Source organism: Phragmites australis, chromosome 9 (genome assembly GCF_958298935.1).
Source record: "Phragmites australis chromosome 9, lpPhrAust1.1, whole genome shotgun sequence".
Taxonomy (NCBI): domain Eukaryota; kingdom Viridiplantae; phylum Streptophyta; class Magnoliopsida; order Poales; family Poaceae; genus Phragmites; species Phragmites australis.
The window spans coordinates 12,173,472-12,245,560 of record NC_084929.1 but is presented as its reverse complement, the minus strand read 5'-3'; positions in this window follow the sequence as shown (position 1 = coordinate 12,245,560).

Genomic DNA, 72,089 nt, shown 5'->3' with positions numbered 1-72,089 from the left:
TGCCCATGGAGGGCGATGGGACCCTATAGCGCTTTTTCTCCTCCTGGTGATTCTTCAACTTGAACTCTACCATAAGAGAGGTGCTCACTAGCTTGTTGAAGTTGGTGAACTCATGCATCGATAGTCGGTCTTGCATCTTGGAGTCCAGGCCATTCACCAAGTGGTATTGCTTCGTCTCATCGGTGTTGCCCTCATCCTGAGCATACTATGCAAGGTTATTGAACACCTGCACATACTCCATCACCGATTTGCCTCGTTACTTAAGGTCCATAAACTCCTGCCTCTTGATCTCCATAAGGCCCTTAGGAATATGGAAATCACATAATGTCTGGCGAAACTCCACCCAAGACACCCGGTGATTGGAGGGGTACATGGCCAGAAAGTTGGACCACCACGCGCCTGCCGCACCATGAAGCTGATGCACGACGAAGAGTGCCTTCTCATGGTCCTCGCACCTGAGGAGAACGAGCTTTTCTTCGACACTCTGGAACCAGTTGTTGGCATCCAGAGGATCCTCACCCCGTGTGAAGGTGGGCGGCTGAGTTCAGAGGAAATTTGTGAAGTCATCTCAATGCCCGGCCCCACCTCCTCCATGCGGGGCTGTGTTGCGCATGAGGGCCTCGTGGAGAGCAGATTGAGATTGGCAGATTTCCTCTATCTCCATCAACAAATCTGCCTTGCTCAGCGATGGGGCGGCAAGGGGTTATTCTCATTGGAACCCTCGGGAAAATCCGACATTTTTTACGGATCCTCATCCTATTATGGCGATAAGGTAAAAGAGAGGCAAAAAAGTCAAATTTTGATATGGATCAATGCTATTTTTGCTATTAAAATTCGAACAAGTGATGCGCACTAAAGCATCATATATTAAGGAAAATGCATGTTGAAAGGTATGGTGCAAAATAAACAATGGAACATGAAAAGTATGCTCAATCCTTATTTTCATGTTTCCTTCCCGAATACATCTCTCCCCAAACAATCATCACAAACATGTACATCACCTTTCGCACGAAGAGAATAAGTATTTGCGCAAATGGTGCTTGTGCAACTCACCGCAGAAGCGACGTTTCATACGTGGTTGCCCACATATTCACTTCTCATACCTTTGCCTTACGAGACACCTCATGTAAACGCCACATGAGTAGACGACCATATCTACCATCATATGGTGGATGTTCATACGTTATCGCTAACGTATTCACTTTCTGTACCATTGTCGTAGGGAACATACCGGGCCCCTACCTTGCACCGGTTGAGCCCCCTATATTTGCCGCTATCGGGATGCATCAATGCAACATAATCAACAAATATATCACAATGAGAAAACCACATGATGCATAAACAAACAATTCAAGTTTATCACTCAAGCATATGTTACATTTAGGGGTATAGTCTAGCAAGTTCATATATATTAATCATAAGACATAAAGGAAAAGTTAGTGAGTTGCTTAGTGGGTTTGACACACTAAACAATGCTCTAACCATTTTACACTACTTCATTAAACAAAGCTCTGATACCATGCTATGAGAAACAATCTGAACAGTATTCTAATTAATCATTAAGTCAATCATTTTATTAACCAAGACTTCAACGATTAATCAGAATATCGCTCTAATAGTCGCAGCATGTGTTTTGTGGCCAAGATCGGAACACATGTCTTTCCAATATGGAACATCATAACAAAGCTTAAGAAAGAGCAGTAATTAACATTATATTACAAGTTCTTAAGCATGCACCAAGTTAATATAGTTTACAGCAACAGAGAGCTAGGAGGAGACTAAAACCTGCTCAACTCCTAACCAACAAAAGAAACTACACAGCAGAAATAAAAGCTAAAGACAACAAAAGGTGGGTGAAGCCATATGACCTTAGGATTCACCCCAAACGCGTGACCTCTAAGAGTAGGATGCACTACTCAGTCCCACCACTCACATCGACGGATGTGATGTAGCCAAAAACCAACTCCTCCTCACCTACAAAACCTGTAGAGCAGGTGAGTACGAAGGTACTCGCAAGACTTAATCCATAATGGGCACTTATAAATAGCCCGACTCCAAGGATTATGCATTGGGATGTTAGTAAGAATATGGCCATATGGTTAAGTAAATTCATATGCGAAAGCAAATTTGACATAGACATGTATGAGCATCTATACTTGACCAAAGTAACAAACTAGCCTATAAACATCAACTGAATATAATGTAAAAGAAACCATAGTAGTAACATCTATAATGAACCATCTCAACATCTCAATCATACCAGACCACATTAGTAACTCTACGATTGCTACAAATGAACAAAAGCATGCTCACCGCTTGACTTCTACCGAGGACGTAAGCACTTGCTAAGCTTCATGAATAACATTTTAAGTTAGATGACATCATATTAAACCTAGGGTATAAGGATACAGATCAACAATTATTCAAGATAGGAGAATAAGTGCATCAACATAGGTTCTACCCATCATAACCTGACATCGACTCGAATTATGCATAACATACATAAAGTGTAATTTATCACATATGATGCATCTGATCCAAATTAATGGGAGAAGTATGCTTAGATGCTTGCCTTGCTGCTCAGGTGTTTACCTTATGCTACCCGCGCAACACTCGCAAAAGTTTGACAGATAGGCATTGCCTTCAACCATGGTCGCGACACGCTTCGGTTCTTCATTTACTAAAGAGAACATGTGCAATGATGAGCATGAATGAAGTGCACAATGTATGCTACAATATGCATAACAACAAGCTAAAGGTGTAAGACATACGGAGGAATAACAAAACTTGCGGTCTAAACAATGCTAGAAAAGTAACAAGAGGCCGGAGACTTTAGATTGAACTCAGAGTATCCGGGTTCTAGAACCTCTAGGTGAACCTCCTGATGAGGGATCTCGGTTAGCCATTTCTGAAATAACCTGAAACCTCATGGCGAGTCTGGATACTAGGGATTGGGCTAGACACTTCGGGAGAGGCTCTGAGTGTGGCTCTTGGCTATTTACCCAGACCCTCTAGGTCGAGTCTGGATGCTCTGGATTGGTCCGGACACTCCGAATTGATCTGGACTACATGGGTTAAAGCCGAGTTGAGTTCTAAAGTGTTTTCCGTGGCCAATTCAACTCGCATGCTAAATCTATTCAACCAAAACATGGATATACACTATACAAAGGGTTCTAGACTCGAATTGCACCCTAAATTGTCATAGTTCTTGAGGACAATTCAATGGGATTTCTCCAGGCCTGGAATATCCAGGTCAATCTGGATTTTCCGGGTTGTCTAGAGAGGCTGCTACAAGGGGGAAATCTCGGCCGATATAATTTGCAAGCTTCTCCAAACCAAAGGAAAACATGTTTGTGAGAGTTTATAGAGTCTAGAACTCACTCACCAACCTAGCAACATGATTCCTAACTCAAAACACACTCAAATCCTCATTTTAGCTCCAAAGCTCTCAAGAACTTTGCAACCAAAGTTTCAAACTCAAGATTCATCCAACCAAAACGTGCATCTATGTCATGGGAGCCTAGAAGACTCACCCAAGATGCTTTGCCAAGCTTGGGGACCATCGGTTGAAGGAGGAAAAGCTCAGAAAGAGGAAGAACACCGGTGCTCCTTGTGCTTCAACCAAGAACACAAAAAGACATCAAAATCGGCTAAAATCCTTCGAGAAAACGAAAATGAATTGAATGGATGGGTAGCTCATGAGCTCATGATCGCATGAGTACCACATGCATACGTCGATTCCTTCTCTTGAGTTGGAATTTTGGGGGAGAGGGAGCTTGAGACGGAGGGAGAGAGGGAGCTCCTTGGCTTGTGGCTGATGGGGAGCACGGGAGTGAGAAAGAGAGCATGGGGAGTGGTTGGGCTGCTGCCCATAAAGAGGGAGAGATGGGAGGTGGGGCCACATGTTGGGCCCATGTGTTATAGAAAAGGATTCATTTTAACTGTGAATTCCATTCTTTTCTCTCCCGAAATTCTTTCTCTCGCCCGATTGACTTTAAACAAATTGCACTAGCATTGAAAAATAAATTGCCTCAAAACTAATCATGATGTTAAAGAACATAATTAGACTTAATCATGCGATTATGAAGTTGGGACGTGACATTGTTGAAGAGTTCATTGAGGATGGATCATTCTAAGATGCTTTCTATGTCGGTTTAGCTTGAGAACTCATTGTGAGTGATTAGAGTTTACGTAGTTCCGTTGCTTTTTTTGGATCTTGGCCCTTGAAGGTCTCTTTTGTAAGATGATTAATGACAGTTAAGTGTGATATCATAACGATACTCATGTATGAAGTTTGGGATTGATTCATGGGCTAAGCATATAGATGGGATTGGTCTTTTCTGTGCACCGGTCTCGACACTTGACCTCACCGCCATCATTGCCTCTCAAGTTGTCATCACCCATGCTTTTGTACGGCCGCAATGAAGAGGATGACGCCAACTGGGCAGCAGCTCTTTTAATCAAGCATAGGAATTGGACCCTGAGGATGTCCCCAAGACCGAGGAAGAGGAGTTAAAGCATGAGGTAGAGGGGATCTGGGTGACAACGATATCACTGACACTACTACAAAAATGGTCATCAGTGTTGGCTCAAAAATACCATTATTGGCGGTTTTGAACTAGCACTGATTACACGACCCTGATAATTAGTATCAATACCGATTCCAAACGGAGAACCAACCTTGATACTAGCAATATCAATGACAGTTCTCTGTTAGGAACCAGGACTGATACTAGCACCATCAGTGCTAGTTACTAACAGAGAACCTGCACTGATACTGACACTATAAGTGCCTGTTGGGAACTGGCACTGATACATACAAGGATGAATGAGGCATGCAATGCTGAATGAAGCACCACTGCTAAAACATAGCAACAATAAGGATCCATGCTTTAAATTAGGAAGACATGAAAATCAATTTTCATATCTGAAAGAAGTTGGAGGAGCAAGCCTTTGCATATTTAAAGTTCGAAGCTGAATTCACCACAGAAAAATATAAAGATCCATTCTAAATGTTAGCTCTATCAAGGGTGTTTAATTCTTCAATTCTGCATGACAAAAGTTTAGAGAAAATAAAAGTGTTTAGATTCTATTTCAAACATGATCGACCAAGGATAACAAAATGTACATCAATCCAAAATTCGTCAACCATGCCGTTCCACCTACTTGCAACTCCACTGGTTTTGGGATCAGATAGTACATTAGGGCAAGGGAAAGAAGATCATAGGAAACATGGACACGATACTAATCAAGCAGGCAAAAAAGAGCAATGTCACACCCGGTTTTAATGGCCAAAACCAGATGTGGCTTATGTGTGCCTAGGATGTTCAACACACATAAGGACGTCACAGGTGAAGTAACAAAAGCAATACTTTTATAGAATAAACGTTAAACTCTTACAGCAATTGACATATATTGTCTTCTATGAAGATATCTGCAGCGGAACAGAAGCACTGGTGCCCAACAACACCGCAGGCAACTGACCGGGAGACACGTGCCTAGAACGTCATAACATCATCTTGATAATCTTCAACACCTTCACTCACTGAGCAGCAGCATACATGTCGCATGGTATAGGGAAAATAGCAAGTGTGAGCACATAGAGTACTCAGCAAGTATGGGAAAGATAATGATATGCAGGCTTATATCAAGAATAGGCTAACAAATGGTATATTTGCATAAATGCGAGTAATGAAAACATATTTGGACTCAAAAGCATTAAGTGAATGTAACCCATACAGTGCAACACCCAGCATACAAGGCTCCCCACCTTGCACACCATAACATTCTAGTACTCTCTGTACCAGAACCATAACCACAACCATCTAGTACTCCCTGTACCAGAACCATAATCACAACCATCTAGTACTCCCTGTACCAGAACCATAACCACAACCAAACTCATAACCACAACCAAACCCATAACCACAACCCACTAATCATGTGAGGTTCCAAGTCTCTCATATCCGTGAGCACGGCTGCTATAACAGTTTTACACTCTGCAGAGGTTGTCCAGCTTTCCCCACGAGTCAGTGAATTCCATGTTGCCGTGTTCGCGAAACACTTAACACACGCCAGTGGTGTGCCACTAAGAATCACTGTATGACACTTTCCACTAACCAGAGACTAATCCAGTATGTGTCTGCCCACTAGTTTTCACCGCCAGGCTTTACGCAAGCAAAGCTCCTACCCAGAAGCCCCCTTTTGTTGTGAGGAACTGCCCAAATAGTATTCTAATTAATCATCAGGAGGATCATTATTCATAATCACAACCTCGACGATTAACCAGAATACCATTCCGGTAGTCCCGGCACGTGTTTTGTGCCCAGGATCGGAACACATGCCATCCAACTCAAATATCACAACACAGCTTAACAGAGAGCAAATAATTAAACTGGATTACAATTATTAAACATGCAACTGCTTCCACAATTTACAACAAAAGAGGAACAACAACAACTATGCAGCGGAAGAAAAGCCTATGTAACAAAAGAGTATGGAGCCGCATGCCCTTAGGCTCCATACCAAAAGCGCCGGAGTTCGGAGTAGAATGTGCTACTCCTGCCCGCCACCCGGATCGGCAGGCAAAAAGTAGCCGAAAACTACCTCTTCCTCGCCAACCTGTGAACCTGGAAGCAACTTAAGGGCAGCACCCCTTAGTACGAAGGTACTAGCAAGTCTTACACAGTATGAGTATATATATTCTCGACTCCAATGATCATGCATTTAAAGCTGTAGCAAGGATTAAGACATATTTAAGTTCATTAAGCGGTAAGCAACCTAGACTCTAGGTGTAAGCAACTGACTTAACCAACCACCGATTCAAACTCTGCCAACCAACTGACCACAACAGATATGAAAACAACAAGTGTATAAAAGTAAACCATTACCACCCAACCACCGACCACATACCGACCAAACCACCCAAACCAACCATGCCACAACCCACATCGAAACTCTACGACCAAAACATGGTCGCTCGGTGGAGATAAGCGATAGCGATGCTCATGACCGAGAGCGCGGCAGTTCGAACTGGTTATACACCCTGCAGGGGGATACTCCTGGACCCACACGACACAGGGACCATACGGCTTGTGCCACCCGCTAACATGCACACAAGGGGGTACCCGTGATAACCTTTCCCAACCAGGCCCAACAATTTGGATCAACCATAGCTCAGCACGGTGGTATTAGAACTACTCCCCGAGCAAACTAATACCGCTAAAAGCCCGGACTCAAACCGGACTCACACCGTCTATGACGAGGCCCACATGACCACGTCTGCGAAGGTAATCGGATCGCCTACCATTATATCAGCATGTGGTGAGTAAGGTAAGTGCTAAAACCGACTACACCGACGGTCGGTGCTTAACCGGTGCAAGCGGTCTACGGTGTCCGGGTTCGCTCCCCGAACTGCCTGAGGACTCCTCGTGAGCAGATGACACCCCTAACACCGCCCACACCTCGTCTCAACTCACCACTCACCAAACCGACTCATCATCAACACAACCACAAGTGTGAACAAGTAATAAGCCCTAGGCTCGCGACAACGGTGGACGCCGTCGTCGACTTCTACCGGAAAGCCTAAGTACCACTAAGCATAGCGAACTAAAATTAGACCACGACGACACCACTAGGCTCCAATGGAATAACACATGACGCGTGACCGAAATGGGGGAATGCATAGGCATAGGTTCTACCCAACTCGGTACCCGACACATGCAATGCATACATAAGCGTAGATAACATATTAGATTTTCAAGTAGACACGGTGCAATATGATAGATGCTTGCCTTGCTGCCCTGACTGCTGCCCGACACTACCCGAGTCACGATCACCACTGCGGGAACCTCCGGGGACAAACTCGTACGCCTCGCTCGCCGGGTCAAAGTTTCCTAAAAGAATCATGCGTGCAATGTAATGAATATGAATGACATGCAATGAAAGATGCTTCACGACGGGCCTGACGGAAACTAGGCCGACGGCGACCGCCATGGCAAGGCAGCGGCTGGTTCCCGCGGAGAACAATGCCGGCGACGGGCCAAATGGAATCCAGCGCGCGCACAAGACTCAAAAGGGGGACGGAAAGCTCACCGAGCGCTTCAATGGGCCGAAGAAGCAGCAACGAGGCAGCTCGACGGTGAGGTGCGGAAGGAGGCCGCCGGCGCCGAGGAAGACGGCATGAGCTCACCAAATCTGACCGAGAGGGGAGGGGATTCGCGCGGGAATTAGTTGGAGAGGCTTCGACGATCCTCCTTAGCGCTTCTCGCGGCTCGAGCTCGAGGGAGCTTGCCGGTGGCGCGTCGGATTTGGCCGGCGGCGTGGCGCAACGCTGCTCTGCTCTGTGGTGTGCTGGGCGACAGGGAGAGCAAGCGAGGGAGAGAGAGGAGAGAAACCACGAGAGAGCGTCCAGGGGGGGGGGGGGTTAAGGCCGACGATGCTTTCACTCGAAGGCTCGGCCGGTGACTCGATGGCGTGTTGGGTTTGCCGGCCGCGGGAGTCAACAAAACCGGCACCGCAATCTGTGTCACGTCCCGAAATCCATAATTGTGTGTTTTAATCCTAAAACATGCAATTTCAGCTTCATGTTCCAGTTTGGGTCACTGGAGCACTTCACTTTGAGTCAATGAGGTGGGAGAAGGAAAAACTAAGAGAAATAAAGGAGCTGGAAGCAAGTCTGGACTTTCCTCTAGGTAAATGGGGCCCACTTGGGTGGAAAATATCTCTCTATAAGTGGGCAACAGCTCTCTCTCCCCTCAAACTTGCCCATACGTACTCCTCACCCACTCCACCATATAAGGCTTTTTGAGGAAGCAAGTTGGAGTTGGCTGTCTCTCTCACTCTCTCTCTTAGGCTCCCTTTTTCCCCTTTGGATCCCTACCTCTGGGAGCAAGATCAAGGTACGTATGTGGTACTCACGAGACCACCAGCTCAAGGACTACTCGTCCATCCAATTCATTTTCAGTTTCCCCGAAGGAATTCGAGCTGGTTCTGAACTTGTTTGGTGTTCTTTGGGAGAAGCAAGGAAGCAGCAGTTTTTCCTCTCTTCTCCAAGCCATTTTCCGTCGTTTCCTCCTTCAACTGGCGGTCACCAACCTCAGCAAAGGACCTTAGGTGAGTCTGCTAGGCTCCCATGGCAAGTATGCTCATTTTTGGTTGGATAGATCTTGAATCTGGAACTAGGGTTGCAAAGTTCTTAAAGTTCTGCAGTCTGGGAACAAATGAGGATTTATGTGGATTTGAGTTAGGAATCATGTTACTAGGCGGTTGAGCAAAGTCTAGACCCTGTACACCCTTCTAGGCATTTTTACTTTTGATTTAGAGAGACTCCCAGGTTAGTTTAGCCTAGTTTTTCCCTTCGTAATGGTTGCTGTTCTGGAGCTGCGCGAGGCTGATTTTACTGTAGCGCCGGGTACTGTTCACCCGAGCACGAGCACATTCACCACGAGCACTCCCGAGCACCCCGGGTACTGTTCACCCGACAACCCCGGGTACTGTTCACCCGAGCACGAGCGCAGTCACCCCGAGCACTCCCGAGCACCCCGGGTACTGTTCATCCGACGACCCCTGGTACTGTTCACCCGAGCACCCGAGCGCAGTCACCCCGAGCACTCCCGAGCACCCGGGTACTGTTCACCCGACGACCCCCGGGTACTGTTCACCCGAGAACCCGAGCACGGTCGATCCCGAGGACCCTGGTACTGTTCACCGAGCACCCCCGGGTACTGTTCACCCGACGACCCCCGGGTACTGTTCACCCGAGCACCCCTGTACTGATTCACCCCGAGCACCCGAGCACGGTCGATCCCGAGGACCCCGGTACTATTCACCCGAGCACCCCCGGGTACTGTTCACCCCGAGCACCCCCGGGTACTGTTCACCCCGAGCACCCCCGGGTACTGTTCACCCCGGGTACCCGTGAGTACTGTTCATCCCGGGCACCCCGAGCACGGTTTATCAGGCTTTCCTGATAGCTGATAGCTTGTAAAATTCGTAGTTAATTCGTAGGAACTCCAAACTTTTTGAGACCACTTGGAAAATTCTGGTTTGGACAGTACGATCTTGGAATAATGTTGTCATGTATTGTGGAGCATATTTTTCTTACATGATCGCATTTCATACATGCTCATTACATTGCACGCGTTGCTCTCTGTAGTGAACGTCGATCCGTCGATCCCGGAGGCCGTGGGCGATCGTGAGGCGTCCCACCTTTCTGATTCAGGGCAGCAAGGCAAGCATCGTTCATATTGCACCGTGTCTACTTGAAATTTTAATATGTTATCTACGCTTATGTATACATTGCATGTGTCGGGTACTGAGTTGGGTAGAACCTATACCGATGCATTATCCCATTTCGGTCACGTGTCATGTGTTGTTCCTAGGAGCCTAGTGGTGTCATCGAGGTCTAATTTTAGTTCGCTATGCTTAGTGGTACTTAGGCTTACCGGTAGAAGTCGACGACGGCGTCCACCGTTGTCGCGAGCCTAGGACTTATTAGTTGTTCGCACTTATGGTTGTGTTGATGATGAGTCGGTTTGGTGAGTGGTGAGTTGACACGAGGTGTGGGCGGTGTTAGGGGTGTCATCTGCTCACGAGGAGTCCTCAGGCAGTTCGGGGAGGGAACCCGGACACCGTAGACCGCTTGCACCGGTTAAGCACCGATCATCGGTGTAGTCGGCTTTAGCACATACCTTACTCACCACATGCTGATATAATGGTAGGCGAGCCGATTACCTTCGCAGACGTGGTCATGTGGGCCTCGTCATAGACGGTGTGAGTCCGGTTTGAGTCCGGGCTTTTAGCGGTATTAGTTTGCTCGGGGAGTAGTTCTAATACCGCCGTGCCGAGCTATGGTTGATCCACATGGTTGGGCCTGGTTGGGAAAGGTTGTCACGGGTACCCCCTTGTGCGCATCTTAGCGGGTGGCACAAGCCGTATGGTCCCTGTGTCGTGTGGGTCCAGGAGTATCCCCCTGCAGGGTGTATTATCAGTTCGAACTGCCGCGCTCTCGGTTATGAGCATCGCTATCGCTTATCTCCACCGAGCGACCATGTTTTGGTCGTAGAGTTTCGATGTGGGTTGTGGCATGGTTGGATTGGGGTAGCTTGGTCGGTATGTGGTTGGTGGTTTGGTGGGAATGGTTTGCTTTTATACACTTGTTGTTATATATCTGTTTTGATCAGTTGGTTGGCAGGGTTTGAGTCGGTGGTTGGTTAAGTCAGTGGCTTTCACCTAGAGTCTAGGTTGCTTACTGCTTAATAAACTTAAACATGTCTTAATCCTTGCTACAGCTTTAAATGCATGATCCTTGGAGTCGAGAATATATATACTCATACTGTGTAAGACTTGCTAGTACCTTCGTACTAAGGGTGCTGCCCTTAAGTTGCTTCCAGGTTCGCAGGTCGGCGAAGAAGAGGCAGTGTTCGGCTACTTTGTGCCTGCCGATCAGGGTGGCGGGCAGGAGTAGCACCTTCTACTCCGAACTCCGGCGCTTTTGGTATGGAGCCTAAGGGCATACGGCTCCATACTCTTTTGTTGTATAGGTTTTTCTTCCGCTGCGTAGTAGTTGTTGTTGTTCCTATTTTGTTGTAAATTGTGGAAGCAGTTGCTTGTTTAACAATGGTAATCCAGTTTAATTATTTGCTCTCTATTAAACTGTGTTGTGATATCTGAGTTGGAAGGCATGTGTTCCGATCCTGGGCACAAAACACGTGCCGGGACTACCGGAATGGTATTCTGGTTAATCGTCGAGGTTGTGATTATGAATAATGATCCTCCTGATGATTAATTAGAATACTATTTGGACGGTTCCTCACAGCTTGGTATCAGAGCCTGGTTTAATTTAGTAGCCTAAACATAATTAGTGCGTTGTTTAGTAAGTCGACAACTTCACCTAAACAACCCATAATTTATGTTTATGCCTCTTCGTGTCTAATATGTATTAAACTGCTATCGTTTATGCCCCTAAGTTAAAATGCGTATTATGAGTGACGTTTATATGTCTTATACACATTGTTTTGCTTTCGACCCTGCATTGATTCATGTTGAGCATTGCATCTTCGGCTTTGCATCGTCGGAAGGTAAGGTACGACGCTCGGTGGCGGTTAATCACCGAGGGCTCAGCCGGATGCGAGGCAGGGGCCCGGCATGTTCCGTACGGTGATCCGTACGGGAAGTGAATACGCTAGCAATAGCGTATGAACATCCACCATGCGATGGGAGACATGGTCGTCTACTCGTGTGGCGTTTACACGAGATGTCCCGTAGGGTCTACGGGAAGTGAATACGTCGTTGTCGACGTATGGATTGTCGCTTGTACGGCATGTGGTACAAGGGCCGTTCGCGCTCTTACTCTTTCTAGCGCGAAGGGTACGTTCTGGATGTTATAAACTGCCTGTGATTTTGATGCTTGCAGGTGCGGTTCTTATTTTGAGAAAGAAGCGGTAGCTAGGTTCGAGCATGCATCTTTTCATGGCATTCATGCATGCATTCATGTTTGTACATGTATTACGGGATTCTAACAATATATCCGGCGAATGCATTGTGCTGAGTCGGAATTTGACGTTTCCCCCTTTTATTTTACATTTCAAGAATGGTTGTCACTCGGCGTAGTGGAGAGGTTCCGGAGGGTTCCGGTCAGAACAACCCTCCTCCACCGCCGACCATGGCGGATGTGCTCATGCAAATCGAGCAGAACCGCCAAGCGAATCACGCTCTCCTCCAGACGAACCAAGCGCTCCTGGAGGCTCTCGTGCGCAACGCGGCTCCTCATGGAGGAGGTGGGGCCGTGCGCCGAGACGACTTCTCGGACTTTTTGCGGACTCAGCCGCCGGTCTTCTCGCGAGCTGAGGATCCTCTCGATGCTGATCATTGGCTCCGGACGATTGAGCAGAAGCTCGCCCTTCTTCGTTGTGAGGATCACGAGAAGGCGCTCTTCGCCGCCCATCAGCTTCAGGGCCCGGCGGGTGCGTGGTGGTCCGGCTTTCTGGCCATGCACCCCGCCGATCACCGCGTGTCATGGGCGGAGTTTCGCGAGGCCTTCCGCTCGTTTCACATACCGAGTGGCCTCATGGAGGCTAAGAGGCGAGAGTTTGAGGACCTCAAGCAAGGAGGTCGTGCGGTGATGGAGTACGTGCAGGTGTTCAACCACCTTGCACAGTATGCTACCGAGGAGGTCAGCACGGATGCGCGCAAGCAGCGCCGTTTTGTGAATGGCCTGAACTCAAAGATGCAGGACCGGTTGTCCGCGCATAAGTTCGCCGACTTCAACGAGTTGGTGAGCACGTCGATCACAGTGGAGCTCAAGTATAAGAGCCACCAAGAGGAGAAGAGGCGGAAGAGGGGTTCCTCGTCTTCTGTGGGTGGGAGCTCGCAGCGCACCCGCACTGAGAGTCAGCCTCCACAGTTTCAGGTGCCGTCGGCTGGCTACCCACGACCGATGTGGTTTGTACCACGTCCTGCGTTCTCCGCCCCACAAGGGCAGGCTGCACGACCCGCCGGCTCCCAAGTGAGCGTGACTGGTGGCTCAGGCGGTCCGTGCTTCAACTGCGGCCGCGTCGGCCATTTCTCGAGGGAGTGCCCGTATCCGAGGCCAGGAGCCGCGCTGAGTGCCCCGCGACCACCGCCGGCTCAGTCAGCACCACAGTCTTCGCAGGTGACTCATGTTCCCAAGCGTGGTCGAGCTCGCCACACTACCGCCGACGAGGTTCAGGAGGGTGACACCGTCCTAATGGGTACGTTGGATATGAGTTTCAACTCGGACATCTTTTCTGCAGTGGTTTTGTTTGATTCAGGAGCCTCTCACTCCTTTATATCTTCGGGTTATGTTTGGAAAAGTGGGTTGAGAGTCAGTGCTACCCACACACCGTACCTTATAGACGCCCCAGGGGCCAAAGTTTTAATCAACCAGTGTGTGAATAAAGCGGCGGTAATTGTCAACGGAGTTCCCTTCTTTGTCAATCTGTTAGTGATGAACTCGAAGGGAATTGATATTATTCTGGGGATGAATTGGCTCTCCAAGAACAAGGCTGTGGTTGACTGTGCTCGGCGGACCGTCACCCTCAATGGTCTGTCAGGTACTCGGGTCCAGTTAAAGCTAGAGGATGTCAAGTCCTGCCTGTTCGCCGTAAAGGCTGTCCCCACCAGGATTATGGAGACCATTCCTGTGGTGTGGGAATTTCCGGATGTCTTTCCGGATGAGTTGCCTGGAATGCCGCCTGGTAGGGCAGTGGAGTTCTCTATTGATCTCGTGCCCGGTGCGGCCCCGGTTTCGAAGAAGATGTATAAGATGTCGCCAGTTGAGCTAGTTGAGCTGAAGAAGCAGATCCAGGAGCTGCTGGCGAAGGGTTTCATTCGTCCTAGTTCCTCACCTTGGGGATGCTCGGCTCTATTCGTGAAGAAGAAGGACGACACTCTCCGGATGTGTGTTGATTACCGTCCGCTGAATGCAGTCACTGTGAAGAATGTGTATCCGCTTCCTAGGATTGACATCTTGTTTGATCAGTTGACTGGAGCCCGAGTCTTCTCAAAGATTGACTTGAGGCTGGGCTATCACCAGATCAAGGTCCGACCTGAGGATATTCCAAAGACAGCATTCTCTACTAGATACGGCTTGTATGAGTTCACCGTTATGTCGTTTGGCTTGACTAATGCGCCGGCTTTCTTTATGTACCTCATGAACTCGGTATTCATGGAGGAGTTGGACAAGTTTGTCATTGTTTTCATTGACGACATTCTGATATACTCCAAGACTGTACAAGAGCACATTGGGCACCTCCGTATTGTTCTGGGCAGGCTCCGAGAGCATCAGTTGTATGCCAAGTTCAGCAAGTGTGAGTTCTGGCTCAGGGAGGTGGCTTTTCTGGGACATGTTCTATCAGAGAACGGAGTGGCAGTTGACCCGAGCAAGGTGCAGGATGTGCTCGACTGGGTTCAGCCCCAGAATGTCAGTGAGATCCGGAGTTTTCTTGGACTCGCAGGCTATTACCGTCGTTTCATCGAGAACTTCTCCAAGGTTGCGAAGCCGATGACTCAGTTGTTGAAGCAAGGCAGCGGGTTTGAGTGGTCAGATGCCTGTGAGTCTGCCTTCCAGACATTGAAGAAGCTGCTCACGACCGCTCCAGTGCTTGCTCAACCTGATGTGACCAGAGGATTTGATGTGTATTGCGACGCGTCCGGCATCGGTCTCGGCTGTGTTTTGATGCAGGAGGACCGAGTCGTTGCATATGCATCCCGACAGCTGAAGCGTCACGAGGAGAACTATCCGACACATGATCTTGAACTTGCAGCTGTCGTGCACGCTCTGAAGATGTGGCGCCACTACTTGATGGGCAACTTGTGCCGTATCTACACGGATCACAAGAGCCTGAAGTACATCTTCACGCAGTCAGATTTGAACATGAGGCAGCGCAGGTGGCTTGAGTTGATCAAAGACTACGAACTGGAGGTTCACTACCATCCTGGCAAGGCGAATGTGGTCGCCGACGCTTTGAGTCGAAGGGCTCATTGTCACTGTCTTGTAGCCTCGCCGATGGATTCCACGTTATGCGACGATTTCCGGCGTCTTGGGCTTGATATGGTGCCGGACGGTTTTATTGCCAATCTCGAAATCAAGTCCACGCTCATTGATGAGATTAAGGCTGCACAGAGGGATGATAAGGGTATGGCCCGAATTCGAGAGAAGAGGAAGATCGGGCAGGCCTTGTGCTTTACTGAGGATGATCAAGGCGTTATCTGGTTTGGGGACCGTTTAGTGGTTCCGAGGGTCGAGGCGCTGAGGAAGAAGATCCTTGATGAGGCTCATGATTCGTTGCTATCCATTCACCCTGGCAGTACAAAGATGTATCAGGATTTGAAACCCCGTTTCTGGTGGACTCGCATGAAGCGGGAGATTGCTAGGTATGTGTCTGAGTGCGACGTCTGCCGAAGGGTGAAGGCTGAACACATCAAGCCTGCCGGCACACTCCAGCCTTTGCCCATTCCATCTTGGAAGTGGGAAGAAGTTGGGATGGATTTCATTACTGGCTTACCGAAGACTTCGAGTGGGTATGACTCTATTTGGGTCATCGTGGACCGGTTGACAAAATCCGCGCATTTCCTTCCTGTCAGGACCACTTTTTCTGCTAAGCAGTATGCGGAGTTGTACCTCACTAGAATTGTTTGTCTCCATGGGGTGCCGAAGAAGATCGTTTCTGATCGGGGTACACAGTTTACTTCTCATTTCTGGAGAAGTTTCCAGGAGGCTATGGAAACCGAATTGTTCCACAGCACGGCGTATCACCCGCAGACGGATGGTCAGACGGAGAGGGTAAATCAGATTCTCGAAGATATGCTCCGTGCTTGTGTGCTCACTTATGGGAAGAAGTGGGACATATGCCTGCCGTTCGCGGAATTTTCGTACAACAACAGTTTCCAGGCTAGTATTGGGATGGCGCCATTCGAGGCCCTTTATGGTCGGAGGTGCCGTACGCCGCTGAATTGGTCTGAATCCGGTGAGCGGGCTTTTCTGGGTCCGGATTTGGTCAAGGAGGCAGAAGACCATGTCCAGAATATCCGCAGGAGTATTCTCACGGCCCAGTCTAGGCAGAAGAGCTATGCGGATCGACGTCGCCGAGAGCTCACCTTTGAGGTGGGGGATCACGTGTACCTGAAGGTTTCACCTCTCAAAGGCGTTCGTCGATTCCAAGTCCGAGGCAAATTGGCGCCTCGGTATGTTGGTCCATTTCAGATTCTTGCTCGGCGTGGAGAGGTCGCGTACCAGTTGGACTTGCCTCCATCTCTCTCCGCCGTACACAATGTGTTCCATGTGTCACAATTGAAGAAGTGTCTCCGAGTCCCGACGGAAGTCGTTGATATTGCACCCCAAGAGTTGCAACCGGATTTGACATATTGTGAGCGACCAATTTGTATCTTGGATGAAGCCGAGCGCAAGACACGACGCCACTCTACCAAATTCCTGAAAGTCCAATGGAGCCACCATACAGAAGCCGAAGCGACATGGGAGCGGGAAGATAAGCTCCGCTCCGAGTATCCTGAGTTCTTTGAGGACTTGTGAAAGATGTCGTAATATGGCATATTTGGAATCTCTCACATGAGTGTGCTCATCGTTCTCTCCACGACTCGTACTGAATCTCGGGACGAGATTCTTTTTAGGGGGGGAGGTTTGTCACGTCCCGAAATCCATAATTGTGTGTTTTAATCCTAAAACATGCAATTTCAGCTTCATGTTCCAGTTTGGGTCACTGGAGCACTTCACTTTGAGTCAATGAGGTGGGAGAAGGAAAAACTAAGAGAAATAAAGGAGCTGGAAGCAAGTCTGGACTTTCCTCTAGGTAAATGGGGCCCACTTGGGTGGAAAATATCTCTCTATAAGTGGGCAACAGCTCTCTCTCCCCTCAAACTTGCCCATACGTACTCCTCACCCACTCCACCATATAAGGCTTTTTGAGGAAGCAAGTTGGAGTTGGCTGTCTCTCTCACTCTCTCTCTTAGGCTCCCTTTTTCCCCTTTGGATCCCTACCTCTGGGAGCAAGATCAAGGTACGTATGTGGTACTCACGAGACCACCAGCTCAAGGACTACTCGTCCATCCAATTCATTTTCAGTTTCCCCGAAGGAATTCGAGCTGGTTCTGAACTTGTTTGGTGTTCTTTGGGAGAAGCAAGGAAGCAGCAGTTTTTCCTCTCTTCTCCAAGCCATTTTCCGTCGTTTCCTCCTTCAACTGGCGGTCACCAACCTCAGCAAAGGACCTTAGGTGAGTCTGCTAGGCTCCCATGGCAAGTATGCTCATTTTTGGTTGGATAGATCTTGAATCTGGAACTAGGGTTGCAAAGTTCTTAAAGTTCTGCAGTCTGGGAACAAATGAGGATTTATGTGGATTTGAGTTAGGAATCATGTTACTAGGCGGTTGAGCAAAGTCTAGACCCTGTACACCCTTCTAGGCATTTTTACTTTTGATTTAGAGAGACTCCCAGGTTAGTTTAGCCTAGTTTTTCCCTTCGTAATGGTTGCTGTTCTGGAGCTGCGCGAGGCTGATTTTACTGTAGCGCCGGGTACTGTTCACCCGAGCACGAGCACATTCACCACGAGCACTCCCGAGCACCCCGGGTACTGTTCACCCGACAACCCCGGGTACTGTTCACCCGAGCACGAGCGCAGTCACCCCGAGCACTCCCGAGCACCCCGGGTACTGTTCATCCGACGACCCCTGGTACTGTTCACCCGAGCACCCGAGCGCAGTCACCCCGAGCACTCCCGAGCACCCGGGTACTGTTCACCCGACGACCCCCGGGTACTGTTCACCCGAGAACCCGAGCACGGTCGATCCCGAGGACCCTGGTACTGTTCACCGAGCACCCCCGGGTACTGTTCACCCGACAACCCCCGGGTACTGTTCACCCGAGCACCCCTGTACTGATTCACCCCGAGCACCCGAGCACGGTCGATCCCGAGGACCCCGGTACTATTCACCCGAGCACCCCCGGGTACTGTTCACCCCGAGCACCCCCGGGTACTGTTCACCCCGAGCACCCCCGGGTACTGTTCACCCCGGGTACCCGTGAGTACTGTTCATCCCGGGCACCCCGAGCACGGTTTATCAGGCTTTCCTGATAGCTGATAGCTTGTAAAATTCGTAGTTAATTCGTAGGAACTCCAAACTTTTTGAGACCACTTGGAAAATTCTGGTTTGGACAGTACGATCTTGGAATAATGTTGTCATGTATTGTGGAGCATATTTTTCTTACATGATCGCATTTCATACATGCTCATTACATTGCACGCGTTGCTCTCTGTAGTGAACGTCGATCCGTCGATCCCGGAGGCCGTGGGCGATCGTGAGGCGTCCCACCTTTCTGATTCAGGGCAGCAAGGCAAGCATCGTTCATATTGCACCGTGTCTACTTGAAATTTTAATATGTTATCTACGCTTATGTATACATTGCATGTGTCGGGTACTGAGTTGGGTAGAACCTATACCGATGCATTATCCCATTTCGGTCACGTGTCATGTGTTGTTCCTAGGAGCCTAGTGGTGTCATCGAGGTCTAATTTTAGTTCGCTATGCTTAGTGGTACTTAGGCTTACCGGTAGAAGTCGACGACGGCGTCCACCGTTGTCGCGAGCCTAGGACTTATTACTTGTTCGCACTTATGGTTGTGTTGATGATGAGTCGGTTTGGTGAGTGGTGAGTTGAGACGAGGTGTGGGCGGTGTTAGGGGTGTCATCTGCTCACGAGGAGTCCTCAGGCAGTTCGGGGAGGGAACCCGGACACCGTAGACCGCTTGCACCGGTTAAGCACCGATCATCGGTGTAGTCGGCTTTAGCACATACCTTACTCACCACATGCTGATATAATGGTAGGCGAGCCGATTACCTTCGCAGACGTGGTCATGTGGGCCTCGTCATAGACGGTGTGAGTCCGGTTTGAGTCCGGGCTTTTAGCGGTATTAGTTTGCTCGGGGAGTAGTTCTAATACCGCCGTGCTGAGCTATGGTTGATCCACATGGTTGGGCCTGGTTGGGAAAGGTTGTCACGGGTACCCCCTTGTGCGCATCTTAGCGGGTGGCACAAGCCGTATGGTCCCTGTGTCGTGTGGGTCCAGGAGTATCCCCCTGCAGGGTGTATTATCAGTTCGAACTGCCGCGCTCTCGGTTATGAGCATCGCTATCGCTTATCTCCACCGAGCGACCATGTTTTGGTCGTAGAGTTTCGATGTGGGTTGTGGCATGGTTGGATTGGGGTAGCTTGGTCGGTATGTGGTTGGTGGTTTGGTGGGAATGGTTTGCTTTTATACACTTGTTGTTATATATCTGTTTTGATCAGTTGGTTGGCAGGGTTTGAGTCGGTGGTTGGTTAAGTCAGTGGCTTTCACCTAGAGTCTAGGTTGCTTACTGCTTAATAAACTTAAACATGTCTTAATCCTTGCTACAGCTTTAAATGCATGATCCTTGGAGTCGAGAATATATATACTCATACTGTGTAAGACTTGCTAGTACCTTCGTACTAAGGGTGCTGCCCTTAAGTTGCTTCCAGGTTCGCAGGTCGGCGAAGAAGAGGCAGTGTTCGGCTACTTTGTGCCTGCCGATCAGGGTGGCGGGCAGGAGTAGCACCTTCTACTCCGAACTCCGGCGCTTTTGGTATGGAGCCTAAGGGCATACGGCTCCATACTCTTTTGTTGTATAGGTTTTTCTTCCGCTGCGTAGTAGTTGTTGTTGTTCCTATTTTGTTGTAAATTGTGGAAGCAGTTGCTTGTTTAACAATGGTAATCCAGTTTAATTATTTGCTCTCTATTAAACTGTGTTGTGATATCTGAGTTGGAAGGCATGTGTTCCGATCCTGGGCACAAAACACGTGCCGGGACTACCGGAATGGTATTCTGGTTAATCGTCGAGGTTGTGATTATGAATAATGATCCTCCTGATGATTAATTAGAATACTATTTGGACGGTTCCTCACAATCTGGAAGCAGCGCGGCTGGGTGAGGAGGGAGGATGATGAGTGGGTCCCGCATGAACAGGAACCGGCAAAGAAATATCTTCACCACTTTGGTTATCAAAGTGGAGGTCTTACTGTGGTCTAAAATTCGTGGAACAAATTTTGTTGGCTTCTATAAATCATGAATAATCCATTTTACCTTGTTTGACCCAAAAAGCTTGCACCAATTTCAAATGAAAATTCTCCAAAGAGGCAATCTTTTCTAACTTGTGTTGATTTTTATGCCTTTAAAATAATCCCCAAAAATTTGGGAAAATTCATTTATATTCTCCTCCTGACACCTACTAATTTCTAAAATTGTCACCAGCCCTATGTTCCATAGAAGTTTTGGGAGATGCTTTACAACGCATCAGTTAAACCTAGTTTAACCAAATTCGGTTAAATTCACATCGCATGTCTACACTGCTCAAAACAAAACAAATGATGCTAACGATGCCCATTAGCACTTAATTACATGTTTTAGAAACTCTGGGCCGTGACAAACCTCCCCCCCTGAAAAGAATCTCGTTCCGAGATTCGGTACGAGCCGGAGAGGGGACAATGAGCACGCTGTGACGACTTAGCAGGTTTTGAGCCGACATCATGACGCAAGAGATGGAATCCCACGCATATTTTTATTCAATCATAGAGATGAACACATAAATGCGAGAGATTCCAAATACGCTATATTACATTGGTATTACAAATTCTCAAAGAACTCAGGATACTCGGAACGAAGCTGACCTTCCCGCTCCCAAGTCGCTTCGGACTCAGAGTGGTTACTCCACTGAATCTTTAAGAATTTGATTGAACTCCGCCGTGTCTTGCGCTCAGCTTCATCCAAGACTCGCATCAGTTTCTCACAATATGTCAAGTCCGGTTGCAATTCTTCGGGCGCAACATCAACGACATCGATCGGGACTCGTAGACACTTCTTGAGTTGTGAGACATGAAACACATTATGTACCGCGGAGAGGGACGGCGGCAACTCCAATTGATATGCAACCTCTCCACGCCGAGCTAGAATCTGAAATGGTCCAACATACCGAGGCACCAGTTTGCCTCGGACTTGGAATCGACGAACGCCTTTGAGAGGTGAGACCTTCAGGTACACATGATCCCCCACCTCAAATGTGAGCTCCCGGCGACGTCGATCTGCATAGCTCTTCTGCCTAGACTGGGCCGTGAGAATACTCTTGCGGATATTCTGGACATGGTCTTCTGCCTCCTTGACCAAAACCGGACCTAGAAAAGCCCGCTCACCAGATTCAGACCAATTCAGCGGCGTACGGCACCTCCGACCATAAAGGGCCTCAAATGGCGCCATCTCTATACTAGCCTGGAAACTGTTGTTATACGAAAATTCCGCGAACGGCAGGCATATGTCCCACTTCTTCCCATAAGTGAGCACACAAGCATGGAGCATATCTTCGAGAATCTGATTTACCCTCTCCGTCTGACCATCCGTCTGTGGGTGATACGCCGTGCTGTGGAACAACTCAGTCTCCATAGCCTCCTGGAAATTTCTCCAGAAATGAGAAGTAAACTGTGTACCTCGATCGGAGATGATCTTCTTCGGCACCCCATGGAGGCAAACAATTCTAGTGAGGTACAATTACGCATACTGCTTAGCAGAATAAGTGGTTCTGACAAGAAGGAAGTGTGCGGACTTTGTCAACCGGTCCACGATGACCCAAATAGAGTCATACCCACTCGAAGTCTTCGGTAAGCCGGTAATGAAATCCATCCCAACTTCCTCCCACTTCCATGATGGAATGGGCAAAGGCTGGAGTGTACCGGCAGGCTTGATGTGTTCAGCCTTCACCCTTCGGCAGACGTCGCACTCAGACACATACCTAGCAATCTCCCGCTTCATGCGAGTCCACCAGAAACGGGGTTTCAAATCCTGATACATCTTCATACTGCCTGGGTGAATGGACATCAACGAATCGTGAGCCTCATCAAAGATCTTCTTCCTCAGCGCCTCGACCCTCGGAACCACTAGACGGTTCCCAAACCAGATAACGCCCTGATCATCCTCAGTAAAGCACAAGGCCTGCCCGATCTTCTTCTTCTCTCGAATTCGGGCCATACCCTTATCATCCCTCTGAGCAGCCTTAATTTCATCAATGAGCGTGGACTTGATTTCGAGATTTGCAATAAAACCGTCTGGCACCATATCAAGCCCAAGACGCCGGAACTCATCACACAACGTGGAATCCAGCGGCGAGGCTACAAGACAGTGACAATGAGCCTTTCGACTCAAAGCATCGGTGACCACATTCGCCTTGCCAGGATTGTAGTGAACCTCCAGCTCGTAGTCTTTGATCAACTCAAGCCATCTTCGTTGCCTCATGTTCAAATCCGCCTGCGTGAAAAAGTACTTCAAGCTCTTATGATCCGTGTAGATACGGCACAAGTTGCCCATCAAGTAGTGGCGCCACATCTTCAGAGCGTGCACAACAGCTGCAAGTTCAAGATCATGTGTCAGGTAGTTCTCCTCGTGACGCTTCAACTGTCGGGATGCATATGCAATGACTCAGTCCTCCTGCATTAAAACACAGCCGAGACTGATGCCGGACGCGTCGCAATACACATCAAACCCTCTGGTCACATCAGGCTGAGCAAGCACTGGGGCGGTCGTGAGCAGCTTCTTCAATGTCTGGAAGGCAGACTCACAGGCATCTGACCACTCAAACACGCTGCCTTGCTTCAACAACTCGGTCATCGGCTTCACAACCTTGGAGAAGTTCTCGATGAACCGGCGGTAATAGCCCGCAAGTCAAAGAAAACTCCGGATCTCACTGACATTCTGGGGTTGAACCCAGTCGAGCACATCCTGCACCTTTCTCGGGTCAACTGCCACCCCGTTCTCTGATAGAACATGTCCCAGAAAGGCCACCTCCCTGAGCCAAAACTCACACTTGCTGAACTTAGCGTACAGCTGATGCTCTCGGAGTCTGCCCAGAACAACACGGAGATGCCCAATGTGTTCTTGCTCAGTCTTGGAGTATATCAGAATGTCGTCGATGAAAACAATGACAAACTTGTCCAACTCCTCCATGAACACCGAGTTCATAAGGTACATAAAGAAGGCCGGCGCATTAGTCAAGCCAAACGACATAACAGTGAACTCATACAAGCCGTATCGAGTAGAGAACGCTGTCTTTGGAATATCCTCTGGCCGAACCTTGATCTGGTGATAGCCCAGCCTCAAGTCAATCTTTGAGAAGACTCGGGCTCCAGTCAACTGATCAAACAAGATGTCAATCCTAGGAAGCGGATACACATTCTTCACCGTGACTGCATTCAGCGGACGGTAATCAACACACATCCGGAGAGTGTCATCTTTCTTCTTCACAAATAGAGCCGAGCATCCCCAAGGTGAGGAACTCGGATGAATGAAACCCTTCGCCAGCAGCTCCTGAATCTGCTTCTTCAGCTCAACTAGCTCAATTGGCGACATCTTGTACATCTTCTTCGAAACCGGGGCCGCACCGGGCACGAGATTAATAGAGAACTCCACTGCCCTGCCAGGAGGCATTCCAGGCAACTCATCCGGAAAGACATCCGGAAATTCCCACACCACAGGAATGGTCTTCATAATCCTGGTGGGGACAGCCTTTATGGCGAACAGGCAGGATTTGACACCCTCTAGCTTCAACTGGACCCGAGTACCTGACAGACCATTGAGGGTGACGGTCCACCGAGCACAGTCCAACACAGCCTTGTTCTTGGAGAGCTAATTCATTCCCAGAATAACATCAATTCCCTTCGAGTTCATCACTAACAGATTGACAAAGAAGGGCACTTCGTTGACAATTACCGCTGCTTTATTCACACACTGGTTGATTAGAACTTTGGCCCCCGGGGCATCTATAAGATACGGCGTGTGGGTAGCACTCACTCTCAACCCACTCTTCCAAACATAATCCGAAGATATAAAGGAGTGAGAGGCTCCTGAATCAAACAAAACCACTGCAGAAAAGATGTCAGAGTTGAAACTCATATCCAACGTACCCATCAAGACGGTGTCACCCTCCGGAACCTCGTCGGCGGTAGTGTGGCGAGCTCGACCACGCTTGGGAACGTGAGTCACCTGCGAAGACTGCGGTGCTGACTGAGCCGGCGGTGGTCGCGGGGCACTCACCGCGGCTCCCGGCCTCGGATACGGGCACTCCCTCGAGAAATGGCCGTAGTTGAAGCACGGACCGCCTGAGCCACCGGTCATGCTCACTTGGGAGCCGGCTGGTCGTGCAGCCTGCCCCTGTGGAGCGGAGAACGCGGGACGTGGTACAAACCACATCGGTCATGGGTAGCCAGCCGACGGCACCTGAGACTGTGGAGGCTGACTCTCAGTGCGGGCGCGCTGCGAGCTCCCGCCCACGGAAGACGAGGAACCCCTCTTCCGCCTCTTCTCCTCTTGGCGGCTCTTATACTTGAGCTCCACCGTGATCGACGTGCTCACCAACTCATTGAAGTCGGTGAACTTATGCGCGGACAACCGGTCCTGCATATTCGAGTTCAGGCCATTCACGAAGCGGCGCTGCTTGCGCGCATCCGTGCTGACCTCCTCAGTAGCGTATTGTGCAAGGTGGTTGAACACCTGCACGTACTCCATCACCGCCCGACCTCCTTGCTTGAGGTCCTCAAACTCCCGCCTCTTAGCCTCCATGAGGCCACTAGGTATGTGAAACAAGCGGAAGGCCTCACGAAACTCCGCCCATGACACGCGGTGATCGGCGGGGTGCATGGCCAGAAAGCCGGACCACCACGCACCCGCCGGGCCCTGAAGCTGATGGGCAGCGAAGAGTGCCTTCTCGTGATCCTCACAGCGAAGAAGGATGAGCTTGATGAGGACATCACTCCCTCGGATACATACAATGATCCTCCATTGAACTTTCAAGGTCCAATCACAAGGGCTCGCGCACGACAATTAAATTTAGAGGTGAGCTCGTTCCTAAGCAACTCTTTATATAATTTTGAGAATAGATTACTACCTAATGATTATATGTTGCTTAGGAATCATGGAGAGGACAAGGAGACACATAGAGGAAGGCTTGGAGGCGTGGAGGAGCAGCTAGGACGTCCAACAACAGCAGGAGGTCCAGTCCAACTCGAGTCCGAATCAGCCTCGACCTCCAGGACCAGCGAGCAGTAAAACGGACGCCCAGGACGCATCCGGACTCCGTTTTCGACGATTCACATATGGTTGGAAAGATAATTTCATAAGGAAACCAATGGCGTTGGTTTGAGGTCCAAATTCCTTCTGAGTCAACGGGAAACGTCGAAACAAGTCAGCGTCCAGAATCTGTCCCGGTGCTGCGTCACCGTTTTTGGTCCGTTGGGCCATGTATCGTGTTGGAGTCCATTAGGGACGCGTCCAGGGGTCCTTGGCCGACCCTAATCCTTTATATACAGTAGCCACTGCCCTAATTAGGGTTGAGTTTTGCTTAGATTATTCTGTCAAGAACAGTTTCATCGTTTCGTCAGTTTGTGAGACCCCAACTCGTGAGATTAATCATTCATCTGCAATTTGGTTGCATTCTTCCTTGTTCTTGCTTGTGTTCTTCGATTCGCAGGCAAGGATTTTAGCCTTCTTGGCGAGGTCAACCGTGCAACGCCGGTTGATAACCAGAGGAGACGTGGTGCTGCGATTGCGGGGTTTTGGATCGTGTTGTTCGGAAGCCGGATCGACTTGTGTCTCGTTTCCACCAAATCGAGAGTTACCAGAACCTTTCGGAAGATCGGGAACCTTTGTTCATATTAAGTGGTATTCAGAGCTTCAGGTATACCGTCAGGTTCATATCTACCCTTAGTTTCGAGTGTTTTCGCCTTCGTTCCATAGTCCACTGCCATATCGTTTTTTTTTTCCTGTCCTACAACCCTTCCGCGCCTTTAGCTTTTGCATATTTCAGTTTCAGAGTTCGTCGTGTTGAGTTTGTGTCCTGGTCAAGGTCTTGTTGCTGGTTAGGTCGTGTTAGAGTCCAGTTCGTGTGTTTTTCCCCACCGTTTCCATCAAACCCTAGCCTCCGTCGCATATTTTCCCCACTTTCTTCCCGTTTTGTCCTCTAATTCGGAGTCGTTTCTTAAATCGGGCATAACTTTCGCGTACGAACTCCGTTTTCAGAAAAGTCACATAGTTTTTCGCATCGAAACGGCATTTCGGATCCGATCGTCCCCGCATTGCCGGGTTCGGCGAAATCAGAATTCCCAAATTCGCCTCCGAAGTTTGAGTTTTCAATTTCCAAATATTTTTCTTATTTTCCGACTGAACTTCAGAAAATTCTACAGGCCACGTCTTTCACTTGTTTAAGCTCAAATTTTCTGTGGTTCCCTCTTGTGTGCTCCTAAGTGAAAAAAAAATATCAAAAAAATAAAAATAAAAAGTCGAATTTTCCCAAAAAAACAACGACAGCCCAAAAAAATAGAAAAAAGAGAGGGGCAAAAGAGGAACAATATCTAGAGGAGCACATAGAGAAGGGCAAAGTGAGCTGTGTTAGCGTGTGCTGTTTAGTTCTTTGTTTCTGTTGCTCTTGCTATCCATCATACTTGTTTCTCCACCTTGTTTATCACACATACTTGGTACTTGCAACACTTTAGGCCAGCAACGAGAACAAGTACTTGGGACTATAATTCAGCATTACTATCTGTTTCTGATTTGTGTTCCACATATACATATTTGTTCTCTTTGTGTGCCTTCCAAGCTCCACAGATTCTTCTGGACAGCACTGGTTTGCATCCCTGCAATCGCTCGCACGCCTTCCAGGTATCCTTTGCTTTGCTGGTAAGAACCCTGGTAAGAGCTTGGTAAGGTGTCTACCTTTGCTGATCTTGATTGAGAGCCACCACTCCACCTTTGTAGTACGATTATTAGGGATAACCTTCACTGTTTGTTGTTGTGTTTTTTTTTCCACAATATCAGTTGAAGGAGATAAAACGCCAAAGGACTTCAAGGAGTGTGTCAGCCAAGAGCAGCTACAAGCTGTTGTAGACAATGCTCAGAAGGAGATGAAGGAGACAGTCATCAAGGCTGTCACTGAAGCGATAATTGAGATGAAACTCGCAAACGCGGTTGAGCGGGTGGACAAACGGTTATCTGAGCTCACCGACAGGGTAAATGCGTTGGAAAACCGTCCTGTGCACAACGAAGATGTGAATGGAAGCAACACCGGTGATGAGTTGTATGATGACGATGTTAATGTTGATCCAGCGGCGACATTGCAAAATAGATTACGGCGTCGTCTTCGCATTAACACCACAGGTATGGGTGGCGTTCCACATCACCACCACCATCGAGGTATGTATAATCGAGCTCCTGAAGATCCTTATGCTAAGGTTAAATTTACTATACCGTCTTTTTCGGGACATTATGATGCTGAGGGATATCTTGATTGGGAGATGACAGTAGAGCAAAAATTTAGTGCCCACCAAGTACCTGAACAACATAGAGTTAGACAAGCCACTAGTGAGTTTAAAGATTTTGCTATTATTTGGTGGACTGGTTTAGCTGCAGATGGTGCCACACCTCGTACATGGGAAGAGCTTAAGGTTGCTATGCGTGATAGATTTGTTCCCCCATCTTATCATAGAGACCTGCGTAAGAAATTGATGCGCTTAGAACAGGGAGATAAATCTGTGCAGGATTATTATGGTGAGCTTCAAAAGGGCTTGATGCGTTGTGGCATAGTAGAGGGAAACGAAGATTCTATTTGTCGATTTTATTCGGGTTTGAGACGTGAAATCCAGGATATTATTGATTATAAAGAATTTAACAATGTCAACCAGTTGTTTCAGTTTGCTATGCTTGCAGAGAAGGAGTTGCAGGGGCGTGAGCAGCAGGGCAAGTACAAGGCCAGCACCACATACACGCCGCGCACAGGACCATCCTTTGGGCTGTCCAAACCATCCACTTAGAGGGCTCCCTCACCAGCGAGCAAGCAACAAGCAGCTACGGCACCAAATCCGGTCACTACACGACCTTCAGGCTCAGGTAAAAATTCTGTTTTGCAGGGACCTTCCAAGAGTGCTTCCTCTGTTGCATCAACGGGACGCACCTCTGGCATTCAGTGCCGTCGCTGCCATGGATTCGGTCATGTGCAGAAGGATTGCCCAAGTCAGCGGGCATACATTGCAACGGAAGATGGGTACATCAGCGCCTCTGACATTGAGGAAGAAGAAGAAGAAGAACCCAGTTGTTGAGGAGAGCAACGAAATCTTGGGCAGTGATGACACAGCGACCTATAGGAGCATCATTGTGCAGCGGGCGCTCAGCACAAAGGTACAACAACCAGAGAAGCTGCAACGCCATAACTTGTTCCAGATTTTCTTCGTCATCCAAAATCGGCGAGCACGTGTCATCATCGATGGAGGTAGTTGTAATAATTTGGTGAGTTCAGATTTGGTCAAGAAGCTTGGCTTGACCACACGCCAACACCCCCATCCATATAACCTTCAGTGGTTTAATGATGCTGGAAAAGCTAAGGTAACACAAACTTGCAGAGTTTCTTTTTCCATTGGTTCCTATGCTGATTATGTTGACTGTGATGTGGTACCTATGGAAGCTTGCTCACTTTTATTGGGTCGACCTTGGGAATTTGATAATGATGCTATACACCATGGTAGAAGTAATACATATACTTTTATGCATAAAGGAAAGAAAATTACTTTGGTTCCTATGACCCCTGCTGAAATTGTACAAGCTGATAAAGAACGAGCTGCTAATTTGCGTGATACTAAATCTGAAAATCAGCAAGTTGCTAATTATCTTTACCCACCTAAAAAGGATAAGTCTGCACCTAGTTCTAAGGTAGAGGGCATAAAATTGAAGGGTGGTGTTATGCTTGCACTAAAAAGTGACCTTGCTGAAATTTCTAATAATGATATTTGCTACACCTTGGTTTGCAAACGAGTTTTGTATTCGCTTGATGATGTTATTAGTTCGATACCTCCTGCTGCCACTAACCTTTTGCAGGAGTATGAGGATGTTTTCCCAGCTGAGATACCCTCGGGACTGCCACCTATGAGAGGGATAGAGCATCAAATCGATTTGATCCCGGGAGCAACATTGCCAAATCGTGCTGCGTATCGAGCCAATCCCGAGGAGACTAAGGAAATTCAGCGGCAAGTCCAAGAGCTTTTGGACCGCGGGTATGTACGTGAGAGCCTTAGTCCTTGTGCTGTTCCTATGATTTTGGTTCCTAAGAAAGATGGTACTTGGCGTATGTGTGTTGATTGTAGAGCCATCAATAACATTACTATTCGATATTGCCATCCTATTCCTAGACTTGATGATATGCTTGATGAGTTGTGTGGCTCTGTAATTTTTACAAAGATCTACTTGCGTAGTGGTTACCACCAAATTAGAATGAAACTTGGAGATGAATGGAAAACAGCTTTCAAAACTAAATTCGGATTATATGAGTGGTTAGTAATGCCTTTTGGTTTAACTAATGCACCTAGCACTTTCATGCGTTTGATGAATGAGGTTTTAAGAGCTTTTATTGGACGATTTGTGGTGGTTTACTTTGATGATATATTGATTTATAGCAAGTCTTTGGATGAACATATGGATCACTTACGTGCTGTTTTTAATGCTTTACGTGATGCACGTTTATTTGGTAACCTTGAGAAGTGCATCTTTTGCACGGATCGAGTCTCTTTTCTTGGCTATGTTATTACTCCACAGGGAATTGAGGTGGATGAGATGAAAATTGAAGCCATAAAGAGTTGGCCGGTGCCCCAAACCATCAAACAGGTGAGAAGTTTTCTTGGACTTGCAGGTTTTTATCGTCGTTTCGTGAAGGATTTCAGCGCCATTGCTGCCCCCTTACACGAGTTGACAAAGAAAGGTGTGGTGTTCCATTGGGGTAAGGCACAAGAGGAGTCCTTTGACACTTTGAAGGACAAGCTTACGCACGTGCCATTGCTGCAACTTCCAAATTTTGGTAAGACCTTTGAGCTAGAATGTGATGCTAGTGGAGTTGGCATTGGAGGTGTTTTGATGCAAGAAGGTAAGCCTGTTGCATACTTTAGCGAAAAATTGCATGGCCCTGTTCTTAATTACTCTACGTATGATAAGGAATTGTATGCACTTGTACGTTCTTTAGAGACGTGGCGTCATTATTTGTGGCCTAAAGAATTTGTTATACATTCAGATCATGAATCGCTTAAGTATCTTCGTTCTCAACATAATCTGAATCGTAGACATGCTAAGTGGGTTGAATTTATTGAATCTTTTCCTTATGTTATCAAACACAAGAAAGGGAAGGATAATATAATTGCTGATGCTTTGTCTAGACGATATGCTTTGTTGTCCCAACTTGATTATAGAATTTTTGGACTTGACTCAATAAAAGAACAATATGTGCTTGATCCTGATTTTAAAGATGTATTGCTGAACTGTAAAGAGGGACGTACGTGGAACAAGTTTGTGATCAATGATGGATTTGTGTTTAGAGCTAACCGTCTATGCATTCCAGTTGGTTCCGTTCGTCTTTTGTTGTTGCAGGAAGCACATGGAGGAGGATTGATGGGACATTTTGGTGCTAAGAAGACGGAGGATATGTTGGCCACACATTTCTTTTGGCCAAAGATGAGGAGAGATGTTGAGCGGTTCGTGGCACGCTGTACCACATGTCAAAAGGCTAAGTCTCGCTTGAATCCACATGGTTTGTATATGCCTCTTCCTGTTCCTTCTATTCCTTGGGCAGATATTTCAATGGACTTTGTTTTGGGATTGCCTAGGACTAAGAGGGGGAGGGATAGCATTTTTGTTGTTGTGGATCGTTTTTCTAAGATGGCACATTTTATACCTTGTCATAAAAGTGATGATGCCGTTTATATTGCTGACCTCTTTTTCAAAGAGATTGTTCGCTTGCATGGTATGCCTTCTACTATTGTTTCAGATCGCGACGCTAAATTTTTGAGTCACTTTTGGCGCACTCTATGGAATAAGTTGGATACAAAACTATTGTTTTCTACTACTTGCCACCCACAAACTGATGGCCAAACGGAGGTAGTGAACCGCACTTTGGGTACCATGTTGAGAGCTATTTTGAAGAAAAATTTGAAGATGTGGGAAGAATGTTTGCCCCACGTGGAGTTTGCTTATAATCGGGCAACACATTCTACCACCAAGGTAAGTCCTTTTCAGGTAGTGTATGGTTTTACCCCTCGCGCTCCTATTGATCTTTTGCCTTTACCTACCACTGAAAGAACACATAGTGATGCTAGTGCACGTGCTGATTTTATTCATAAGTTGCATGAAACAACTAAAATAAATATCGAAAAGATGAATGAAAAGTATAGAATTGCTGGTAGTGAAGGTAGGAAAGAAGTCAAACTTGAACCGGGTGATTTAGTGTGGTTACATTTAAGAAAAGATAGGTTTCCAGAGCTGCGTAAGTCTAAATTAATGCCAAGAGCTGCTGGTCCTTATAAGATAATTGAGAAAATAAATGATAATGCATATAAACTTGAGTTACCACCAGAGTTCGGGGTTAGTCCTTCTTTTAACATTGCAGATTTGAAACCTTACTTGGGAGCCGATGATGAGCTTGAGTCGAGGACGACTCCAATTCAAGAGGGGGAGGATGATGAGGACATCACTCCCTCGGATACATACAATGATCCTCCATTGAACTTTCAAGGTCCAATCACAAGGGCTCGCGCACGACAATTAAATTTAGAGGTGAGCTCGTTCCTAAGCAACTCTTTATATAATTTTGAGAATAGATTACTACCTAATGATTATATGTTGCTTAGGAATCATGGAGAGGACAAGGAGACACATAGAGGAAGGCTTGGAGGCGTGGAGGAGCAGCTAGGACGTCCAACAACAGCAGGAGGTCCAGTCCAACTCGAGTCCGAATCAGCCTCGACCTCCAGGACCAGCGAGCAGTAAAACGGACGCCCAGGACGCATCCGGACTCCGTTTTCGACGATTCACATATGGTTGGAAAGATAATTTCATAAGGAAACCAATGGCGTTTGTTTGAGGTCCAAATTCCATCTGAGTCAACGGAAAACGTCGAAACAAGTCAGCGTCCAGAATCTGTCCCGGTGCTGCGTCACCGTTTTTGGTCCGTTGGGCCATGTATCGTGTTGGAGTCCATTAGGGACGCGTCCAGGGGTCCTTGGCTGACCCTAATCCTTTATATACAGTAGCCGCCGCCCTAATTAGGGTTGGGTTTTGCTTAGATTATTCTGTCAAGAACAGTTTCGCCGTTTCGTCGGTTTGTGAGACCCCAACTCGTGAGATTAATCATTCATCTGCAATTTGGTTGCATTCTTCCTTGTTCTTGCTTGTGTTCTTTGATTCGCAGGCAAGGATTTTAGCCTTCTTGGCGAGGTCAACCGTGCAACGCCGGTTGATAACCAGAAGAGACGTGGTGCTGCGATTGCGGGGTTTCAGATCGTGTTGTTCGGAAGCCGGATCGACTTGTGTCTCGTTTCCACCAAATCGAGAGTTACCAGAACCTTTCGGAAGATTGGGAACCTTTGTTCATATTAGAGCTTCTGCTCGATCGTCCAGAGCCAGTGATCGGCATCCAGAGGATCCTCAGCTCGCGAGAAGACCGGCGGCTGAGTCCGCAAGAAGTCCGAGAAGTCGTCTCGGCGCACGGCTCCACCTCCTCCATGAGGAGCCGCGTTACGTACGAGAGCCTCCAGGAGCGCTTGGTTCGTCTGGAGGAGAGCGTGGTTCGCTTGGCGGTTCTGCTCGATTTGCATGAGCACATCCGCCAAGGTTGGCGGAGGAGGAGGGTTGTTCTGACCGGAACCCTCCGGAACTTCCCCACCACGCCGAGTGACAACCATTCTGAAATGTAAAACAAAAGGGGAAACAACAAACTCCGACTTAGCACCATGCATTCACCGGATATATTGTTAGAATCCCTTAATACATGTACAAATATGAATGCATGCATGAATGCCATGAAATGATGCATGCTCGAACCTAACTACCGCTTCTTTCTCCAAATAAGAACCGCACCTGCAAGCATCAAAACCACAGGCAGTTTATAACATCCAGGACGTACCCTTCGCGCTAGAAAGGGTAAGAGCGCGAACGGCCCTTGTACCACATGCAGTACAAGCGACAATCCATACGTCGACAACGACGTATTCACTTCCCGTAGACCCTACGGGACATCTCGTGTAATCGCCACACGAGTAGACGACCATGTCTCCCATCGCATGGTGGATGTTCATACGCTATCGCTAGCGTATTCACTTCTCATACGGATCACCGTACGGGACACGCCGGGCCCCTGCCTCGCATCCGGCTGAGCCCTCGGTGATTAACCGCCACCGAGCGTCGTACCTTACCTTCCGACGATGCAGAGCCGAAGATGCAATGGTCAACATGAAACAATGCAGGGTCGAAAGCGAAACAATGTGGTATAAGAAACAATGCCACTCATAATATGAATTTTAACTTAGGGGCATAAACGATAGCAGTTTAATACATATTAAACATGAAGAGCCGTAAACATAAACTGTGGGTTGTTCAGGTGGAGTTGTCGACTTACTGAACAACGCACTAATTATGTTTAGGCTACTAAATTAAACCAGGCTCTGATACCAAGCTGTGAGGAACCGCCTAAATAGTATTCTAATTAATCATCAGGAGGATCATTATTCATAATCACAACCTCGACGATTAACCAGAATACCATTCCGGTAGTCGCGGCACGTGTTTTGTGCCCAGGATCGAAACACATGCCATCCAACTCAAATATCACAACACAGCTTAACAGAGAGCAAATAATTAAACTGGATTACAATTATTAAACATGCAACTTCTTCCACAATTTACAACAAAAGAGGAACAACAACAACTATGCAGCGGAAGAAAAGCCTATGTAACAAAAGAGTATGGAGCCGCATGCCCTTAGGCTCCATACCAAAAGCGCCGGAGTTCGGAGTAGAATGTGCTACTCCTGCCCGCCACCCGGATCGGCAAGCAAAAAGTAGCCGAAAACTGCCTCTTCCTCGCCAACCTGTGAACCTGGAAGCAACTTAAGGGCAGCACCCCTTTGTTCGAAGGTACTAGCAAGTCTTACACAGTATGAGTATATATATTCTCAACTCCAAGGATCATGCATTTAAAGCTGTAGCAAGGATTAAGACATATTTAAGTTCATTAAGCGGTAAGCAACCTAGACTCTAGGTGTAAGCAACTGACTTAACCAACCACCGATTCAAACTCTGCCAACCAACTGACCACAACAGATATGAAAACAACAAGTGTATAAAAGTAAACCATTACCAACCAACCACCGACCACATACCGACCAAACCACCCAAACCAACCATGCCACAACCCACATCGAAACTCTACGACCAAAACATGGTCGCTCGGTGGAGATAAGCGATAGCGATGCTCATTACCGAGAGCGCGACAGTTCGAACTGATTATACACCCTGCAGGGGGATACTCCTGGACCCACACGACACAGGGACTATACGGCTTGTGCCACCTGCTAAGATGCACACAAGGGGGTACCCGTGACAACCTTTCCCAACCAGGCCCAACCATGTGGATCAACCATAGCTCGGCACGGCGGTATTAGAACTACTCCCCGAGCAAACTAATACCGCTAAAAGCCCGGACTCAAACCGGACTCACACCGTCTATGACGAAGCCCACATGACCACGTCTGCGAAGGTAATCGGCTCGCCTACCATTATATCAGCATGTGGTGAGTAAGGTAAGTGCTAAAACCGACTACACCGACGGTCGGTGCTTAACCGGTGCAAGCGGTCTACGGTGTCCGGGTTCTCTCCCCGAACTGCCTGAGGACTCCTCGTGAGCAGATGACACCCCTAACACCGCCCACACCTCATCTCAACTCACCACTCACCAAACCGACTCATCATCAACACAACCACAAGTGTGAACAAGTAATAAGCCCTAGGCTCGCGACAACGGTGGACGCCGTCGTCGACTTCTACCGGAAAGCCTAAGTACCACTAAGCATAGCGAACTAAAATTAGACCGCGACGACACCACTAGGCTCCAATGGAATAACACATGACGCATGACCGAAATGGGGGAATGCATAGGCATAGGTTCTACCCAACTCGGTACCCGACACATGCAATGCATACATAAGCGTAGATAACATATTAGATTTTCAAGTAGACACGGTGCAATATGATAGATGCTTGCCTTGCTGCCCTGACTGCTGCCCGACACTACCCGAGTCATGATCACCACTGCGGGAACCTCCGGGGACAGACTCTTTCGCCTCGCTCGCCGGGTCGAAGTTTCCTAAAAGAATCACGCGTGCAATGTAATGAATATGAATGACATGCAATGAAAGATGCTTCACTGTAAGACAACAGTGGAGATGCAATGCACTTATGCCATGAGTTAAAAGCCTTAAGGATTTCCTTATCTGAATTATTGTTTAACATTTAACAACTTCCTAGATTGATTAAGCTTAACTCTAAGCTTAAATCTAAAAGAAAACTAACTATACTTAACATGCGGGTAACTCTTTTAAGTGAACAGGGAACCCACTAATAGGATTTACACAACTCGATTTATGGACCAACCAATTATGAAATGTTTAAAGATTGAAACCATTTTGACAACTCATTAATCCTCAGTAAGCATTTCATAAACCCTAGCATTTTTAATGAACATGGCATAATTTAACAAGATTAACAAAATTGGATTTACCAATTTTGAACTTATCAAAAATTGTTTATGAATTATTGAAGATTAAACACATTTCATTAATTGAACAAATTTAATTATACATTTCATAACACCTAGTATTTTGCATGTGCACAGTATGATAATACAAGGCCAACAAAATTAGTTTCATAATTTTTGGATATATATTCGATTTTCTATGTATTTTACAAATTCCAGCCAATTTAACATTGAACAAATATTCTAATTCGCATTTTCTGGAGTTTCCCGATTAAAAAAAAATGCCCGCAATACTTTTTGCACACCCGGCCGGCTAGCCACAAAGGCTGACAGTGGGCCCGGCGGGTTTGACCTGGGTCAAAATTGACCGGGGCAGGGCTGCACAGCGCCGGCGGCACGGTCTGGCTTCACCGGCGGCGATCGGCGGCGAACTTCCGCCGGCCGAGGGCATCAACAGCACCAGCACGCTTAGGGGGACTCTTTGGTGGCACAAGTGGTCACCGGAGACGATCGGAGGACAGCGAGCGGCGACGCACGGCGGAACAAGCACGACGACGGCTCGGTTTCAACGTGCCGACAACGAACAGCGGCGCAACTGACTCGGCCGGGGACTCCTATAGCTTCTATGCAAGCATGCTGTTCTAAGGGCGCAGCTAGTTCACGACGGGCCTGACGGAAACTAGGCCGATGGCGACCGCCATGGCAAAGCGGCGGCTGGTTCCCGCGGAGAACGACGCCGGCGACGGGCCAAATGGAATCCAGCGCGCGCACAAGACTCAAAAGGGGGACGGAAAGCTCACCGAGCGCTTCAATGGGCCGAAGAAGCAGCAACGAGGCAGCTCGACGGTGAGGTGCGGAAGGAGGCCACCGGCGCCGAGGAAGACGGCATGAGCTCGCCAAATCCGACCGAGAGGGGAGGGGATTCGCGCGGGAATTAGTTGGAGAGGCTTCGACGATCCTCCTTAGCGCTTCTCGCGGCTCGAGCTCGAGGGAGCTTGCCGGTGGCGTGTCGGATTTGGCCGGCAGCGCGGCGCAACGCTGCTCTGCTCTGTGGTGTGCTGGGCGACAGGGAGAGCAAGCGAGGGAGAGAGAGGAGAGAAACCACGAGAGAGCGTCCAGGGGGGGGGGGGGGGTTAAGGCCGACGATGCTTGCACTCGAAGGCTAGGCCGGTGACTCGATGGCGTGTTGGGTTTGCCGGCCGCGGGAGTCAACAAAACCGGCACCGCCCTCTGGAAGCAGCGCGGCTGGGTGAGGAGGGAGGATGATGAGTGGGTCCCGCATGAACAGGAACCGGCAAAGAAATATCTTCACCACTTTGGTTATCAAAGTGGAGGTCTTACTGTGGTCTAAAATTCGTGGAACAAATTTTGTTGGCTTCTATAAATCATGAATAATCCATTTTACCTTGTTTGACCCAAAAAGCTTGCACCAATTTCAAATGAAAATTCTCCAAAGAGGCAAGCTTTTCTAACTTGTGTTGATTTTTATGCCTTTAAAATAATCCCCAAAAATTTGGGAAAATTCATTTATATTCTCCTCCTGACACCTACTAATTTCTAAAATTGTCACCGGCCCTATGTTCCATAGAAGTTTTGGGAGATGCTTTACAACGCATGAGTTAAACCTAGTTTAACCAAATTCGGTTAAATTCACATCGCATGTCTACACTGCTCAAAACAAAACAAATGATGCTAACGATGCCCATTAGCACTTAATTACATGTTTTAGAAACTCTGGGCCGTGACATTTGTGCTGACCCAACACACACTGGACAGACTCTAATCAGTATGTCACGCCTTAGCCATATCAGCCTCGTGGTTGGTACGTTACTTCTTGGGTTGTCGCTCCACGAACTAGTCCTTACTTAGGTTACTTGAGCAAACACTAAACCAACATCATAACCATGACCACTATCACTAACATCCCTATGCTCAAGGCCTAAGGTTCCATGTTGCTAGACCATTAACCAGTTAACCACTATTGTTGCATATGTTCATTAGTCAAGTATATGACACTTTCCAATATCCCAAAAGCATGGCTAAGCAATCTACCCACAAAGGACACCTAACCATAAACCATCTAGGTTCCAAGGGATGATAGGGGAAAACCTTAACATAGGTGACTACCCATCATATTGACAGACATTGCATGCAATTTTGTAAAACAGAACAGTTAAAAACATAGGTTCAATATGATCAAGGACACTTGCCTTATTCCCAATGCTACTCAGTGTTGTCGAAATCTTGGTCTTGAAGTCCCTCGAACTACTCCGGAACGTTATAAACTAATCGCGAGAACTACTGACAAACAACAAAAAGGAAACACTAAGAACAACATACCAAACATCATTAAAACACTTTAAAAATATTATGGTTGGATAGGGATGATTTTAGAAACATTTAGATGCGAGAATCGTCTAAATCGGAGTTAAGATGAAAAGAGAATAGCTTTCGAGAGATGGATTAGGCTGAAAAGGAAAAACTAGTTTACTGGAGTTATCTTCCTATAGGTAAAGAGTTTATTGCACAATCACTGTGTCAGGCTTGACAACATCCTTATGCAAGATTCAAGAAGTGTAGGGCAGACTAGACTTCACTAACTAGGCTAAGGAAAATGATGTGGCGCTGACTTGGCATGCTATGCAAATATCATCTTGGATTAAAGAAGGGATACGCGGAGATCTAGTATCGACCACCTATGATGGATCAAAAAGGCCGAAGGTTGCGCTTCTAGGTTAAGGATACTACTGGTCACTCTATGTAGTGGTGGTGGTTCGGGTTTCGTCGGAGATGGCGATCGGGCATGTGGCCACAAACATCAATGTCAGCTTCAGTGGTGTTTTAGTGAAACGAGGGAAGCATAGCGTAGAACGCGAAAATACTAACTTAGCGGTATGGTTGGTTTTTGAAGGGATCATCCGAGGTAATGGCAAAACAGCGATGACTGCTTCTAGGTTTGATGGTGACCGCGAACAGATTCAGGAATGAAGACGCAAGCGTTCCCAGAGATTGGCTATGAAATTTGAGAAACCGTTTGAATAGAGATGTTCATATATCCTGGGAACACAATGATATGATATGGGTTTTAGTAGATCATCCACTGAGAGGAAGAATGATCAGCATAGATGAGACAGGTGATGGCTGCGACATGCTGTGGTTGGCAATGGTGTCCTAGTCGTGTGGCTGCACAAACGGGGATGGGCTCTTAGGGTAACGTAGAAGACTCCATGGGACATGCCGTGACGTGGTTGGCGCATCCATATGGCTTTCGGATTGACGGGGGACGCGAATGCAAATCCGGTGCGCGTGCAGAACACGTCCAAAAACCGGACAGCGGGTATGTCGACCTTGATTGCGGTAGTTTGGCTGCTCTACTGGCTGACCTGGTTAATGAGGGAGTGGGTAACATCATGGGACATGCACCGGTGAAAGGGCTTGGTGATTTGACTTCTGGTTGGTTGGGAACATCGATGCCAATCGGCTATAGCGTGGCTGTCTCGTGGCTGTCCGCAACGGCGAAGACAGTGGCGGCGTAGATTGAGCTTTGGCCGGGGTTAGGGCTTGGCTAGGGACTTAGTATGATGCTAAAACAGTGGTAAGGGAGGAGAAGAAGAGGTCCTCATGTTGCTTTGGTGGTCGAGGAAGAAGGATTCGCGGAGAAGACGACGTAGCGCATCACAGGCGGCGGCGGCGGTGTCTCCGGCGAACGGCGGCGCTCCGGTGATGCACAGACAGAGCAGTAGCGACTTCTAGGGCTTGGGGGCATGGAATAGAGGTAGAAGAGGGCGTGCAACTCATATATATAGGGCTAGGGGCGGCTGGTTGAGGTGGAGTCCAAACCGAACACAAATCGGATTCGAGTTTGAGTCAGTTACGGTTTCCTTTTTCGAAGCTCTCTATTCCGAGGATGATATCTCCATCGTCCGGACTCCAAATTGGATATTTCTTGATTCTAAATTGTATCACTCGAAAAGATCTACAACTTTGGTAGTCATTGGAACTTCTGAAAACATGATCTTGATTTCCAAAAATGTGCCACAAGATAAACTGTTTCAACTCAGACTTCTCTGCGCAGCACTGATTTCGAGGGCCATAACTCCTAGCTCCATTAGCCAAAAGAGGACTTCCATAGGTTCAAATCGAAGCTCTTGACGAGACCTACAACTTTTGTATTGTGAAGATTTGCATTTGAGGCTATTTTTAACTCCAAAACATCATGAGAAGATGAGGCTGTCCAGGACTCCGCGAAAATTTACAGATTTCGTGGATCCTTTGTTGGGCCATCTAGAAGACTTGGCTAAGGGTTTGGACTTGAGCAAGATTGAGCTCAAAGACACTTTTGATATATCTAGGGTTTTAGAAAGGAAACTTTTGCAGAGAAATTTGAATAGTATTTGAATTTGAATTGTGTTCGGAGTGAATTTAAGAGAAACGAAAAATATAAGGTTGAACAAGAATAGGACTAGATAAGGAATTTGAGTTTGGATTTGGGTAGAATTTGAGAAAGAGGAGAAATTGACTTTAAACAAGGATTTGGATAATATTTGAATTGAACTAGAAAAATAGATGATGAATTCAAAGATTTTGAATTCCAACCATTAAGATCCTTAACTTATTCACTACTGAATTTTGTAAAAACCTTTTCAAAATCTTTTTCACTCAAAACACCAAAGAGAAAGAAAAAAAAAGAACTCTAATGCATTTACCTGGCTCCTAGGAAAACTCAGCATGCAATGCACACAAACTAATAACCTATATTGATTGATGGATTAAGAAAATAAGTTTTAAACCTACTCTAATGGTGAAGCTATTTAATACTCTTGGAAAATTTTAGAAATTTGAGAAATTTGAAAATTAGGGTGTTACAAGCAAGAAAGGAGAGAACCTTTTGCAGGGACTGGATGCAGCGAGAGCAGCCAGTGTAGGACTTGTAGCAGCTCTTCTCCAACTCCTTCACCATGGCGGTTGGCATGGAGTTCTTGGTTGTGGCCTTGATGGCGAACATGGCAAGATCGCAACGGAGAGGGCCGATCTGGTGGAGCCGGATGTCATAGAAGCAAAATACCGAGTCACACATCATGTTCGGTTGCGGTGGTCATACGGCACCATGGGCCCCTCATCCCCACTATCGATGCCCTCAGCCATGAGTGATAGAGCCGGCGTCATCACGTACAGCGAGGTGCGTGCATGCGTTATGAATAGCGAGGCTGCGAGGATGGGGCAGCACCTACCATGGTTTAGCGAGCCCAAACCGCCAACGGCACTGCATGCTGTCACAGAGCTCTATCGGGTGAGGGGTGAGGAGATAAGGCTGAGCTAGTGCTCATACGCAAACCAATACTTATCCATTTTACCTCCATAAAATTTTGGGTCCAGCTCAAACAATTCACTATCGGTCCTACTAACGAACCAGCACTGATAAAAGTTATCAGTGTTGGTCCATGTTTACGAACCGGCACATCAATGCCGGTTGGTAACTAGAACTGGCACTGATAATCAGTATCAATGCTGGTTCAACCTGGCTCAATCATTGATTGAGCTCGGAATGTTATGAACTTGATTTGATACTTCATTAGTGCCAGTTTGTGCCTAACCAACACTAATGAGGCGGCACGAATGACCTATTTTGTTGTAGTGTGGTGAGCACGGCTACGATGAAGATGACAATGAGGAGCCCAAGGAGGTCGGCAATGGTGACAAGGGCTACAACAACGAGGATGGTGACAATAATGATTACAATGAGGAGGAGAAGCTTGATAAGGTTAAGGACTCCTATGACGGCAAGTACAACGATGATGAGGATTATTGGGAGGAGCCCAATAGCCTACATTGGTCCCAGCTAATGTCGATCGACGACGACGACACCGTAGCCTCCAAGAGGAGGAAGCTGCAATAGATAGTACTACTGTAGCTAGTACATAATAGCATGAAGTTTGTGTATGCAGTAGACAGGCAATGTAGGCAGTGCAGCAATGTCGGCCCAACTGTATTTTGTCTTCTGGTTAGTTGTAATATAAACCAATATGCAATATATGTCTAACTTATTATCTATGAAATATTCATTGTGTATGAAATTATGGATAGCACAATACATGAGATAATTTTAGATTTGTAAGATTGTAAAAAAAATAGAGTATCAAAGATACGATAGTTGGTTCTTCAGAGAATAATGATTATGATGTTACATATCACAATAGGTTCTCATTAGGAACTTACTACGATATGTCCTTTAGGGTTATGTTTCATGGCTGGAACGAACAAATGATGGTTGATTCTAATGAAGAACCGTCTGCATTTACCGAAACCTTATAAACAGCCCAACTTTCCCTACCAATTTTCATCTCCATTCCCTCCCAATTTTCAACTCCATTTCCTCCCAAATTTTATCTCACCACCCGGCCTCCTCCATGACCTCCACCTCACCGACTAACCTCCTCCACCCTTATCATATTCAATGGTTCGACAACAGTGGTAAGGTGAATCCTCAAATACCGAAAATAATCTTCAAATCATACAAGGCCCAATTACAAAAGCATGTGCATGACAATTACACCACCAGGTGAACTCGTTTCTCGCTGTTCATGTTTTCTTGGATGGATTACTACTAAATTCTTGTGATATTTTATTTCTTAGGAACGTAGGAGAAGCACTACAACCTTACCCAGACATCACCCCTCGAAGGCCAAGTCTACTTGGACTCGAGGCTGAGCTCTAGTCGAAGTCGTGGTCGTGCTCGAGTCTCAAGACAACACGTCAATAAGACGAGCATAACTCTCTTATACGAAGCACATTTTAGGCGTTCTTGGACTTACTGGAAAGCTTATGTCAAGACCTTTCCAATGGATCTATGCTCAACCAAATATACCTTTATATTTTAGTCAGAGTTGAAGGAATAAGTTGTTGCGTCACTGTTCTGGACCCCTTCGGGTTTTGTAATCATCTCGAGATCAAAGTCCAGGTTGTGCACGCCTCTTTCCATGGCTGCACAACCCTAGGTAGTTGTTATAGTTTAGGCTCGAGTTTAGCTTAGATTATTCTATTTTAGACAGTTTCACCATTTATTGGTTTGTTGAACCCCAAACTCGAGTACTTCATTAGTAATCAGCAATATTCACATTACATCTACTTGTTCTTGCTTGTTTTCTCGATTCACTTGTAGGGAAAGCCTTCTTGGCGAGGTCAACCGCGTCTTGGCATGATTGATAACCACGGAGTAGTAGTGTAGTGGTTGCGAGGGTTCTCAATCTATTCTGTTTGGAACCTTTGGATCATCAACGTCGAAGCTCCACCAATCGACTTATCATATTACCTTTCAGAAGATTGGGCAAACGCGCATCAAGTGGTATCACAGCCTTGGTTGCTCGTTAGGTAATCTCAGTTATCCCCTTTGTTTAGTTTTGTTCCATTACCTAGAGTCCAGAAAAATTGCCCCACAAAAATATTTAGATCATAGCTTTTCCGCTATCCAAACCACTTTGAGCTTTTCACAATTTTGTTTTCAGTTTTTACATTGTTGAGTTTCAGTCCATTGTTGGTGTCTTTGTTGCTGGTCGAGTTATCGTGTTCTAGTTTCTCGTGTTGAGTCTTTGCTATATTAGTCGTCGTGTATCTCGATTTGCCCTTGTCTGTTTTAGTCAAGATTGTGTCACAAGCTGTGTTGACCACTAGTCAAGTTCGACCATCAACTCAGGTTCGACTACTAGTTGTGTTCGATCACATACTCGAATTCGACAATCTACTCGGTTTCAACCACTAGTTGAGTAGACCATCTACTTGGGTTCGACCACTAGTCACTCCGACCACCAACTCGGGGTTCCAACCAGTCACTCCGACCATCCACTCGGGGTCCGACCAGGTACTCCGACCACCCACTCGGGTCTGACCACCTAGTCGCCGCGACCACCTAGTCAGATTCGCCCACCTTCTCGGATCCGACCACCATAGCCGAAACAGAGGTAGCCAAAGTTCAGAGAGAGAGAGCGAGTATCTTTTTATTACCTTTATACCCCTACTCTTCGGAAAAAGTCTGTGACCCATATACCTCTTTTGACTTAGAAAAGTCAGTAGAAGAGTTTTGAGTTTGTGTCACAATCATAAAAAAAAGGAAGCAAGAAGCAAAGAGTGCCAAAAAAAAGCAAAGAGTGCAAAAATAGAGAAAAAAAGAGAGAATTAAAAAAAATAAAATCAGTTTGCATTGCGAATTTTATTCCATTGTGCTTGTGTCTGATATAGTCTTCGACTTGCTTGAGCTAGTTCTAGGAACGTGATCAGGCCAGCAACTGTGACGAGTACTGTGGACTTTTATTTAGCTTTGCTAATCTGATTTCATTAATTGCTATTCCTTGCTACTAAATATTACCTGTTCAAGCTACACCTTCTCTTGATCAGAACAGTATCTTCCCTTGCAACTACCTCACTCGCACTCGATAAGGTATCATGAACCAGCCACCAGTTGTGCCAACTGCGGTGATTGGGAAGAACACTTGCAAGAGTATGGTAAGACGCTTGAGAGTGTGTGACTCTACCTCCACCACCTAGTAGTCGATAAGGATAATTTATCTTTCATTGTTTTCTATCTTTGACTAACCATGGCAGAAGAAGCATCGAATGCACAAGTGTGTTTTGAGGGAAGAACTCACAATGTTGTTGGATGACCATCAAATAAACTATCAATGAAGACATTGACAAGAAGCTTGCGTGAACCAATACCACATTACAGCGACTCAATGAAAGCATTGCAATGCTCAATACACGCTTTGATCGATTAGTTAATCCACCACCAAAAAATGGTCGAGTGGATCCTCAAGGTGCAGCCTATGAACAAGAGGAGTCCATCGCGGATGATGAAATTTTGAGACAAGAACGTGACACCTTTGATGAACGACAAAAGAACTGATTGAACTTCAATCATCAAGGTATGAGAGGTAATTATTTTCAGCAACATAACCCACGTATTAATGATGATCTATTTGCTAAGGTTAAGTTTACTATACCATCTTTTGAGGGTGCTTATGATGCTGAAAAGTATTTAGATCGGAAGATGACGGTAGAATAGAAGTTTAATGCTCATTTAGTTCCTGAAGTGCATTAAGTTAGGCAAGCCACTAGTGAATTTAAAATTTTTGCAATCATCTGGTGGAATAGGGTATGCCTTGATGGACTAGCGCCTATTATGTGGAATGCTTTAAAGGTTGCTATGCATCACAGATTTGTTCCATCCTCTTTTAAAAGTGATTTGTTTATGAAATTGCAGCGCTTAAACCAAGGTGATAGATCCATAGAAGAATATTATCAGGAGCTTCAAATTAGTATGTTGTGTTGTGATATTATTGAGGATGAAGAGGCTGCAATGGCACGCTTCTATGAAGGGTTAAGGTGTGAAATTCATGGCATAGTTGATTACAAAGAATACGATAATGTTCCTAGATTGTTCCAACTTGCGTGTTTGGCAGAAAAAGAATTGCAGGGACGACAACAGAGGCCAAGGAGCAATTTTGGAAGCACGACTACTTCAAATCAACACCGAGACAAGTCAAAAAAGCCCCACATTCTGCTACATAGTCTACTACCCCCTTCTTGAGTAGGGCGCGTTCAGTAGTACCTTCAACACCGTCACACGCTCCCAAGGTAAGAAAATCCGTAAGTGTGCAGGGTCTAGCGAAGAGCTCTTCTTCGGTTGCCTTGACTGGTCGCACGAGTGGGATTATTTGCCACTGATGTAAGGGAATAGGCCATGTCATGAAGGATTGCCCAAGTCAGCGTGCGTACATTGTAATAGAAGACGGTGGATATGTAAATGCTAGTGATGTTGAGGATGAATATGCTCTTGCAGCTAACCATGCAGGTGACAAGGATGGACATGAGATGGATATCGACCACGAGGAAGTGTTCGATGCCAGTGCCATGGAGGATTATTGGACCCTCATTGTGTAGCGAGAGTTAAGCACTCAAATGGAGCAAGCGAAAAAGCTATAATGCCAAAATTTGTTTTAGATGTTCCACATAGTCAAGGATTATTGTGTTCGAGTCATTATTGATGGAGGAAGCTGCAACAACTTGGCAAGTTCAGATATGATCAAGAAGCTCCCTTGCCGACAAGAAACCATCCTCACCCTTATCATATTCAATGGTTCAACAACAGTGGTAAGGTGAATCCTCAAATACCGTGAATAATCCTCAAATCATACAAGGCCCAATTACAAGAGCACGTGCATGACAATTAGACCACTAGGTGAACTCGTTTCTCACTATTTATGTTTCTATGGATGGATTACTACTAAATTCTTGTGATATTTTATTGCTTAGGAATGCAGGAGAAGCACTAAAACCTACCCGGACATCACCCTCGAAGGCCAAGTCTTCTCGGACTTGAGGCTAAGCTCTAGTCGAAGTCGTGGTTGTGGTCGAGTCTAAAGATAGCACGTTAGTAAAATGGGCATAACTCTCTCATACGAAGTCCATTTTAGGCGTTTTTGGACTTGCTGGAAAGCTTATGTCAAGATCTTTCCAATGGATTTATGCTCCACCAAATATTTCTTATAGTTTAGTCAAAGTCAAATGAATAAGGTGCTATATCACCGTTCTGGACCCTGTCGGGTTTTGTAATCATGTCGAGATCGGAATCCAGGTTGTGCACGCCTCTTTCGATGGCTGCACAACCCTAGGTTTACCCCCTCATGTCCCCCTATAAATATACGGTAGCCATCATAGTTCAGGCTCAGGTTTAGCTTTGATTATTCTATTTTAGACAGTTTCACCATTTTTCGATTTGTTGAACCCTAAACTCGAGTAATTCATTAGTAATTAGCAATATTCAGATTGCATCTACCTGTTCTTGCTTGTGTTCTTGATTTGCTTGCAGGAAAAGCCTTCTTGGCGAGGTCAACCGCATCTTGGCACGGTTGATAATCACGGATTAGTGGTGTAGTAGTTGCAAGGGTTCTTGATCTGTTCTGTTCGGAGCCTTTGGATCATCAACGTTGAAGCTCCACCAATTAATTTATCATATTACATTTCGGAAGATCGGGAAAATGCGCATCAACTGATGTAGGAGCCAGGGAAGGTGGATGTGGCACTCATGCTAGCGATGTCAATGGTGGGAGTGACAACACGGATCCAATGTGGCTAGCTCTAATGCGAGAGGAGGTGGTGGTGCGGCTTCGAGGCAAATGTCATTCGTGCAGGAGCGAATGATGGTGCAGGGAAGAAGTCATTGATGTGGTGGTAAGCCGAGGACGAAGGAAGGCACGATGGCCAATGTGGCAGCACTCTGAGAAGGAAGAAGGATAGTGCGGCAGCCCGACTGCAGCGACACAAAAATCAATGACGATGTGTAGATCGACGCTGGTGTCATTCTGTTTTTTTTCTTGACATGCCATTGGCTGTGATGGTTGCCTTCATGCCGACCGTGTGTACATGATTCATGTAGGATTTGGTGGCAATCGTGATTCAACAACGATGGACACGGCTCCTGCCTCCTTGCTCATGGTGGCCATGGCCCCGAGCTGGCGTTGGCCATGGTAGGAGGCGGTTGATGATTTTTTCGGCATGTACACACATCACAGATGGTTATTATCTAGCATTGTCTGAGATATATCATAAAAAGCAAATGGTTCATCCTAGCGACCGTCTGCCATATGGTCGGCCAGATGGTTACTATTGCATGACTTGATGCATATGGTTGTCATCACATATTGTTCCTAGTGATTATCTATATCTAATATGTGATTTCATAGACAACATTCAACCGTATGGCATGAAGCTTTAGAGCGCCATGTGGTGTTCTATAGTAGTGTGAATCACCTAAAAGGTCGTTTCTCATCCGAATCACCTCTTCCCCTCTCACAAACACTCTTTCATGAATCAAAATCACCAAAGTAGTCAAATAATTGCACAAAGTTATTTGGATTCATCAAAGAATGCATTCCATGAATAAACAGAATGAGAAATAGCTAGAATCAAAAACTAGATCTCTTCAGAATGGGAGTATGCTGTTGGGATTTGAGGGGTTTTCCTTTTAAAATATGAATTTGAAAATGAGGTCATATTTGAATTTGAGCAAATTCCATGAGAAAAAATAGAAGGAGGAGGTCTCGGACCAGTGGGCCTCTTTCAGGCCCATGAGGCCAAGCAGCTCACTCAGCCTGGCCATCCACCATACCCCCACGGGAGGGTTCTAGAGAGGGGAGGCACCACCGACTCTTGGGAGCTGAGGCTTGTCCACCCTAGCTAGAGTCCATTCGTGCTCCCGGTGATTTCGAATGAAGGCAACGTGCACTCTCCCTTGGCTCAGGTGGATAAGAGCTGGGGCAGTTCCTTTTTTCTGGATCGATCTTTTTTGAGCCCTCTCTCTTCTCCTCCTGCCTACTCCTCTCCACCCTCCTCTCCAGCGATCCCTTTCACCTGTTCTGTGGCTGCACCCCGTTGACTCTGGTAAGGGTGCTCGTGATGTGTTGGTGCACCTCCCCTGGTCATGTGCTCCGTCGTCTTGTACTAGCTATTCCTTGTGGGCTCGGTTGCACTACGGTGAAGCTTGGCCTCCGGTATGCGGTGTGCACATGCCTTGGCCGTGGCGATGGTGACACTGTTGTGGTGGTGATCTATGTTGCTTCTTCATATGTGTTCCTAGAGGTGGTCTTATTTTGTGCATTCCGTGCGTGCGATGGTTAAGCTGTGTGTGCAACTTACCTGTGGAGCTTGCCTCGCTGGCCTGCTCTGTTCATGGTGACCACACTCCGTTGTTGGTTGTCTCTGGCTGGCGTTCAACAACAACCTCTCTGCCCAAGAGCTAGACCTCTCTGTTGCGGTGTTCCCTGCTCCTCGGGCACTAGTTGCAATGTGCTTTGCAACTGGTACAGTGGCATTGTATCTCCGAGAACACACACCCTGTCGACCTCGGCATAGAGGTGGCATCTCTATTTTCTGGGACAGCACTGCTGCTGTGCACCTTGCCTTTAGCTCCTTCATTGGATAGTAAGTTTGTTCCAACAGCTTCTTTTGTTTCATCTAGCATGCTATCTCTTGATCTAGGTCAGTATTGATAAATTTGCATGCTAGTTGAGGTGGGAGTGATGCTCTGTGATGACAGCGGTGTATGTATAATTTGTGTGATAGTATTGTAAATTTGCTAGGCTGTAGTCGCTAGCTTATATGTTCTGTGTCTATCATTGTGAGCTATTGTTTCCATTTATCTCTCTGTTCAGCGGTGTTGCTATGTCCTGGTGGATTCAAAGGTAAGGTACTTGCATGATAGACATAACAGTGCCTTGGTTAGCTCAGTCTAGCATTTTGTGGTGAAAACTGTCAGACTACTTAGTAAAACTTAGTAAGTGTTGGATGGCCATTAAGTTGATAACCCGCACTAAGAGCAATTCTATCTTTTTAACACTCACTGAGCTTATTCATGTGTTAATCCACCTCTTTATGTCGATTGCCTTATATGATATCCTTGTGAACATGAGTAGAATATGTTTTGTCATATTTGCTATTGAAATGCTCATGTTAGTCCATGTGTGATTGGTTTTTTGCAATCATGTTCTTATTCATATGTTTAAATTCAAAATCATTTTAATCGGAGTGTGTTGGAGCAAGAGTTCGTCTTGCCCCAGCAAGTATGGTGAGAGTTTCTTCTAAGGAGGAGACTCAATCTTGGAAATGAAATTTGAGAGGAAGGAACACCACAAATGTATTTATAGTAGAAATGTGGATAGGTTTGAGAGGGAGTATCACAGCGTGGTTTAGCGTTTGGGCACCTCTGTGTTCTATGTGTTGCCTTGAGCATTCTCCTTATGACCACATCTTTCCCCAGATGACCACGCCCCCTATTTATAGGGTGGTACGTAGCTTAGTGTACAAGTTATCATGATGTACAAATATCTAGGGCTTGGTCAAATTATTGGGCCTTATCCTGGATAACTACTTTTTACCCTACATAGAAGATAAATATCTGGTAACTATTGTGGTGCCTGCCCCCTAAGGGGTGAGCCAATTGCCAATTGCAGCCCGACGCCGCTCTGCCGAGGGTGTCAGGACGACTTTCATTGCACTGGGTGTCAGGATAAGCACCACTTGCACCGGTATTAATCGCCTGTCACCTCACATCGGGTCGGCTGCTGGGGGTGTTCATTCTTCCCTGATATTATCTCCAGATGCCGGTTGCATCTTTAGGCTTCGGAAGGCCGCATGGGCACTGGAGGGGTGGCCCGAAGCATCCGTAGCCTCTGAGGGCCAGGCCTCCTGCTGAGAGTTTGGAGGACGAAGTCTCTGGAGGGACTTGCTGTAGCTCCAAGTCTTCGGAATGCCACGTATGTGCCGGAGAGGTGGTCCGAAGGGGTCCGCAGCCTCTGAGGGCCAGGCCTCCTACTGAGAGTCCGGAGGATGAAGTCTCTGGAGGGACTTGCTGTAGCTCTGAGTCTTCGGAATGCCACGTATGTGCCGGAGAGGTGGCCCGAAGGGGTCCGTAGCCTCTGAGGGCCAGGCCTCTTGCTGAGAGTCTGGAGGCCGAAGGCTCTGGAGGGACTTGTTGTAGATTTGAGTCTTCGAAAGGCCACATATGTGTCGGAGAGGTGACTCGAAGGGGTCCGCAGCCTCCGGAGGCTAGGCCTCCTACTGAGGGTGCGGAGACCGAAGGCTCCAGAGGACCCTTTGATAACGACCCGGCCCTCTTGCATCAGAACACACCCGAGGCCTATGCCGGATGCATCGTAATACACATCAAAACCCCTGCTCACATCTGGTTGGGTGAGCACTGGAGCGGTTGTGAGCAACCTCTTCATAATCTGGAAAGCGGACACACATGCTCCTGACCACACGAATATGCTATATTGCTTCAACAACTCGGTCATTGGCTTGGCAACCTTGGAGAAGTTCTTGATGAACAAGCGGTAATAACCTGCGAGTACGAGAAAATTCCGTATATCAGTGACACTCTGGAGGGGATTCGTGCGGGAATTAGTTGGAGAGGCTTCGACGATCCTCCTTAGCGCTTCTTGCGGCTCGAGCTCGAGGGAGCTTGCCGGTGGCGCGTCGGATTTGGCCGGCGGCGCGGCGCAACGCTGCTCTGCTCTGTGGTGTGCTGGGCGACAGGGAGAGCAAGCGAGGGAGGGAGAGGAGAGGCACCACGAGAGAGCGTCCAGGGGGGGGGGGGTTAAGGCCGACGACGCTTCCACTCGAAGGCTCGGCCGGTGACTCGACGGCGTGCTGGGTTTGCCGGCCGTGGAAGTCAACAAAGCCGGCGCCGCCCTCTGGAAGCAGCGTGGCTGAGTGAGGAGGGAGGATGACGAGTGGGTCCCGCATGAACAGTAACCGCCAGGCAAAATATCTCCACCAGTTTAGCCATCCATTTGAACGCCTTCCCAAAGTCCAAAATTGGTAAAACGAATTTTGTTTGAAATTAAAATTCACAAGGAACCCATTTGAACTTGTTTGACCCAGAATGCTTGAGCCAATTGTGAATAAAAATTTCTCAAAATGCTATCCTTTCCAACTTGTGATAATTTTTATGCCTTCTAAATATTTCCCAACAATTTGGGAAAATTCATTTATATTCTTCTCTTGGCATCTACTAATTTCTAAAATTATCACCAGCCCTAGGTTCCATAGAAGTTTTAGGAGATGCTTCACAACGCATCAGTTAAACCCAGTTCAACTAAATTCGGTTTAATCCACACTGCAAGTCTATATGGCTCAAAACGAAAACAAATGATGCTAATGATGCTCATTAGCACTTAATTACGTGTTTAGAAACTCTGGGCCGTGACAAACCTCCCCCCCTAAAAAGAATCTCGTCCCGAGATTCGGTACGAGCCGGAGAGGGGACAATGAGCACGCTGTGATGACTTAGCAGGTTCTGAGCCGACATCATGACGCAAGCGATGGAATCCCACGCAGATTTTTATTCAATCATAGAGATGAACACATACATGCGAGAGATTCCAAATACGCTATATTACATTGGTATTACAAAATTCTCAAAGAACTCAGGATACTCGGAACGAAGCTGATCTTCCCGCTCCCAAGTCGCTTCGGACTCGGAGTGGTTACTCCACTGAATCTTCAAGAATTTGATTGAACTCCGCCGTGTCTTGCGCTCGGCTTCATCCAAGACTCGCATCGGCTTCTCACAATATGTCAAGTCCAGTTGCAATTCTTCGGGCGCAACATCAACGACATCGGTCGGGACTCGGAGACACTTCTTGAGTTGTGAGACATGAAACACATTATGTACCGCGGAGAGGGACGACGGCAACTCCAATTGATATGCAACCTCTCCACGCCGAGCTAGAATCTGAAATGGCCCAACATACCGAGGCGCCAGTTTGCCTCGGACTTGGAATCGACGAACGCCTTTGAGAGGTGAGACCTTCAGGTACACATGATCCCCCACCTCAAATGTGAGCTCCCGGCGACGTCGATCTGCATAGCTCTTCTGCCTAGACTGGGCTGTGAGAATACTCTTGCGGATATTCTGGACATGACCTTCTGCCTCCTTGACCAAATCCGGACCCAGAAAAGCCCGCTCACCGGATTCGGACCAATTCAGCGGCGTACGACACCTCCGACCATAAAGGGCCTCGAATGGCGCCATCTCAATACTAGCCTGGAAACTGTTGTTATACGAGAATTCCGCGAACGGCAGGCATATGTCCCACTTCTTCCCATAAGTGAGCACACAAGCACGGAGCATATCTTCGAGAACCTGATTTACCCTCTCCGTCTGACCATCTATCTGTGGGTGATACGCCGTGCTGTGGAACAACTCGGTCTCCATAGCCTCCTGGAAATTTCTCCAGAAATGAGAAGTAAACTGTGTACCCCGATCAGAAATGATCTTCTTCGGCACCCCATGGAGGCAAACAATTCTAGTGAGGTACAATTCCGCATACTGCTTAGCAGAATAAGTGGTCCTGACAGGTAGAAAGTGTGCGGACTTTGTCAACCGGTCCACGATGACCCAAATAGAGTCATACCCACTCGAAGTCTTCGGTAAGTCGGTAATGAAATCCATCCCAACTTCTTCCCACTTCCAAGATGGGATGGGCAAGGGCTGGAGTGTGCCGGCAGGCTTGACGTGTTCAGCCTTCACCCTTTGGCAGACGTCGCACTCAGACACATACCTAGCAATCTCCCGCTTCATGCGAGTCCACCAGAAATGGGGTTTCAAATCCTGATACATCTTCGTACTGCCTGAGTGAATGGACAGCAACGAATCGTGAGCCTCATCAAGGATCTTCTTCCTCAGCGCCTTGACCCTCGGAACCACTAGACGGTTCCCAAACTAGATAATGCCCTGATCATCCTCAGTAAAGCACAAGGCCTGCCCGATCTTCCTCTTCTCTCGAATTCGGGCCATACCCTTATCATCCCTCTGAGCAGCCTTAATTTCATCAATGAGCGTGGACTTGATTTCGAGATTTGCAATAAAACCGTCCGGCACCATATCAAGCCCAAGACGCCGGAAATCATCACACAACGTGGAATCCATCGGCGAGGCTACAAGACAATGACAATGAGCCTTTTGACTCAAAGCATCAGCGACCACATTCGCCTTGCCTGGATGGTAGTGAACCTTTAGCTCGTAGTCTTTGATCAACTCAAGCCATCTGCGCTACCTCATGTTCAAATCCGCCTACGTGAAAATGTACTTTAGGCTCTTGTGGTCTGTGTAGATACGGCACAAGTTGCCCATCAAGTAGTGGCGCCACATCTTCAGAGCGTGCACGACAGCTGCAAGTTCAAGATCATGTGTCGGATAGTTCTCCTCGTGACGCTTCAACTGTCAGGATGCATATGCAACGACTCGGTGCTCCTGCATCAAAACACAGCCAAGACCGATGCCGGACGCGTCGCAATACACATCAAACCCTCTGGTCACATCAGGCTGAGCCAGCACTGGAGCGGTCGTGAGCAGCTTCTTCAACGTCTAGAAAGCAGACTCACAGGCATCTGACCACTTAAACACGCTGCCTTGCTTTAACAACTCAGTCATCAGCTTCGCAACCTTGGAGAAGTTCTCAATGAATCAGCGGTAATAGCCCGCAAGTCCAAGAAAACTCCGGATCTCACTGACATTCTGGGGTTGAACCCAGTCGAGCACATCCTGCACCTTGCTCGGGTCAACTGCCACCCCGTTCTCTGATAGAACATGTCCTAGAAAGGCCACCTCCCTGAGCCAGAACTCACACTTGCTGAACTTAGCGTACAGCTGATGCTCTCGGAGTCTGCCCAGAACAACACGAAGATGCCCAATGTGTTCTTGCTCAGTCTTGGAGTATATCAGAATGTCATCGATGAAAACAATGACAAACTTGTCCAATTCCTCCATGAACACCGAGTTCATGAGGTACATAAAGAAAGCCGGCGCATTAGTCAAGCCAAACGACATAACGGTGAACTCATACAAGCCGTATCGAGTAGAGAACGCTGTCTTTGGAATATCCTCTGGCCGGACCTTGATCTGGTGATAGCCCAGCCTTAAGTCAATCTTTGAGAAGACTCGGGCTCTAGTCAACTGATCAAACAAGATGTCAATCCTAGGAAGCGGATACACATTCTTCACCGTGACTGCATTCAGCGGATGGTAATCAACACACATCCAGAGAGTGTCATCTTTCTTCTTCACAAATAGAGCCGAGCATCCCCAAGGTGAGGAACTTGGACGAATGAAACCCTTCGCCAGCAGCTCCTAAATCTGCTTCTTCAGCTCAACTAGCTCAACTGGTGACATCTTGTACATCTTCTTCGAAATCGGGGCCGCACCGGGCACGAGATCAATCGAGAACTCCACTGCCCTGCCAGGCGGCATTCCAGGCAACTCATCCGGAAAGACATCCGGAAATTCCCACACCACAGGAATGGTCTCCATAATCTTGGCGGGGACAGCCTTTATGGCGAACAGGCAGGATTTGACACCCTTTAGCTTCAACTTGACCTGAGTACCTGACAGACCATTTAGGGTGACTGTCCACCGAGCACAGTCCAACACAGCCTTGTTCTTGGAGAGCCAATTCATTCCCAGAATAACATCAATTCCCTTCGAGTTCATCACTAACAGATTGACAAAGAAGGGCACTTCGCTGACAACTACCGCTGCTTTATTCACACACTGGTTGATTAGAACTTTGGCCCCCGGGGCGTCTATAAGATACGGCATGTGGGTAGCACTGACTCTCAACCCGCTCTTCCAAACATAATCCGAAGCTATAAAGGAGTGAGAGGCTCCTGAATCAAACAAAACCACTGCAGAAAAGATGTCAGAGTTGAAACTCATATCCAACGTACCCATCAGGACAGTGTCACCCTCTTGAACCTCGTCGGCGGTAGTATGACGAGCTCGACCACGCTTAGGAACGTGGGTCGCCTGCGAAGACTGCGGCGCTGACTGAGCCGGCGGTGGTCGCGGGGCACTCACCGCGGCTCCCGGCCTCGGATACGGGCACTCCCTCGAGAAATGGCCGACGCGGCCGCAGTTGAAGCACGGACCACCTGAGCCACCGGTCACGCTCACTTGGGAGCCGGCTGGTCGTGCAACCTGCCCCTGTGGAGCGGAGAACGCAGGACATGGTACAAACCACATCGGCCGCGGGTAGCCAGCCAACGGCACCTGAGACTGTGGAGGCTGACTCTCAGTGCGGGAGCGCTGCGAGCTCCCGCCCACGGAAGACGAGGAACCCCTCTTCCGCCTCTTCTCCTCTTGGTGGCTCTTATACTTGAGCTCCACCATGATCGACGTGCTCACCAACTCGTTGAAGTCGGCGAACCTATGCGCGGACAACCGGTCCTGCATCTTCGAGTTCAGGCCATTCACGAAGCGGCGCTGCTTGCGCGCATCCGTGCTGACCTCCTCGGTAGCGTATTGTGCAAGGTGGTTGAACACCTGCACGTACTCCATCACCGCCCGACCTCCTTGCTTGAGGTCCTCAAACTCCCGCCTCTTAGCCTCCATGAGGCCACTCGGTATGTGAAACAAGCGGAAGGCCTCACGGAACTCCGCCCATGACATGCGGTGATCGGCGAGGTGCATGGCCAGGAAGCCGGACCACCACGCACCCGCCGGGCCCTGAAGCTGATGGGCGGCCAAGAGCGCCTTCTCATGATCCTCACAGCGAAGAAGGACGAGCTTCTGCTCGATCGTCTGGAGCCAGTGATCGGCATCCAGAGGATCCTCAGCTCGCGAGAAGACCGTCGGCTGAGTCCGCAAGAAGTCCGAGAAGTCGTCTCGGCGCATGGCTCCACCTCCTCCATGAGGAGCCGCGTTGCGCACGAGAGCCTCCAGGAGTGCTTGGTTCGTCTGGAGAAGAGCGTGATTCGCTTGGCGGTTCTGCTCGATTTGCATGAGCACATCCGCCATGGTCGGCGGTGGAGGAGGATTGTTCTGACCGGAACCCTCCGGAACCTCCCCACCACGCCGAGTGACAACCATTCTGAAATATAAAACAAAAGGGGGAAACGTCAAATTCTGACTTAGCACAATACATTTGCCGGATATACTGTTAGAATCCCATAATACAAGAACGAGTATGAATGCATGCATGAATGCCATGAAATGATGCATGCTCGAACCTAGCTACCGCTTCTTTCTCAAAATAAGGACCGCACCTGCAAGCATCAAAATCACAGGCAGTTTATAACATCCAGAACGTACCCTTCGCGCTACAAAGAGTAAGAGCGCGAACGGCCCTTGTACCACATGCCGTACAAGCGACAATCCATACATCGACAACGACGTATTCACTTCCCGTAGACCCTACGGGACACCTCGTGTAAACGCCACACGAATAGATGACCATGTCTCCCATCGCATGGTGGATGTTCATACGCTACTGCTAGCGTATTCACTTCCTGTACGGATCGCCGTACGGAACACGCCGGGCCCCTGCCTCGCATCCGGCTGAGCCCTCGGTGATTAACCGCCACCGAGCGTCGTACCTTACCTTCTGACGATGCAAAGCCGAAGATGCAATGCTCAACATGAATCAATGCAGGGTCGAAAGCGAAACAATGTGGTATAAGACATATAAACGCCACTCATAATATGCATTTTAACTTAGGGGCATAAACGATAGCAGTTTAATACATATTAAACACGAAGAGGCGTAAACAAAAATTGGTGGGTTGATTAGTTAAAGTTGTCGACTTACTAAACAACGCACTAATTATGTTTAGGCTACTAAATTAAACAAAGCTCTGATACCAAGCTGTGAGGAACCGTTCAAATAGTATTCTAATTAATCATCAGAAGGATCATTATTCATAATCACAACCTCAACGATTAAACAGAATACCATTCCGGTAGTCCTGGCACGTGTTTTGTGCACAGGATCGGAACACATGCCTTCCAACTCAAATATCACAACACAGTTTAATAGAGAGCAAATAATTAAACTGGATTACAATTAATAAATATGCAACTGCTTCCACAATTTACAACAAAAGAGGAACAACAACAACTATGCAGCGGAAGAAAAACCTATACAACAAAAGAGTATGGAGCCGTATGCCCTTAGGCTCCATACCAAAAGCACCAGAGGTCGGAGTAGAAGGTGCTACTCCTGCCCGCCACCCGGATCGGTAGGCAAAAAGTAGCCGAAAACTGCCTCTCCCTCGCCAACCTGTGAACCTGAAAGCAACTTAAGGGCAGCACCCCTTAGTACGAAGGTACTAGCAAGTCTTACACAGTATGAGTATATATATTCTCGACTCCAAGGATCATGCATTTAAAGCTATAGCAAGGATTAAGACATGTTTAAGTTCATTAAGCGGTAAGCAACCTAAACTCTAGGTGTAAGCAACTGACTTAACCAACCACCGACTCAAACTCTGCCCACTAACTGACCACAACAGATATGAAAACAACAAGTGTATAAAGGTAAACCATTACCACCAAACCACCGACCACATACCGACCAAACCACCCAAACCAACCATGCCACAACCCACATCGAAACTCTACGACCAAAACATGGTCGCTCGGTGGAGATAAGCGATAGCGATGCTCATGACCGAGAGCGCGGCAGTTCGAACTGATTATACACCCTGCAGGGGGATACTCCTGGACCCACACGACACAGGGACCATACGGCTTGTGCCACCCGCTAAGATGCACACAAGGGGGTACCCGTGACAACCTTTCCCAACCAGGCCCAACCATGTGGATCAACCATAGCTCGGCGAGGCGGTATTAGAACTACTCCCCGAGCAAACTAATACCGCTAAAAGCCCGGACTCAAACCGGACTCACACCGTCTATGACGAGGCCCACATGACCACGTCTGCGAAGGTAATCAGCTCGCCTACCATTATATCAGCATGTGGTGAGTAAGGTAAGTGCTAAAGCCAACTACACCGACGGTCGGTGCTTAACCGGTGCAAGCGGTCTACGGTGTCCGGGTTCCCTCCCCGAACTGCCTGAGGACTCCTCGTGAGCAGATGACACCCCTAACACCGCCCACACCTCGTCTCAACTCACCACTCACCAAACCGACTCATCATCAACACAACCACAAGTGTGAACAAGTAATAAGCCCTAGGCTCGCGACAACGGTGGACGTCGTCGTCGACTTCTACCGGAAAGCCTAAGTACCACTAAGTATAGCGAACTAAAATTAGACCACGATGACACCACTAGGCTCCAATGGAATAACACATGACACGTGACCGAAATGGAAGAATGCATAGGCATAGGTTCTACCCAACTTGGAACCCGACACATGCAATGTATACATAAGCGTAGATAACATATTAGATTTTCAAGTAGACACAGTGCAATATGATAGATGCTTGCCTTGCTGCCCTAGCTGCTGCTCACAGCTACCCGAGTCACGATCACCACTGCGGGAGCCTCCGGGGACAGACTCGTTCGCCTCGCTCGCCGGGTCGAAGTTCCCGAGCGCTTCAATGGGCCGAAGAAGCAGCAACGAGGCAGCTCGACGGTGAGGTGCGGAAGGAGGCCACCGGCGCCGAGGAAGACAGCATGAGCTGACCAAATCCGACCGAGAGGGGAGGGGATTCGTGCGGGAATTAGTTGGAGAGGCTTCGACGATCCTCCTTAGCGCTTCTCGCGGCTCGAGCTCGAGGGAGCTTGCCGGTGGCGCGTCGGATTTGGCCGGCGGCGCGGCGCAACGTTGCTCTGCTCTGTGGTGTGCTGGGCGACAGGGAGAGCAAGCGAGGGAGAGAGAGGAGAGGCACCACGAGAGAGCGTCCAGGGGGGGGGCGTTAAGGCCGACGACGCTTCCACTCGAAGGCTCGGCCGGTGACTCGACGGCGTGCTGGGTTTGCCGGCCACGGAAGTCAACAAAGCCGGCGCCGCCCTCTGGAAGCAGCACGGCTGAGTGAGGAGGGAGGATGACGAGTGGGTCCCGCATGAACAGTAACCGACAGGCAAAATATCTCCACCACTTTAGCCATCCATTTGAACGCCTTCCCAAAGTCCAAAATTGGTAAAACGAATTTTGTTTGAAATTAAAATTCACAAGGAACCCATTTGAACTTGTTTGACCCAGAATGCTTGAGCCAATTGTGAATAAAAATTTCTCAAAATGCTATCCTTTCCAACTTGTGATAATTTTTATGCCTTCTAAATATTTCCCAACAATTTGGGAAAATTCATTTATATTCTTCTCTTGGCATCTACTAATTTCTAAAATTATCACCAGCCCTAGGTTCCATAGAAGTTTTAGGAGATGCTTCACAACGCATCAGTTAAACCCAGTTCAACTAAATTCGGTTTAATCCACACTGCAAGTCTATATGGCTCAAAACGAAAACAAATGATGCTAATGATGCTCATTAGCACTTAATTACGTGTTTAGAAACTCTGGGCCGTGACAAAGACTCAGGCTCCGGTCAGCTGATCAAACAATATATCAATCCTAGGGAGCGGATACCTATTCTTGACAGTGACCTCTTTCAACGGACGGTTGTCCACACACATCCGGAGAGTGTCATCCTTATTCTTTACAAAGATAGCCGAGCATCCCCAGGGTGAGTAGCTCGGACGAATGAACCCCTTTGATAGCAATTCTTGAATCTGCTTCTTCAGTTCAACTATAGGTGCAACGATAGAGATAGAACGCATATGCAACGTACCCATCAGGACGGTGTCACCCTCCTGAACGTCCTCGGTGGTGGTGTGGCATGCTCGACCATGCTTGGGGATGTGGGTTGCCTGAGAAGATTGAGGCGCCGACTGAGCTGGTGGTGGCCGTGGAGCAGTCACCGCGGCTCCCGACCTCAGATACGGGCAATCTGGCGCGTAGTGGCCGACATGGCCGCAGTTGTAACAAGGGTCGTCGGGGCCACCGGTCACACTGCTCTACGAACCGGCCGGTTGTGGAGGCTGTCCCTGTGGAGCGGAGAAAGCCGGCCGCTGCACGAGCCACATCGAACACGGAGCACTTGATGCCGGCACGCGAGATGGTGGAGGTAGACTCTCTGTGTGGGCACGCTGTGATCTCCCGCCCACAGAAGGTGAGGAACCCCTCTTGAGTTTCTTCTCCTTCTTGTGGTTCTTAAGCTTGGACTCCACCATGAGGGACGTGCTCACCAACTTATTGAAGTCGGTGAACTCATGTGCGGACAACCGATCCTGCATCTTCGAGTTGAGGCCATTGACGAAGCGGTGTTGCTTCCACTCATCAGCGCTAACCTCCTAGGTGATTGAACACCTGCTCGTACTCCATCACGGTTCGGCCTCCTTGCTTGAGGTCCTCGAACTCCCACCTCTTGATCTCCATGAAGCCGCTCGGGATGTGGAAAGAGCGGAAGGCCTTGCGGAACTCCGCCCAAGACATTCGGTGGTTGGCGGGGTGCATGGCCAAGAAGTTGGACCACCACGCGCTTGCCGGGCCCTGAAGCTGATGGGCGGCAAAGAGCGCCTTTTTGTGATCCTCACATCTGAGGAGAGCAAGCTTCTGCTCGATCATTCGGAGCCAGTGATCGGCATCCAGAGGATCCTCAGCCCGCGAGAAAATCGGCGGCAGAAAATCTGACAAGTCATCTCGGCGCCCAGCTCCAGCTCCTCCATGAGGAGCCGTGTTGTGCACGAGAGCCTCAAGAAGCGCCTGATTCGTCTGGCAGTTCTGCTCAATCATCATGAGCACTTAGTCGGTGGTGGAGGAGGGTTGTTCTCATTTGACCCCTCCAGATCATTCACATTACGACGAGTCCTAACCATTCTGTAACGACAAACACAAAGGGGAAACGTCAAATTCAGACTTAGCACAACGCGTTTGCCGGATATATTGTTAGAATCCCGTAATACATGTATATAGATCATGCATGCATGAATGCAATATGAGAATGACGGTATGCTCGATCCTAGCTATCGTTTCTTTCTCGTGCACTTCTCTCCGCAAAAAACATCGAAGCTCACAAGCAGTTATACTTAGGGGCATAATATTGCATTTTCATACATATTAATCATGAAGAGGCATAAACAAATCTTAGTGAGTTGTTTAGGTGAAGTTGACCCCTTACTAAACAACGCACTAATTATGTTTAGGCTACTTAATTAAACCAAGCTCTGATACCATGCTGTGAGGAACTGTCCAAACGGTATTCAAATTAATCATCAGGCGGATCATTATTCAAAATCACAACCTCGATGATTAATCAGAATGCCGTCCCGGTAATCCCGGCACGTGTTTTGTGCCCAAAATTGGAACACATGCCTTTTCAACATATACATCACAACAAAGCTTAAGAAAGAGAGTAATTAACATTATATTGCAAGTCTTTAAACATACAGTTGTTTTCATAATTTACAACAAAAAGGAAACAATAACTACGCAGCGGAAGAAAACTATACAACAAAAGGATATGGAGCCACATGCCCTTAGGCTCCATACCAAAACACTAAGTTCAGAGTAGAGTGTGCTACTCCTGCGTGCCACCCTGATCGGCAGGCACAAAGTAGCCTAATACCGCCTCTTCCTCGTCGACCTGTGAACCTGCATCAACTTAAGGGCAGCACCTTGAGTACGAAGGTACTCGCAAGTCTTACATAATATGGGTATACATATTCCCGACTCCAAGGATCATGCATTTAAGCTGGTAACAAGACTTAAACATGGTTAAGTTAATTAAGTGGTAAGCATCCTAGACATAGGTGTGAGCAACTAACTTAACCAACTTATATCAAACTACCCTGCCATAACCAACAACTGAGCATATGTAAATGTAACAACAAGTATATCAATGAAAACAAGTGCCAACTCGAACCACCAACCACCATACCTAGACCATAATCACATACCCAACCATCAAACTCATGCCATCGTCCACAAACCACAATGAGAACTCTACGACCGGGTGCAGATGAAACAATAGCATGCACATGACCGATAGCGCGGCAGTTCGAACTGTTTATACACCCTGCAGGGGGATACTCCTGGACCCACACGACACGAGGACCATTTGGCTTGTGACTCCGACCAAAGTGCACACAAGGGGGTACTCGTGACAACCTTTCCCAACCAGCCCCAACTGTGTGGGGCATGCATCGCTCGGCACGGCGATACTAGAACTACTCCCGGAGCAAACTAGTACCTCTTACAAGCCCACCCGCTCATACTGTCGATGTTCACACCCACAAAGCCACAGCTGCGAAGGTATTCAGCTCACCTTACCATTAGATCACTATGTGGTGAGTAAGGTAAGTGCTAAAGCCAACAACCCCGACGATCGGCCTTAAACGATGCAAGCGGTCTATGGTGCTCGGGTTTCCTCTCCCAACCTGGCCCCTGGACTTTCCACCGAGGTAGACGACACCCCTAACACCACTCACATCTCATCTCATACTCACCACTCACCAACCATACCATCACCACCAACATGTAATTGTAAACAGTAGTAGATCCCATTCTCGCGAACAACAGAGAACGCCGTTGTTCGACTTCTACGGAAATACCTAAGCATTACTAACCATAGCGAAGAACTTTAGACATCGACATCACATCTAGGCTTCAAGGAACACACATGAACTCGTGACCAAGATGGAAGAATGCAACAGCATAGGTTCTACCCAAGGGTACCCGACACATGCATACATACATAAGTATAGATAACACTTTAGACTTTCAAGTTAACATGGTGCAATATTATAGATACTTGCCTTGATGCCCTAGATCAGAAAGATATGGTGCGACAAGAGCGCCTTCGGCCTTCAGGATCGACAGATCGGTGTTCTCTGAAAAGGATCAATGCGTACAATGCAATGAGTATGAATGAACTGCAAACATGCATGCCACAATATGCACAAGATGAAATGCCATAAAAAATGCTTTAAAATGCATGAAAACAATTTTCCTAGCTAGAAAAAGTCATAAGAAAACTAGAAAAATTGGATTCACCCACTTTGGAATTGTGAAGAATTATCGGTGAATTAATGAATCTTGAACTTAATTAATTAATCTCAGAAATTTAATTCAACATTTAATAGCTAGGGATATTTTTAATAGATAGAGTAGTTTATTATGAAACCAAAAAACTTGGTTTCATAATTTTTGGAGTTACAAAGAATTTATTATGAATTTTACAAGTTTCAGCCAATAGAAAACTGTGCTGAAACAACTGACAGCGGTCAGACCGCAGGCATATGGGCGGTCAGATCGCCAAGAGTCATAGTTAGACCGCCAGAAACACGGTCAGACCGCCCGTGTACAGAGAGTTTTGGCCTTGGCGGTCTGACCGGCCTGAGCTGGCGGTCAGACCGCTGTATACAGCTGGGGAAACTTGGCGAGCTCGCCGGTGATGATTCTGGTGATCTTTGGGGTGGCGATTTGGACCTAGAGCATCACCTTGACCTCCTGTACCGCATAGGATCACACGCATACGCCAAAATTGAACAAAACTCAACTATTGCTACCAAAACGTCAAGAAGTCTTGATTTCTCGAAAAGCGATCCAAAACCCAAATCGACCATCCAAATGCAAGTTCATGCCATGGGAAGCCTAGTAGACTCACCAAGGATGCTTTTGCCCCGCTTTGCGACCTTCAGGAAGAAGCAAAACGCTCGGGACGAAGAACAACTCTGGTGCTCTAAGTGTTTCAACCTAGAACACCTAAAACGATCAAAACCAGCTCGAACCCTTCGGGAAAATGGAAACGAATTGGACGGATGAGTAGCTCTTGAGCGTGTGATCACGTGGGTACCACACACGCACCTCGGCTTCGCTTGTATTGGCAGGAACCAAGGGAAAAAAGGAGAGCTAGAGAGAGAGATGGGAGAGAAAGAGGAGCACGTGGGGAGTGAGGGAGGAGAGAGAGGGTGGGCTACCCCCTTTTGAGTGAGAGAGAGAGATATTTCCCTCATGTGGGCCCCACAAGTTAGAGAAAAAGTCTGATTTTGTTTCTAATTTAATTCTCTCTCCAATTTTCTTTCCTCTCACTTCATTAATCCAAATTAAGGTTCTATTGAGCTCCAAAAATCCCGAAAATTTTTATGTCGCGATTTAATTCCCTATGGGCATCTGATCACATAACTGCAGCTCAAATTCCAATCAAGTGATCAAAAGCGATCCAAATTTGAATATGACTCAAATGACACATGTTTAATATTAAACACGCAATTATGGATTTTGGGAGTTGACACCGACTCAATCTCCTTTCCTAATCAAATATATCTCTTTCCTTAATTTCTATCTATCCTGAATTAAATCCTGGAACTTCCATCAAAACAACCCAAACCAGTTTGGACTCCTGCTCATGCCGGCTGCTACTACTTGCATCGGTTGTATGTTTTGCCAAGAAAGATGAACTATAGATCAAAATGTCATCAAAAACACAAGTACAAATTGATGTAGCAATGACCACAACATATGATTCATCAAAGCCTGGAATGTCACCAGTGCATTGGTTAATCCAAAAGGCATCACTAGGAACTCGAAGTGGCTATGGATGTTGTCAAGGTGCATGTGCACCTGGTGATATCCCAAGTGAAGGTCGAGCTGGGTGAAGTAGCACGCACCATGAAATTTGTTGAGAAGCTCGTCTGCCACCGGAATGGGGTACTTATGTTTCACAATCCGCTCATCAAGCGTATAATAATTGACATAGAATCGCCAAGTGTGATCATGTTTCTTGACAAGGAGCACTCAGATGAGAACTCTAAATTGCTGGGATGGATGGTACCTTGGGACAACATGGTGTCATATTGCTCAAGTTCATCCTTCTTCAGCTGCGAGTAGCAGTACGAGCATACTTTGATAGGATCTCTTTCTAGCAAGAGATGAATCATGTGATCATGAGAGTAGGGTGGCAGCGGGTTGTGTCAGGACTGGGTGGAGCAAGAACGCTCCTGATCTGAAACCTGAGACCTCAAACCCAACATGTCCCAGAAATGGTTACCCGGTGCAAAATGCCCCCTGGCCCTAGTAGGGACCCGAGACCATCGGGGGACCAGACAGTGTACTTTGATTTGTAGGAGGGCAGTAGCGGCAGAAGAGGAGGGAGTAGGCGATGCAGCAGTGGCGTGGAGCCGTGCAGGCGAGGCAGCTGTAGAGGAGCAGGGCACGACAGAGGTGATGGTGGTGAAGGGCGCAGGCGAGGAACGGCATCTAAGCAGCGTGGGCAAGGTGTAAGGAACCGTCCAAATTGTTTTCTAATTAATCATTAGGGCAATAATTTACACAATCACAACAATAATGATTAACCAGAATCCAATCTTGGTAGTCCCAACAAGTGTTTTATACCCAAGATCAGAACATGAGCCTTTACATCATGTTTCATCAAATCAAGGAATAACAAAGAGCAAGTAATGAAATTATATTACAAGTCTTTAAGTCATTACAAAATTACATCCATTTACGAAAACGTATACTAGGAGGACAAAAACACCATTCACCTCCTAGCTGCTTAGAGAAACTACATAGTGGAATATAAAGTCTATTACAACAAAAGATAGGTGGAGCATTTTACCCAGAGGTACCACCCCAAAATGACATCACCTGAGCAGAAGGCACTACTCTCGCCCGTCACCAACATCGGCGGTTGCAAGCGCTGAGTCACGTGACAACCTTTCACAAATAAGCCACAACCCTTTGAACATGTGCCTACAGGTGCGGATGTCATCTAGAACTATTCCGAGAGCAAACTAGATACCTCTACAAGCCCGGAGCCCACAACACCATAGACTCGCATTCCAAAAGGCCATAGCAACATAAGGAACTCTGCTCACCCATCTCATATACGCATATGTGGAAAGTACAGAAAGTGCTAAAGTCAACTATAACAACGGTTGGTGCTTAAATGATACAAGCGGTCTATGGCATTCAGGTTCCTCTCCCGACCTACCCCTAGCATCGCCACATCTCACCTCATTCTCACATCTCATACATCCCATCATCAACATTATCCTTGTGATCAATAATTAAGTTGATAGCTCGTGAACGTTGGTTGAACCACCACTCGACTTCTACCGAGGACCAATGCATTTCTAAGCATCTCGGATAGCTTTTAAGTTAGACAACAACGTGTTATACGTGGGTTATAAGGATAGGGATCATCAGCAAAACAAAGTAGAAGTAATGCATCAACATAGGTTCTACCCATGAAACTCGACACAGACTTGCTAAACATGCACTATATACATAGAGCAATAACTTATAAATTTAGACTCCACATGATCCAAATTATAAGGTGAAATATGCTTAGATGCTTGCCTTGGTACTCAGCCTCACAATCAATGGCAACAAACTTTGGATCGCCCCCGATCATGCCAAAATCATACTCTGGTCCTTCGTTCTCTAAAGAAGAGCACATGCAATGCGATGAGAATAAATGAGGTGCAAAGAGGTATGCTACAAGATGCATAAAGAGTGAGGATGCAGTTCAACAAGGTAAGAGTACAAAGACATGCGGAAGAGCAAAGAAGCATCCGATCCAAGCAACATCTAAAATTCTGACTAAATACCGGAAGTTCTGGATTAAGTTCGGAACTTCCTGGTGGTCAGAACTTCTGGGTGTGGTTCCGAACAAGGGTTCGCGAGCTGCAATGCTATTTAATCGAAAGTTCCAGATTAAGGTCGGAACTTCTGGGTGGTCAGAACTTCTGGGTGTGATTCTAAACCATGGTTCTTGGGTTCTCGGGTTGCAATGCTATTTAATTGGAAGTTCCAAATTAAGGTCAGAACTTTCGAGTGGTCGGAACTTCCGGAGAGGCGTTCTCAGGCAGTTTAACTCGAATCAATCCAAAACTTCCAGTCGAAGGCTAGAACTTCTGGATAGGGCTTCTCGGGTAGTTTTAACTCGGATTATCAGGAATTTGGATCCTAGTAGACTTACCCAAGGTCCTTGTGGAGGTGGGTGACCGTCGGATGAAGGAGACAACAGAGGAAAAGCATGGGGAGGAGAGGCCAAACTGCTGCTCCTTGTGGCTCACCAAAACAAACCGAGAGAGATTAAGAACAGCTCGACTTCTTCGTGCATGCGCAAAACGATTGGCTAAATGGGAAGCTTAGAAGCTAGGGAACGCAATGGTGTGACATGCATACCTTGATTTCAGCTTAAGGGAGGATTTGGGGGAGAAATAGAGGGGGTTTGAGAGGGAGCTGCTGCTGCCCTTGGCTGTCTCAGTTGGGAGGGAGAGAGAGCGTGAGAGTGAGATAGAGTGAGGGGAGGGCTGCTGCTACAGCTGAAGGAGAGGGGGGGGGGGGGGAGGTGGGCAAGCTCATGTGGGCCGCACTTGCTAGAGTCTTACGTCTATTACAGCTGCAATTTCTTTTCCTTCTCTCTTCATTTTCCTTCTCTCTTTTTGTTAACTCAAACTAAGGTGCTCTAGTGCTCCAAAATTTCTATGAACTTTTTGTGCAGCGATTACCAAACAAGATGAACCCATTGTAATTGGACTCACCCAAAATGCCTATGCAGAACTTATACTAAAAGGAAACTCCAAGGTCGGGTATTTTCATAGCTCTTAACAAATGTTAAGCCATCATTATAATTAACGATCACTCAACAAATGCTCAACAATTAAACATGATGCTCATGATGCATGATTATGCTTAATGACATGTCTACGAGATTTGGGATGTGACACGAGGCTATCACATCGGAGGGCACAGGCGAGGAGGTGGTATAGAGCGGCGAAGGAGAGGCGGTGGTGGCAACGGTAGAAGAGGGCACGAGCGAGGCAGCAGTGGCAGAGCCACATAGGTGAGGTGGCTCTGGTGCCGGTGGTGATAGAGCCCCTTGGGTGGTGGTGACAGGGCTCCTCAACGAGGCAAGCACAGGAGGCAACCACTTGGCTAGGGTGCTACCGTGGAGGTTGGGGCATTGGGCCATAGTCGTTTGTTGGGCTGATGGGCAGCATCGAGCCTATGGCACAGGTTGGGCTATATTCGGGGCCCACAGGTGCAGAATATAACCCAACCTTGGACCCAAATTGGGTCGAGGCCCCGACCTAATGGCTTCGCAAGGTGATTTCAGCACCCACCCCCGCCGGGTTTGAAACCCATAGGGCCCCAACATGGCCCATTACCACCCTTACACAAGAGTTCTACGGGGTAAGGCCCCATGGTTCTGCAAATAAGTCATCAAAGTCCTGTAGCAGCCTGTCCAAGTCATCGCCACAGATGGCATGGGCTTCCGGGCACTGAATGTCATGCCTAGGAGATCCCAGGCCTTTTTAGAAGACATGGCGATTACCATGCCAGAATGCCATGCAGAGATCATCAACCTATAAGATCGGCCCAAGGGTTCACAGATATTGAACCCCCATGATGATGTTGTAGTCACCTAACGGGATTGTGTAGCAATCCCATATGAAGTCCTCCAAGTCAATGTGTGTAGGTAGGTTGGTGCATAGACCCACACAGATGACCTGATCTCCATTGGCCACCGCAACATGCAAGGCGGTACGTGGCCTGACAGATAGCCCGATTTAGTGCATGAGCAAATCATTGATAAAGTTATGGGTGTAGCCGAATCGAGCGGTGCCAAGAGTTTATGATTTTTGATGAAGACACAAAGTTGCATTGTTTCTTATGCCCAGATACCCATGAGCGAGTGGAGGGAGACGATCGAGTCATTGATGCACTCGGTATGGGAATCATCTTGGATGTGTCTTCGTAGCTGGTCACCTTGATGTAGAAGAGACGTTGACAGTGATGGCCGCATACATGCTACTCATCGTAGTTGTAACACAACCCTTGCTTCCATCGCTCCGCTAATTCGGCCTAGGATAGGAGATGAAAGGGACATGACAGGGGAGACGATGTTATGACACAAGGTGGTTTGGGTGCCAGCGACAATGGTGGGGACAATCAGCCTGGTGCATGGGTAGGTATACACATTGTTGTAGTAGAGCCCTTCATAGCCTGGGCACGATGTTCATACGCACATGCCTAACTCATCACCATCTGGAGGTCCTTTGGGTCCTATAGCTCAACATCGATGCAAACGCGATCCGACAACCTTGCAATAAACAACTGAACCTGTTGTGATGTGAACAGAGGGTTAGAACAGCATAGGAGAGCCTGGAACTTCTCCATGTATGCTTCAATGGTTGTCTAAAAAGTCAAGCGCACCATTTCTCCTAGTGGGTTGTTCCGGAGTGGCGGCCCAAAGCAAAGATGCCACAACTCCTTGAAGCATGCCCAAGAGGGGGCCATTGTTGCGTTCAAACATGTAGTACCAATGCTGGGTGATGCCAACAAGGTGATAGGTCGCTAACCAGACCTTGTCAATCTACAATGTAGGTTGCGTGTGGAAGAAGTGGTTCGCAGTAATTAAGCCATCGGAGTGGATCCTTCTTGCCATTGAAGGTCAGGAACTCGAGCTTGTGAAAATAAAGCACACCCATGTTGCCGCCTATATGACCATGATCCATGACGATGCTAACCTGCAAAATAGATGAAAACTAGTGAGGCAGAAAAGTGGGGATAGGTGATGGTGAATGGGGAAATTCGATGTGTTGGATGGTGATGGTGGGTGGATTGGTAGGGGCAAGTGAGTGGCCATTGGCAGTATCGTTGTCGGACATGGAGCTATTGTGTCAGCCAGTATGATGCTCTGGATCATAGCCAGTAGGTGTGCAGTATCCAACGATCGCTTATCGACTGCCACCACCTACTGCGCTAGCTGGCTGAATTGCTGTTGAATTCTCCACTATAGGTCCTTCTGCATGTTAGCCATCATCTTGGCTGATGGAAGTAAGCCCGATCTTCTAAAAGGCAATGTGATATGTCAATTTGGTGGAGTTTCGACATCAATGATCCAAAGGCTCTAACCAGAATAGATCGAGAACCCTCACAACCACTGCACCACTACTCCATGTCGAGCGTGGTTAACCTCAACAAGAAGGTTTTTCTTGCAAGTGAATCAAGAACACGAGCAAGAGAATAGAATATGCAATCTGAAATTATATTTTGAGTTTAGATGAATTGGGGTTCAAAAAACTGATATTCGACGAAACTGTCTAAAATAAAATAATCTAAGTAAAGCCTGACTATGATGGCTACTGTATATATATAAGGGAGACGTGAGGAGGTCAACCTAGGGTTGTGTAGTCGTGAGGAGAGAATCACACAACTTGGACTTGAACCCCGACACACTTACAAGGCCCAACATGGCCCAAAATTATGGCGCATCACCTTATTTCATCAACTCTGATTAATTTCTAATGAATGTAAGGGTGGGGCCAGATCCATTAGAAAGGGCTCATCATAAGCTTTCCAGTAAGTACAAGAACTACCTCATTTGGGCTCAATATACGACTGTTACGCCCATTTTATTGACGTGATGTCCACAGTCTCCGAACCAAATTTGGAGTCCAACTTGAGAATGACTTGGAGTCCGATTAGACTTGATCCTCAAGGGGTGATGTCCAGATGATGTTGTCGTGCTTCTCCTATATTTCTATGCAACAAAACATCAGAAGAAGTTAGTAGCATCCCATCCTTTACCAAGAAAGCATGAACAATGATTAACGATTTCACCTGATAGTTTAATTGTTTCGCACGTGCTTCTATAATTAGCCCTTGTATGTCTTGAGCAATATTATTAGTATTGCACGTATCCGAAGGAGTGATGTTCTCATCATCAACTAGGTTGTCCATCATCTGGGAGCTAGCACCCTCCCCGATATCAGAGCCTGGCATCTCTCATACCAAATTGATAGACCCCGGCTTTCGTATGTTGTAGTTGTGCAACACCCGAGGCCGAGGCTTCAGCCCACGGCGTGGTGGTGTTTTGGTCGCCGGCTTTGTGCGTCGGCGAGAGGGAAATAGGAGCGAGGCGAGAGGAGCAAGGAGATAATTTCTTGCTTGCTTTATTCAATAACCTGTCCTTTAGAAATAGGATAACCCCAAATCACTCTTTCCTAAACTGAGAATACCTTTCCTAAACCGACTTGATCTCCTTCCCTAAACCGACTCAATCCCTTTCCTAACCAACTCTATCTCCTTTCTTAATCAAATATATCTCTTTTCTTAATTTCTATCTTTCCTTAATTAAATCCTAGAACTTCCATCTATACAATCCAAACCGATTTGGACTCCTGATAACGCCAGCTGCTGCTGCTGCTTGCGTCGACTGTATGTTTTGCCGACCATAACAATAACTCTCATCTAACCAGATAGAAAACTAACCAGCCGAACTTGTCATTGGTGACAAAATTGATAATTCTGCAGTGCTGTGACAATGAGACTAATTTACATTGAGAAGATGTTCTAATTATAATACTCAGTGATGACATTTTAACACAATAAACAGACTAACGAAATTGTTGCTGTGAAAGTAGTAACAATGACAAGAATCTACAACTATCATTCACACAAAAGATCTTGCAGCCATTTTGTGTCAGCATGGGTGCTTGAACTATCTGGAATAGTTTGTAAAAACTGGACAGCTTCGATAGTTTATATTAAAGAATAGGTTTGTAGAAACTGTCTCACAGGTTAGCGAAAATGATCTAGCCAGGGGTTTTCCCTTTTATACTATGGATGATTAGGATTTTC